This window comes from Neoarius graeffei, chromosome 22, assembly GCF_027579695.1.
Source record: "Neoarius graeffei isolate fNeoGra1 chromosome 22, fNeoGra1.pri, whole genome shotgun sequence".
Classification (NCBI taxonomy): Eukaryota; Metazoa; Chordata; class Actinopteri; order Siluriformes; family Ariidae; genus Neoarius; species Neoarius graeffei.
The window spans coordinates 3,119,748-3,180,695 of NC_083590.1; the positions used below are offsets into that span (position 1 = coordinate 3,119,748).

Genomic DNA, 60,948 nt, shown 5'->3' on the forward strand with positions numbered 1-60,948 from the left:
CGTTTCTACTGCGCAGACTCTGGCTCCAAACGTGACGACATGGCGAAGGAATTTTCAGTTCAGTTCTATCGAATGGGAGGCAATAGAGCCACACCATCCATGTTTTCTACAGTTGATGGATGATACCATCAGGAGGTCATTTTACATGAATACAAAAATAACATGGCCACAATGAGTGTAATAACCATAAATTTAGCGTTCAGAAGTAAATGCTCATCCAGAACAGATGGAGGAATCTCACTCTTAAATAGTAAATCACACAAGAAATTATTTTTGGCGATTAAAAACTCACACTCGGCGGCACGGTGGTGTAGTGGTTAGCGCTGTCGCCTCACAGCAAGAAGGTCCTGGGTTCGAGCCCCGGGGGCCTTTCTGTGGGGAGTTTGCATGTTCTCCCCGTGTCCGCGTGGGTTTCCTCTGGGTGCTCCGGTTTCCCCCACAGTCCAAAGACATGCAGGTTAGGTTAACTGGTGACTCTAAATTGAGCGTAGGTGTGAATGTGAGTGTGAATGGTTGTCTGTGTCTATGTGTCAGCCCTGTGATGACCTGGCGACTTGTCCAGGGTGAACCCCGCCTTTCGCCCGTAGTCAGCTGGGATAGGCTCCAGCTTGCCTGCGACCCTGTAGAAGGATAAAGCGGCTAGAGATAATGAGATGAGATGAGAAAAACTCACACTCCATTTTCATGTAATTATTCAACCTGAACAGACTTACATAATGTTTTTTTCTAATGTTAGATTTGTGTAAGACTGATTTGACATTTTGAACTCTGTGGAATGTGTATGTTAGGAAATGGAATCAATTACCGAGAATTGATTACATCAGCCACATCTGACCCGAACTCTCATTTAGAGGGGAAGTTACAAGTCGTTTTCCATGACTACAAATACCATGCCATCCCCCCAGGATTCCGCGGGCCTTTTTTGTGATTGTTGTGGGCTAAAATGTCTGATGTTGCGGGGGGGGGTTTCCAAAAAATTTCGATGAAAGTTGCGGTGTTTTTTAGGTTTTTGTTGCGATTACATTGCGGGAGGAAGTGAAAGTTGTGAGAAATTGTTGATTTTCTCTTTTTGTGATTAAAATTGAGTGATATGTTAAATATTAAGTTATTACTGAAAAACTATTGATTAAAAAAACAAAGACACTGAGAAATGGTCCTATAAACAACTTTACCAATATAAAAGATTACCAGGACTACAAAAATGCAGAAAAATAGGCTTTACTTATCCAAATGCACCTGTTGGTTCAAAAGTTAAAGTGCATAGAACTAATATAAACTTATGTACTAATATAAACTTATAAACTAATAAAATAAATGGCTCAGGCTTCATAGAAGAAAAAAACAATTTGAACAGAATCTCACAGTATGATGCTGAAGCTGCCTAAACAATGGAAAATAAAATACCATTTTGGGAAAAATGTTGGCATCCATTAATTTCTTATATTAAGTAAAAAATAATGTAAAGTGCACACAGTCTTTCACTGTAAACATAACACACTTTCAGTAACAGAATTTAAGCCTATATAAACACTGACTCGCACATGCTGCTTCTCTTGAACGGAAACACGGAAGTAAGGCGGAAGGTAGTTTGTCGACGTCACCTCAAGACAACGCCAACGATAGGTCAAATTTGCCGGAAAGTTGTGGTGATTGGATATAATTGCAACACCGCCCTGAATTTGCGGGGATTGGTTGAATTTGCGTTGAAGTTGCAAATCGCAACATCACAAAATTCTGGAGGGTCTGACCATGCATGTATTAACCAGAGATTTAATCCAAGAGTAATTAATTAAATCATCAGCTCTAACCTGGATATTGTTAATGAGTGATTATCCCTGAGAGTTTGGCTGTACGTCAGCAGGGCTGCAATCAGGACCAATAATTTAGTGAGATCCATACTGCAGAAATCCCACCACTTCTACAGCAGATGACCACATCAGGAGAAATATATATTAATCGTCATTAATCACCAAACACAGATCAGCGCCTGCTGAGTGGAGATGCCAATCTAAGAGCCGAGTTATAGACGAAGAACCAGATATGAAAAAAAAAAATTGTAGGAAGTTTCTGGTTTTATCAGTTCATTCTGTATCAGAACTTTGCGCTGGATTAAGTGTAAAGCATAATTAATTATAATGTCTTATTGTGCAGACAGAGCTATACCTAATTATCTAATGAAGATAATGCTAACTAGACTGCAAAACATGAGACATCCCATGAGATGAACATGAGAGAAAATGCAAAGTGTGCTTGCTGAGCTGTGGCAGAACAGCTATCATGCTAGCATGCTAAAAGCTAGCATGCCAATATGCTAATGCCAACATGCTAACAACTAGCATGCTAACAGTTAGCATATTAACATGCTAACAACATACTAACATGCTAAAAGCTACCATGTTAACATGTTAATGCTAACATGCTAATAGATAACATGTTAACAGCTAGCATACTAACATGCTAAAAACTATCATGTTAACATGTTAATGCTAACATGCTAATAGATAACATGTTAACAGCTAGCATACTAACATGCTAATGATTAACATGCTATTTGTTAAAATTCTAACACTTTAAGGCTAATATGCTGATAGATATCATGCTAACAGCTTAACATGCTAATAGCTAGTATGCTAACTTTTAGCATGCGAACACACTGAGGGTGACATGCTAACAGCTAACATGCTAACAGTTAGCATGCTAACATGCTCAGGCGAACTCGCTAACAGCAAACATGCGAACTCTGCATGCTACCATGCTAATCCTAACATGTTAACAGCTCTCATGATAACATGCTAATAGTGAACATGCTAACAACTCGCGAGCTAACAGCAGGCATGATATCGTAATGGGTAGCATGCTAACAGCTAGAATGGTAACACGTGAATGCTTATATGCTAATTGCTATCATGTGTGCGTGTACATATTCCTAATAAAGTGGCCATTGAGTTGAAGTTGATTTGCTGTCAAAGTCTCAAATGAGCAGATCCTTGCCAAATGCATCATCACCTATGGGGGAAGGGAGGAACGACTCAGTCAAGCTTCCATTGATTAGCGGCAAAATGGAGAAAAACTGGATGGATGAAAGGCGAGAGAAAGGCGAGTGCGGGTCAGAGCTGATATCATGTGTGTGATGGTGATTTGGCCTGAGGTGGCGTATGATGTTTGGTGGATGTGTGGTGAAGTGTTACTGAGCAAAACTCCATTCATTTGAATGGGGCCAAAAATCAATGGAAGCCTATGGAGGTAAAAAGGGATGCGTGAAAACCAAGGAAAAGACGAGTGCAGGTCTGAGATGAGGGGATGGATCTGTGCGGGGACTTGGCCTGAGGCATCAAGTGAAGTTTCTTGAAGTTTGGTCACTTGGTTAAAAAAATTGATGGAGAGTGAAAGTTTTTCTCCTGAAACTCCATTCATTTTCAATGGGGCCAAAAATAAATGCAAGCCTATGGAGGAAAAAGGGATGAGCAAAAAGAAAGGAAAAATATGAGTGCGGGTCAGAACCGATTGCATGTATGTGTCGGGGGAGTTGGCCTGAAGTATCACATGAGGTTTGGTGCATCTGCGATGGAGCGTGTCCGAGTAGGACGATTCGATTCATGAGCCCTATTCATTCTCTATGGGAAAAAAACAAAAGAAAAACGACAAGAACAAGAGAACGGGCACGTTGATCCAAAAGCTGTATACAAGCACACTACACCACTTTGGGCCAGATGTCTCAGAATTGGAACGGTGTCTCTATCTCAAACGCCCTAGGAGGAGTAGTGGATCCAAAAAACATGTCGGAATAAGGCAGAATAAATAAACTTAAGAAGAACAATAGTGTGGTTGCCTTTGAGCAAGCACACGAATTAGATAATAAGCAAAACCAAACCTTAACATTCAAATGTTGAACCCATGCACTTAACTGCCAGAGATGAAATCTGGGGGGGAGACCAGTCTTACCAAATGCTACTTTAACTTACTTCCACAGTCTGAAGTTATCTCAGATCATTATCTCATCTCATTCAAACTATGTCTGAATAATAATATATGCACCTCACCATGCTACTGTATTAAACGTACATTCACGTCAACCACTGCACAGAGCTTTATAAATGATCTCCCAGAGCTGTCAACTTTGATTGGGTCACTGTCAGCCCCTGCAGAACTTGATCAGGCAACTGAATGCTTAGAGTCAACATTCCGCCATACCTTAGATAATGTAGCTCCTCTAAAAAGGAAAATGGTCAGAGACAAAAAATTGGCACCCTGGTATAATGATGACACTCGCACATTAAAACAGACCACTCGAAAATTGGAACATAAATGGCGTCAAACAAAATTGGTAGTGTTCAAATTAGTGTGGAAGGAGAGCTTCCTGAAGTATAGAAAAGCTCTTAGTGCTGCAAGATCAACATATCTCTCCTCCATAATAGAAGATAACAAAAATAATCCAAGATTACTATTTAATATTGTAGCAAAATTAACCAGGAATAAGTCCACTATAGACACATGCACACCTGCAGTATGTAGTAGCAACGACTTCATGAAATTTTTTAATGACAAAATTGAGAATATCCGACAAAAAATTCAAACTACTAATTTAAGGTCAGACAATGAAAGTGACCTTGTAGTTAACTATATAACTGTATCAGATCATCAGTTAGAATGTTTTACTCCCCTTAAAGAAACTGAATTACTTTCATTAATCTCGGCATCAAAAGCCTCAACTTGTGTACTAGATCCCTTACCTACACATCTATTCAAACAGATAATACCTGAAGTAATTGAACCGCTTCTAAAAATAATAAATTATTCTCTTATGATTGGCTATGTACCCAAATCCTTTAAACTAGCAGTTATCAAACCCCTGATTAAAAAACCTGACCTTGATCCCTGTCAGCTGTCCAATTAATCGGCCAAAATCAAACCTCCCCTTTATCTCCAAGATCCGTGAAAAAGCTGTGGCACAGCAGTTATGCTCATATTTACATAGGAATAACATCCATGAAATGTATCAGTCAGGATTTAGACCTCATCATAGCACAGAGACAGCACTGGTTAAAGTAGTAAACGACCTACTGTTGGCATCTGATCAGGGCTGTGTCTCGCTACTTGTGTTGCTTGACCTTAGTGCAGCATTTGATACCATTGATCATTCCATTCTTCTGGATAGACTAGAAAATGTTGTGGGATTTAAGGGAATGGCCCTTTCCTGGCTCAGGTCTTATTTAACTGATTGTTATCAGTATGTTGATATAAATGGTGATATTTCTAGACGTACTGAGGTAAAGTTTGGTGTTCCACAAGGTTCTGTCTTGGGTCCACTGCTTTTTTCTCTATATATGTTACCTCTGGGTGATATTATTCGTAAACATTGTATTAGTTTCCACTGTTATGCTGATGACACACAGTTGTATGTCTCTGCAAAACCTGATGAGAGACACCAGCTTTATAGAATTGAGGAATGTGTGAAGGACATTAGACACTGGATGCTTATTAATTTCCTTCTGCTTAACTCTGACAAGACTGAAGTTGTTAGGACTAGGACTGTTTTGGCCTCTAGAGGCCGCTGTTATTTCCTTTTCATGTCATGTTTGTTTTGGCCTCTAGAGGCCGCCACTGTTCCTGTGTTTTGTGTTTGTGTTAATTGCCTGATTATCTTCACCTGTGTCCTTAATTAGTTTGTGTATTTATACCCCTGAGTTCAGTCCTCTTGTCACGGAGTCTTTGTGCTGTTATGTTTATCTCCAGTTTCCTTTGTACCGTGTTCTTTGTTTTGCACTTTGCTTTTCTGGTTTTTTGGCTTTTGTTTTGTACCTTTGGATATTTTTATTTTTTGTTATCTTCTGAGCTTTTGGATTTTCTTTTTTTTGTTTGTTTTTTTTCATCGGATTGTAAATATTGTATATAGAATAAATAAACCTTTTGATACCTTTTCTACTTCCGCCTCACGCCTCTGCATTTGAGTCATCCCCTTGGTGGCCTAGTGGGGGTTTGCTGGATTATCACACCAACGAACCAGGTTCGAATCCCAGCAAATCCCTAACAGAAGTACTTGTACTCGGACCACATACAGCTAGAAGTAAGTTTTCTGATTACACAGTGACTCTGGATGGCCTTTCTGTTTCTTCACGTGCAGCAGTAAAAGACCTCGGAGTGGTTATTGACCCCAGTCTTTCATTCGAAGCTCACATTGATAACATCACCCGGATAGCTTTCTTTCATCTCAGAAATATTGCAAAGATAAGAAATTTAATGTCATTACATGATGCGGAAAAACTAGCTCATGCTTTTGTTACCTCCAGGTTGGATTATTGTAATGCCTTACTGTCTGGATGTTCCAATAAGTGCATAAACAAGCTCCAGTTAGTTCAAAATGCAGCAACAAGAGTCCTTACTAGAACTAGAAAATATGACCCCATCACCCCTGTCTTATCCACACTGCATTGGCTCCCAATCAAATTTCGTATTGATTATAAAATACTACTATTGACCTTTAAAGCACTAAATGGTCTCGCACCACAGTACCTGAGTGAACTTCTGCTCCTCTATGACCCGCCACGCCTACTTAGATCAAAAGGTGCAGGCTATCTGCTGGTACCTCGTATAGTGAAGGCTACATCAGGGGGCTGAGCCTTTTCTTACAAAGCTCCACAGTTATGGAACAGCCTTCCAAGTAGTGTTCGGGAATCAGACACAGTCTCAGCATTTAAGTCTCGGCTGAAAACATATCTGTTTAGTCAAGCCTTTTGTTAATGGTGTTTATGAGGTAAAGGTGTAGATCTAGAGGGTCCTCAGACATAGTGTTTTGGTAAACTGGGATGTATGGATGCTGTCAGTCCCCACTCACTTGCTCACTTGAGTTTGTTGACGGTGTAGTGGCTGCTGCTTTATGTCCCAGGACTCCCTCATGCCTGTGTTACCTTCTGGCTCTCCCCTTTTAGTTATGCTGTCATAGTTAGTTGCCAGAGTCCCTGCTTGTACTCGGTGCAATATGTATACTGCTCCTACTTATTCAGGTGAGATTGGGCGTACCTAACAACCTGCGTTTTCTTTCCCTCCCCCCCACCCCAAATCTGTCCCTCTGAGTTACATGGAGTCAACAGGAAATCCTTTGGTGGAGAGGGTGGAGACCTCGACTGGCTATTGTAGCCTGCAGGGAATCGGCCGTCAGACATTCTGTCGCATGTCCCAGACCCAGTGAAATGTAACTGAATTGTCTTGGCCAGCCCTAAGGGTCCCATCTGCATCTCATCATTGCTGAGGAGTGTGCTCCCATCACCCAATGAAGCATCCAGCCAGAGCAGGTCATGATATTTTTAACCATGTTAACATGCCATTGTTGTGTATTATGCCTCATGTCAAGACTCTCGTCTCTGCGAGCCTACCACACAGATTTAATACTTGTGTCATTTTTAGGGCATACCTAACAACCTGTGTTTTCTCCCCCCCCCCCCCCCCCCCCCCCCCCCAATCTGTCCCTCTGAGTTACATGTTGGTCCTGGGATTGACATGCTGGCCTCTTCTGCCCCTCGGACCTGCTTGATCCATCCTGGTGCCCTGTGTCTGGTCGGAGTTTTATTGCATCGCTCCTGTGAAGGATGGCCCCATGAGGTCAGTTGAAGGTTATACCTGGAGGATGCTGTGGACTGCTTTTATGGCTGAGGACTACAGTTGACTTGCTAACAGTTTTGCACTCAAGTTTCCATCAATGAAGAGTTATAACATCAACGAAACTGTCTTCACTGACTGAGCTTGACTGAGCTTGAAAAAAGAATTTCTAGCCTGGAACCTATGATTAATGCCCGTCTATTAAGGATTGAAGGGAGTCCAGCAGCTGATACCGCTAAAGGGAATGCGGGGAATGTTCAGCATCTGAATGATGGGAACTTGGATGAATCGGTTGACTTCACAAAGCAAAATGTGAGTACTGATTGCTAGAAAAGACAAGGTGCTAGACCCAAAAACAGAAGGGCATTAACTTCAACTCCATTGCGGTCTGATGCCATCAAACCTACAGTCTATGAATACCACCGGGCTTAAAACTACAGATATACACAGCCCATTACACTCCAGAACAGATTTCAGTGCCTTACAGACATGGAACCAGTAGTTCCTAGAAAGTGGCAGAATTTGAATAACAAAAATAAAGCTCGCAGTAGAGGTAGAAAGCAGCCGCCAACACTTGCTAATCCTACAACCCTTGTTGTGGGTGATTTCACTGTGGAAAATATTGGAGGAGAGTCCATGGTTGTGTGCTGTTTTCCTTACGCTTCCATCTCAGAGACTACAGACAACATTTCAAAAATGCTGTCAAACTACAAATCAATTAAACGCATTATTGTGCATGTTGGAGCAAATGATGTTTTCAGGGAACAGCTCACTGTGAGGAAATCTTTCAAAGACCTTTTTTCTGCCCTAAACGGACTTGGAATGCCTTTTTTTTTATCAGTGGTCCATTACCAGAATCTGTGATCGGCAATTACGGGTTTTCCCGACTGCTCAGTCTCAACACCTGGCTTGCAAAGACATGTTTTTCCTCTGGCATTAATTTTATTGACAACTTTAACCTTTTCTGGAAACGCAAAGCCTTTTTCAGCCCAAATAGCACAGAACTCAGCTGGACTGGTGCCAAAGTCTTGGCAGACCATTATCAACACTCTGTCCACCATTCCATGCCGACCTTGGGTACACTCTCTGATAAGCACTCTGTAGCTGCACTGAAAGGAGCTAACAACACTGATACGAACTCTGTTTGGGTACAAACTGAACCTCCCAGGGACATCAACTAAGGCTCAAAAACAGTACGGAAACACACTGTTGAAGTTCAAACTCAGGCAGTGAATCTGCAGGCAGAAAGAAGCGGGACTAACGCTCACTCTGATGGATTCAAGCAAAACTCCTTGTCACCAATGAAGGCAACTAAGCCCCCAGCAACTACAGAGGATCATGCTGACTCATCTGCCCCAATACAGTTCAGGAAAATGATCAGAGGGTGGATCTATCACCACACACATCCCCGTCACTTTCCAAGGCTAGCAACATGATATCTAAGCTAACGGGTAAGCTGGCAGAACTATCAGAAAGACAATCAGATAAACAAGCATCACCACAACCTCCTGAGACTGGCAACAGGCAATCACCAACAACAGCAGTGGATGTAACCCCAAGCCCCTCTGTATCTTCTTCACCCCCCAGACTGCGTTTTCCTGAGAAAATGGAGAGACTATTGTCTTTAAGCTGAGTGTCTTTGGCAAGCCCAAGAGGACACTCAAATCAAGTACCGTACACAGAGCTGTCTCATGGTCAGGCCTTGTGTACCCCAAAATCTCTAATGATATATCCAACTGCCACAGCACCCAAGAAACAGAGGGCACCACCTCCCCCTGTGATTACAGATAAGACTCAAGGACCATGTGCACAGCTACAGTTCACCAGCAGCAGCGAAGACCTTCATGTTGGAACGAACTGATATAATCTGGGTCCAGATGGTAGTTTTGAAAATAAGCTGGGACCCACGACGTACTTTTCTATTCCTGTGCTAACAAGAAGGAGAGGTGTTCTTATTCATCCTATCAATGGGGTAAACTCATCAACTCTCCTTCCAGTTCCAAAACAACCACAGAACGCTTCTGTGGAAATTATCCCCACATTCACTGTAAACCTAGCTCTTCAGAAAGTAAGATCACTTAATAAGCCTTTTTTAATTAATGACTTCATCGGTACACACAAACTGGATTTTATGCTTCTTACTGAAACTTGGCTTGAACAACCAAGTAGCTCTATTACTCTTATTGAAGCAACTCCCCCACTCTTTGATTTCATGAGTGTTGGAAGAGCCAATAAACGGGGAGGAGGAATAGCAAATATATACAAGGCATGTTTTCAGTACAAACAGACAACTCTTGGTGATTTTACATCTTTTGAATACCTAAGTGCAATCCTAATATGTTCTTCTAACATATTAGTGTTGACTATTTACAGACCACCAAGACTTTCTGCACCACTGTTCCTAGAGGAGTTTGGGGAACTGTTGTCAAATATTTGTTTAGAGTTTGACAATCTTATTATTTCTGGGGATTTTAATTTCCCTGTTGATAATCCAGATAACATGTATGCAAATGAATTTCTTACACTGATTGATGCCTTCAACCTAACACAACATGTACAAGGGCCAACACACTCCCATGGCCACACCCTCGACCTTGTCATCACAAAGGGTCTTAATGTATCTACTAGTGTCATGGACCTGGGTATATCTGATCATTTCTGTGTTTTCTTTGATGTTTCCATTTCCCCTCACTTTCAAAACAAGTCTGTGACTGTAAAAAAGAGGGTAATTACCAATGGCACAGCAGCTCTTTTTGAGCAGGCACTCTCAGAACTCCCATGTCAATCTTCAGATTGTGCAGATGATCTAATGGAAATTTTTAATTCAAGAATGAATCATATTATGGATGCTATTGCTCCTTTTAAAACCAAAAGAGTCATAGACAAAGGAAAAGCACCCTGGAAACTAAATCCAACAGTTAAAATGTTAAAGAGGGAATGTAGAAAGTCTGAAAGAAAATGGCGTAAATCTAAACTCCAGATTCATTATCAAATCTACAAAGGGATGTTATGTAAATACAACTTAGAAATTTCTAAAGCAAGACAGTCTTTTTTTGCTGACATTATTAATAGGAATATCAACAATGCCCGTGTGCTATTTTCTACAGTTGAAAAGCTAACAAACCCATCAAAACAAATGCCTTCTGAATTTCTCTCAGTTAACACATGCAATGACTTTGCATCTTTTTTCAAAGGAAAGATTGATAAAATACGTATGAATATAGCCACACAGGTGCAAACACTTCAGAATCTGGAACCATTGGATAACGAGAGAGGGGGTCGTAATACAATGTCAACATTTAGTTTAATTGATGTTGAGACTCTGAGAAAAACAGTACAAAGTCTCAGCTCCTCCACATCTGAACTGGACATTTTACCTACAGTCTTTTTCAAATCTGTTCTTCACCTAATATCAGACGAGGTACTTCAGATTATCAACACCTCCTTATGAACTGGCATGTTTCCCTCATCTCTGAAAAAAGCGGTTGTAAAACCCCTACTGAAAAAGAATAACCTGGATGTCTCAGTACTCAACAACTACAGGCCCATATCCAATTTGCCATTCGTTGGTAAAATAATTGAAAAAATTGTTTTTAATCAATTAACTGCCTTCCTGACATTAAACAGATGTTTTGATGAGTTTCAGTCAGGTTTTCGTGCCAATCATAGCACTGAAACAGCTCTTACTAAAGTCATGAATGACCTACGTCTTAATTCTGATGCTGGTAAAACATCAGTCTTGGTGCTTTTAGACTTAAGTGCTGCATTTGACACGGTAGATCATTCCATACTGTTACATCGACTGGAGCATTGGGTTGGATTTACTGGTATAGTAATCAACTGGTTAAAATCTTACCTACAACAAAGATTTTTTTATGTGGCCATTGGAGGCCACAGTTCATCACCCGTGTCCTTGAACTGTGGGGTTTCCCAGGGCTCAATCCTGGGACCATTACTATTCAACCTTTATATGCTCCCACTTGGACAAATTATTAAGAATAACTCAATAAACTTCCATAGCTATGCAGATGACACTCAGCTTTACTTAGCTATGCCACCTAATGACTATGCCCCTCTTGAGTCTCTTCATAGATGCACTGACCAAATTAACAAATGGATGTCTCACAATTTTCTTCAGCTGAACGCAGATAAAACTGAAGCAATTATATTTGGCAAAAAGGAGGAAAGGCTTAGGGGCGGCACGGTGGTGTAGTGGTTAGCGCTGTCGCCTCACAGCAAGAAGGTCCTGGGTTCGAGCCCCGGGGCCGGCGAGGGCCTTTCTGTGTGGAGTTTGCATGTTCTCCCGTGTCCGCGTGGGTTTCCTCCGGGTGCTCCGGTTTCCCCCACAGTCCAAAGACATGCAGGTTAGGTTAACTGGTGACTCTAAATTGACCGTAGGTGTGAGTGTGAATGGTTGTCTGTGTCTATGTGTCAGCCCTGTGATGACCTGGCGACTTGTCCAGGGTGTACCCCGCCTTTCGCCCGTAGTCAGCTGGGATAGGCTCCAGCTTGCCTGCGACCCTGTAGAAGGATAAAGCGGCTAGAGATAATGAGATGAGATGAGGAAAGGCTTAGGATTGCCACTGCTCTTGAAACTAAGGGGCTTAAAGCAAAGGATACTGTCAAAAACCTTGGTGTCCTTATTGACAGCGAACTTAACTTCAACAGTCATATGAAAGTGGTAAAAAAGTCTGCATTCTATCACCTAAAAAACATTTCTAAACTCAGGGGTCTCATGTCAAAACATGATCTAGAAAAACTTATTCATGCTTTCATCTCCAGTAGGGTTGATTACTGTAATAGAGATCTTGCAGTCACGTGACCGGAAAGTACACAACCGCCATCGTGTCGGTCAAAAACACCGCTGAATACTGCTGCACTCGTGTACAGAATGGATCAATTTCAACCGACGGACTACACGGCTCATTTTTCTAATGAACAGATAACTAGATATATGTCTAAAATAAATGATCTACAGATTTGTGACCCTTATGGCTTTCCGGACGGAGTTTTCACGACCGGATTTTGAACTGCCAGCGGAATACCCGGATGTGTATAATTACTTCATCAACTTTCCCTCGCTGTTCAGTGGTGAAGCACTGCGTGCTTATAAATCTCTGGACAGTTTTCTTTACAGAAATTCAGGATTTGTCAGCGACTCAGATGTGGCATCTTGTAAACAAGAAACTGATCCTCATTGGATGGGTAAGTCACTTAAGTATTGAGTATAGCACTGACCAGCTGATTATAGAATAAGGTAATTCCAAATCGTCCGTGTTGTTTACATGGATCTGGCGTTGGAGAGGTAGAGGCTTGGCAGTGGAGGTTTGAGTGGCTGTTTTCTGAGCTTAGTCAACAGGCCGGCTCTGCCTGTAGCCTCGCTTTTGCTTCGGCTCCCGGCGCCGCCTCCTTCACTTTGCTTCCGATAACAATCCACGGAGACCCCGCTGGTCTCGCAATCTGGTCTTGTCCGGAATGTTTTTTTTTTTTTTTTTCCCCCTCGTCCGGAATGTTGTGCATGCGATGGAAATCGCTACAAACCGTCATTTTCTGCTGGAAACCAATGTCCAGTAAGTCCATACGGTTGTAGTGGGTATTGAAGTCCGGTACAGACGAACAACATGCAAAAATACACACAAAAAACATAAAAACCATGCACAGGTAGGGAGAGCTTGTAGCCGCAGCCGTTGTAGTATTACATGCCTTTATAAGAGAGGTCTGAAGTCACTGGCTGAAAATTACAGAGGCCTTAGCATCATCGCCACCCTCTCAAAGGTAATATCAGGAATAATAGTCGAGAGACTACGAGAGAACTACGAGTCAATTCTACTACCATCTCAATTTGGCTTCAGAGCAAATAAGTCGACATGTGATGCCATCTTTGTCCTCCGTCACATCTTAAAGACATCGAAGAAGTCCAAACGACCCGTCTACATAGCCTTTATCGATCTAAAGGCTGCATATGATTGGATCCCAAGAAACGCCTTGTTTCAGTGCCTTGATATTCGTCTAAGATGTCCACGTCTCATTGCTATTTTGCGTGGCTTGCATTAAAGGATCGACTAACTTCTTTGAGACTCTTGTGGGATGCAGACAAGGTGCTCTTGAATCCCCAATGATATTCAGTGTTTATATGGACTTTGTCGTTAGAATTGCCAAGAGTGAAATTATAAAGACCAACCCCAATGCAGGAATCAAGATCAATTATCATATACCCAATGAGCTGTCTCCCCGAGAGCTTCGGATGACAGCATCAGCACATGGCAATGTACTAGTCACTGAGCTACTGTACGCTGACGATCAGGTCATATTCACCAAATCAAAGGAGGAACTGCAGGACATGCTCAACATCTATGATGGCACCTTTAGACGGTTCGGGATGCAGATCTCATACACCAAGGCTACGTTCACACTGCAGGCTGAAGTGACTCAAATCCGATCTTTTCGCCCATATGTGACCTGTATCCGATCTTTTATTGACAATATGAACGACACAGATCCGATTTTTTCAAATCCGACCCAGGCCGTTTGGATATGTGGTCCTAATTCCGATTCCTATCCGCTCTTTTCCTATGCGACTTCAGTCTGAACCGCCAGGTCGCATTCATCCGACTTACACGTCATCAACAAGCCACAAACATCACTATTCTGCGCTGAAGTAGGCGGCGGGTCTCTCAAAAAAAGTTACAACAACATGGCGCATAATCACGGGCACAGATAGAGGGTGGGACTCGTCCCACCCAGATTTAAATTCACTTCGTTCGGTCCCCCCCACTTTGCATAAGGCAAACCTCACGGAAATATCAAAAGACTAATTACCATTCGGTTTATTGAGGTGCACAGCAGTACATACATAGTTGCAACAACTCACATAAAACAAAACAAAGACTGATATTCGGTTGGTTGAGCTGCGCAGACTGCACAGGTTGCGAGCTCGAGCTTGGTTGCTATAGTAACCCACAACAAGTTTGACAGGCATATCGGGGTTGTGGTTGGTTTGCTGGCAGCTTTGTCCCCCCCAGTTTTTTGTCCCCCCCAGTTCAAAAAACGTATCTGCGCCCCTGCGCATGACATCAATGCGAGGGACGCTTCGGGCTGGGAAGGTTCTGAATCTTCTCAATGGAAGGACGCAGAGGTTGGGGAGCTGATTTCCATTTGGGGGGATACAGCTATTCAAGTTAGATTGGATGAGTCATACCGCAACCGGGCGGTTTTACTTCCGTAAACACTGGCCATGCTCACTGCGTGTGACGTCGTCGTATCCTGCAATGCGCATGCGGAACACTTTTAGGTCGCTTTTCGTTCATACTGAGGATCACATACAAGTCGCATATATTTGTTAATGTGAACGACCTCACAAAAAAATCAGATTTCACAAAAAAATCGGAATTGAGCATTAAGCCTTGCAGTGTGAACGTAGCGCAAGACTGAAACAATGGTATTCAATGTAGATGAACATCTAATGGAATTGCCGAGCCTTGCGAGCATCGGGCTCAACAATCTAAAGAATGTAAGAAGCTTCAAGTATTTGGGATACACCATAACCAACTCGGAAAGTACTATTCAATCCTTACATACCCGAATTGCCGCAGCATACCAAAAATGGAACGATCTCAAGCATGTCTTGACCGATAAGCGGATACGGCTAGAAACAAGAGTGAAATTCCTCACCACATGCATTCGGTCAAGACTTTTGTATAGTGTTCAAGGATGGGAACTGACAGAGGACGAGTTGAAGAAGGTGGAAGTCATCTGGCATGGCTTCCTGAGGAAAATGGTACGGCGAGGGTTTGAAAGGAAAAATGCTCCGGATCGAGCAGAGAAGGAAGGAACAGAGGTTGACTGGAGCTTCCGTATTTCTAATGAGAAATTACGTGAAATCACAAAAACAAATTCCATCCGAGACTTTTGCGTGATGCAGTACCTGAAATACCTGGCACATATATGTAGGCTTGACAACAATGCCCTCCAAAAACAGGTCCTCTTCGATAGCTCAACTCTGAAAGCCGTTTGGTATAGAGTAGAGAAGGAGCTTGCTGTCGATGTACAGCAAGCACGGAAAGCGATGATGGATAGGACAGACTTCCAGCTACTGCTGGATAGACGATTCCAGCAGTAGCACCCCATGGCTGTCTCCGACGCCTCCGGGGAAATTTGATGATGATGATGATGATGATGTAGTAGAATTGCATATAGTAGGGTTTTCCAGAAGAAAAGGTAGAAGTAAAAGCAGAAGTAGAAGGCGGAATATGGCGTTTGACCGACACGATGGCGTCTGTCACAATCTGGATCGGCTGTGACGTCACATGCAAGATCTCTATAGCCTTTTCACAGGTCTTCCAAAAAAGACCATCAAAGAGCTTCAACCAAAATGCAGCAGCAAGGGTTCTTACAAGAACAAAAAGGGTAGTCCATATCACTCCAATCCTAAGGTCTCTGCACTGGCTCCCAGTGAGCTACAGAATTGACTTTAAAGCACTACTTCTTCTATTTAAAACATTAAATGGGATGGGACCCAGCTACCTACTGGATATGTTTCAATTATATGCACCAACTAGGTCTCTAAGATCACAAGAGAAAAACTTGCTAGTAATACCAGCTGTCAAAACGAAGTGTGGTGAAGCAGCCTTTAGTTGCTATGCTGCTAAGCTTTGGAACCAACTTCCAGATGAGATCAGAAATGCTCCTACTGTTGTTAGTTTTAAATCCAGGCTCAAGACAAAGCTGTTTTCAGATGCTTTCACTTGATTAATTTTTACCTAAGTAATTAATTTCCTTTAACATAATTTCTTTTAATTTTGATTTTAATGATTTTACTTTTTTTATTTTAATTTCTTTTTAATATTGGATTTTAATGATTTTACTTTAATTCTTTGTTACTGTGATCCTCGTAGATTTTGTCTGCGGGATGATTTTTGGTGATCCTCGTAGATTTTGTCTGCGGGACGATTTTATTTGGTGATCCTCGTAGATTGTGTCTGCGGGACGATTTTTGGTGATCCTCGTGGAAGAGCCACGGGAAGAGCGCGCTTTATGTGATATTTGTGATCCTCGTAGATTTTGTCTGCGGGACGATTTTTAGTGATCCTCGTGGAAGAGCCACGGGAAGAGCGCGCTTTATGAGTTAAACCCATAATAATAATTAATCTCAAGGCTGATTAACTTTATTTCATTTTATTATTTTATTTCTACTATTGTTTAATTCTTATTATTTTTCTTCCCCAAATATTTTATGTAATTTTATTTTCTATTGTTTACTGTTCTGCTTTTACTTCTGTAAAGCACATTGAACTGCCACTGTGTATGAAATGTGCTATAGAAATAAACTTGCCTTGCCTTGCCTTCATGTTAAAACTGTTAATGTTATAGTCAGGCTGTCTGTTGTTGCCCAAATGAGGATGGGTTCCCTTTTGAGTCTGGTTCCTCTCGAGGTTTCTTCCTCATGTCGTCTGAGGGAGTTTTTCCTTGCCACCGTCGCCACAGGCTTGCTCATTTGGGATAGATTAGGGACAAAATTAGCTCATGTTTTAAGTCGTTCAAATTCTGTAAAGCTGCTTTGCAACAATGTTTATTGTTAAAAGCGCTATACAAATAAACTTGACTTGACTTAACCATGGCAATACTGAACATTTTGTCCATTTCTGTCATTGGGCATTTTGGAAGTACATTGATTGAATAAGTTGAGTAACATCGTTTTTGTCCCCTGCCATTTTGAATTCTGTTTTCAGAAAGTGTTCAGATTCATGCTTCCAGTTCGAATTCAACTCCAGCACTGTATAACAACTGTCATATTCCTAATATCAGGCCACTGCCGACCCAGAGACAACATCAGAAGCGTCTTACCTGGGCTAAGGAGAGAAAGAACTGGACTGTTGCGCAGTGGTCCAAAGTCCTCTTTTCACATGAAAGTAAATTTTGCATTTAATTTGGAACTCAAGGTCCTGTAATCTGGAGGAAGAACGGAGAGGCACAGAATCCAAGGTGCTTGAAGTCCATACTTGCCAACCCTCCCGATTTCGTCGGGAGGCTCCCGATTTTAGCCTCTGTCTCCCGCCTCCCAATCGTATTTGTTAAAAACTGGATAATCTCCTGGTTTTGGGAAATCCCTACTGCCAAGTTAAAAATACTCACGATTATGTCCAATCAGAATCGTATGAGAAACACTGCTGACATCAACTGGTTTTTAACCAATCAAGGAACAGTCACTTCCGTAATGTAGGATTCACCCAGGCTGTCTGACATTTTTTACAAGCAGTCATTCATCATGGCTACTAAACCCAATACTACACGACAAAAATCTCATCTCATCTCATTATCTGTAGCCGCTTTATCCTGTTCTACAGGGTCGCAGGCAAGCTGGATCCTATCCCAGCTGACTATGGGCGAAAGGCGGGGTACACCCTGGACAAGTCACCAGGTCATCACAGGGCTGACACATAGACACAGACAACCATTCACACTCACATTCACACCTACGCTCAATTTAGAGTCACCAGTTAACCTAACCTGCATGTCTTTGGACTGTGGGGGAAACCGGAGCACCCGGAGGAAACCCACGCGGACACGGGGAGAACATGCAAACTCCACACAGAAAGGCCCTTGCCGGCCATGGGGCTCGAACCCGGACCTTCTTGCTGTGAGGCGACAGCGCTAACCACTACACCACCGTGCCGCCCCACGACAAAAATCTCATCTCATCTCATTATCTCTAGCCGCTTTATCCTTCTACAGGGTTGCAGGCAAGCTGGAGCCTATCCCAGCTGACTATGGGCGAAAGGCGGGGTTCACCCTGGACAAGTCGCCAGGTCATCACAGGGCTGACACATAGACACAGACCACCATTCACACTCACATTCACACCTACGGTCAATTTAGAGTCACCAGTTAACCTAACCTGCATGTCTTTGGACTGTGGGGGAAACCGGAGCACCCAGAGGAAACGGGGAAAACATGCAAACTCCACACAGAAAGGCCTTTGCCGGCCATGGGGCTCGAACCCGGACCTTCTTGCTGTGAGGCGACAGCGCTAACCACTACACCACCGTGCCGCCCCACGACAAAAATATGAATGCAAATCCCAGGTTGCATGGGAGAATGAATTTCCATGGATAAGCAAATGTTCGACCAGCCAGTTACACATTTTAAGGTAAAGATACCTTAAATCAGAATATAATGGACATTTGAGTGTGAAATTAAACTCGCCTTCCATACCATTTCAGAAACAAACTGTACAACTTCTAAAGTGTTTAGTGAAATTTTGCAGGACAGAGAATGTGTTTGGTGAGTGTATTTGAATAGTGCGGTCGTGCCTTGGTGCTATTTTGAATTTATGTTCGAAAGTTTTAAGTGAAAGTTTACAAGTGAATTTTCTGGAAAGTGATTGATTTTGATCGAGTTTTGAGGTTTTAAGTGAAAGATTACTAGCGAGTGTGTTTTGGTCGTACTAAAATTTTGCATTCAAGTGAATTTCTTTGTGGAGTATATTTTGATAGTATGGTAGTATTTATAGAACAATTTTTACATTTTGTTTGAAAACTTTCAAAGTTTGCAAATGAGCAAATTCCTTTGCTGCATTCCGATCGGATTTTGATGGGATTTCTAGTGCTTTTTAAACATTCTGTTGGAAAATGTTTAGTGAGAGAGATGCATTTTAGTCGTACTAAGACAGTGCAGTATTTATTTAATTGAGTTGTTACTATTTTGGTAAAATCTTAATAAAATTTTATTTAATTTATATATGATATTATAGTTCTCTGTATTTTTGCATGAGCTTACAGAAGGAAAACACATTTGATGCAATCCAATAATACTTTCAGTCACTGTGTCTATTTTAAGAAATGATAAACATTCTTCTAAAGCATCACTTGTGTTATTTTCTGTGGGTCTCTGTATGGATACAATATTCAGGCAGGAGATTTTTCAGCTCAGAATCTGATTTAAGACTTCCCTTTCATTGTTATTATATTAAAATTCAAGACGAGTATTATTTCAGATTTTTCACTCTGAGCTCTCTCAGACCTGATACATGAATCCCATAACCTATAGTAATTGATAGAACAATATCAACAATTCAAAAACTCTTTAATTGTATAAATTTCAAATGGTTTGCAATTAATTCGGATCCACTGCTTTTAGCGTTTCAACCGCACATCAGATCCTCGTCCAATTGAAAATGTCATTCACACACTTTTCTCCCCATGAGAATTTTGAAAGTTGGCAAGTATGGAAGTCCAGTGTGACATTTCAAATGAAATGCAAAATGTTTCAAGTGAAATACAAAATTCAGCATCATCTGAAAAGAGGACTTTGGACCACTGACCAACAGTGCAGTTCTTTCTCTCCCTCACCCAGGTAAGACGCTTCCGATGTTATCTTTGGTTTGGGAGGGACTTGATATTAGGAATGTGACAGTTGTAGCCCCTTTCCTGAAGATGTCTGTGTGTGGTGGCTCTTGGTGCACTGACCCCAGCCTCAGTCCACCCCTTATGAAGCTCTCCCAAGTTCTTGAATCAGCTTTTCTTGATGATCCTCTCAAGGCTGCGCTCATCCCTGCTGCTTGTGCACCTTTTCCAGCCAGCCTTTTCACCAATGACCTTCTGTGGCTTATCCTCTTTGTGGAGGGTGGCGATGATCATCTTCTGGACATTTTTTTTTTTAGATATTTTGACACATTTTGAGATGCACATATGTATAATGGGAAAGAAAGTACGCACTTCTTCACTTCTAGATTTTTATTTATAAGGGCTTCAACTTTTCATCAGCATTCAGAAAACAGGTGGGGAAAAAATAAGTACACAATCATTCAGAGAGTAATGAGTAGCCAGGTTTTACTCACGAAATTCATAAGATGATTTAATCAACAAGAAGTGTGACCATGGGCATAGCGGACGCAGGGTACGTGGGGGACATGTCCCCCGCACTTCCCGTATTTGTGCCCTCTGTCCCCCGCACTTTTTACAGCCATTACAGCCACTCAATTCATTTTTAACATGTGGAAACGCGTTTTTCCGAGCAGCCTCTAAACGCATCATGAGCAGGCGGAGCTGAGGCGGCAAACAAACCCCGCTGTGGTGATCAGAGACGCTTTAGAAAATATTGTATGAGTATCTTTGGTGTGATTCAGATCTGGGCAGCGCTTCTGTATGTTCAGCAAACCAGCCAAGAGGCGAAAGACTTTACACAGTTTTTTCCAAACAAACCGTGTAAGTTGAGTAATGCTGTTGAATGTAGATAATGTTGAGCTAAAAGATGACAAATAGATGTCAGTTTAGTTAGTTAAGCTAGCTAGCTAACTTAGAGGCGGTAGTAACTAGTTACATTTACTTGAGTAACTTTTTGGATAAATTGTACTCTTAAGAGTTGTTTTGTTGCAAAATACGTTTGACTTTTACCTGAGTAATATTATTCTAAAGTAACAATACTCTTACTTGAGTAATGTTACTATTTTTGGCTACTCTAAGATTATTCACTTCTGGGTAGAAAATAAGAATATAAATGTATTTGTGTTCCTTTGAATTATTTTTGGAAAGATTGAATTTATTTTTGTGGTAGTTAAAGTTTAAAGTACATGAATTTGCTGATTATTATTACTGTATTCCTAATTCTATTTCAAAATGTTGCTTTCCACATATTTTTTTTATGTTTATTGCCACAATAGAAAGAGCAGGGTGAGAGAGGAGACAGTGGACCAGAGGCCAACAGGGATGATTATGCAGGGTCACAGGTGAGAAGAGAATATAACTAGCTATGTCACTACTACTATTCTTAATTCTATTTATAAATTTTACTTTATAGGATTTATAGATTTTGACAGTATATCATTTTAAAGAACTAAAGTCGGTTCCCTGGTGCTGTGCTGTTTGTGGTTATGTGGTTCTTTAGCTGCTAAGGAGAGGTGCAACTGAATGCAAGAGGATGATAAATCACTCAATAGACCTCTGAACAATTTGTCCCCCTGACTTCTAAAAATGATGGCCACGCCCCTGAGTGTGAAGTTTCCCCAGACAGGTAAAGTTGCTTTCATTTTCCATTTCAGCGCTGTTACGAAATGGCCTCGAGTAAAGGTAAGCAGCAACACGTCTTTTATTCAGAGTACTATATCACACGCTTTAAAATGTTAAGTTTTCATCATTTGTTAAAACTCGTTTCACTCTTCAGCCATATACGGGTTTTATAGGACTATTTTATAAGCTCAGCCATGTCAGTATTTTTCTCCAGACTCCTCTGAGAAAGTTACTGAACCGGTTCCTGTTTTTCACTGAACTCAGAAGAGTCGTCCGGGAATCTTAGTCCGGAGGCCCGTGTCGGGGATTTAAAACAAGAAAAATAATTATGCAGATGTCACCTCGTACTGAGAAAACCCCTCTGATCTGATGCCCTTTGATCAGGAGGACAGAGTGACAAGAGGAGCCTTGTGATCATGCGTCTAACAAGCGAGAGCAGAATGAAAAAACAGGCCGAGGTTCAAGGAGCATTTAGAAACCAGAGTTAAAGCAGGTAATGTGTAAAATTAGAGGAGCGCTGGACTGGAACTGATCTGATACTGAAGGATGGAATTGTCTCTTTTTGCAGTTAATTTTAACTCCCTCTCATATACACACAGTGCTGAGTGTAAATGAGTGCACCCCCTTTGAAAAGTAACATTTTAAACAATATCTCAATGAACACAAACAATTTCCAAAACGTTGACAAGACAAAGTTTAATATAACGGGAAAGTAAGGTTAATAATATAAACTTAGATGACACATTTTTCAGTTTTACTCAAATTAGGGTGGTGCAAAAATGAGTACACCCCACAACAAAAACTACTACATCTAGTACTTTGTATGGCCTCCATGATTTTTAATGACAGCACCAAGTCTTCTAGGCATGGAATGAACAAGTTGGCGACATTTTGCAACATCAATCTTTTTCCATTCTTCAACAATGACCTCTTTTAGTGACTGGATGCTGGATGGAGAGTGATGCTCAACTTGTCTCTTCAGAATTCCCCAAAGGTTAGAGCCCTGTGGCCGGCGAGGGCCTTTCTGTGTGGAGTTTGCATGTTCTCCGCGTGGGTTTCCTCCGGGTGCTCCGGTTTCTCCCACAGTCCAAAGACATGCAGGTTAGGTTAACTGGTGACTCTAAATAGACCGTAGGTGTAAATGTGAGTGTGAATGGTTGTGTGTCTCTGTGTCAGCCCTGTGATGACTTGGCGACTTGTCCAGGGTGAACCCCGCCTTTCACCCGTAGTCAGCTGGGATAGGCTCCAGCTTGCCTGCGACCCTGTAGAACAGGATAAAGTGGCTAGAGAAAATGATATTAGATGACGAGGCACACAGATTAGTCTGTCACTGTAAGAAAGTACTCCTAATTTCTACTCGTTATGGTTATAAGACACCTGTCAACAGAATGAACCTCTTCCAACCTCTCCACCACCATGGGCAAGACCAAAAAACTTTCAAAGGACATCAGGAACAAGATTGTAGACCTGCACAAGGCTGGAATGGGCTACAAGACCCTCAGCAAGAATCGTGGTGAGAAGGAGACAACTCTTGGTGCAATTATTAGAAAATGGAAGAAATACAACCCTGATTCCAAAAAAGTTTGGACAAAGTACAAATTGTAAATAAAAACGGAATGCAATGATGGGGAAGTTTCAAAATTCCATATTTTATTCAGAATAGAATATAGATGACATATCAAATGTTTAAACTGAGAAAATGTATCATTTAAAGAGAAAAATTAGGTGATTTTAAATTTCATGACAACACCACATCTCAAAAAAGTTGGGACAAGGCCATGTTTACCACTGTGAGACATCCCCTTTTCTCTTTACAACAGTCTGTAAACGTCTGGGAACTGAGGAGACAAGTTGCTCAAGTTTAGGGATGGTAATGTTAACCCATTCTTGTCTAATGTAGGATTCTAGTTGCTCAGCTGTCTTAGGTCTTTTTGTCGTATCTTCTGTTTTATGATGCACCAAATGTTTTCTGTGGGTGAAAGATCTGGACTGCAGGCTGGCCAGTTCAGTACCCGGACCCTTCTTCTATGCAGCCATGATGCTGTAATTGATGCAGTATGTGGTTTGGCATTGTCATGTTGGAAAATGCAAGGTCTTCCCTGAAAGAGACGTCATCTGGATGGGAGCATATGTTGCTCTAGAACCTGGATATACCTTTCAGCATTGATGGTGTCTTTCCAGATGTGTAAGCTGCCCATGCCACACGCACTAATGCAACCCCATACCATCAGAGATGCAGGCTTCTGAACTGAGCGCTGATAACAACTTGGGTCGTCCTTCTCCTCTTTAGTCCGAATGACACGGCGTCCCTGATTTCCATAAAGAACTTCAAATTTTGTCTGATCACAGAACAGTTTTCCACTTTGCCACAGTCCATTTTAAATGAGCCTTGGCCCAGAGAAGACGTCTGCGCTTCTGGATCATGTTTAGATACGGCTTCTTCTTTGAACTATAGAGTTTTAGCTGGCAACGGCGGTTGGCACGGCGAATTGTGTTCACAGATAATGTTCTCTGGAAATATTCCTGAGCCCATTTTGTGATTTCCAATACAGAAGCATGCCTGTATGTGATGCAGTGCCGTCTAAGGGCCCGAAGATCACAGGCACCCAGTTTGGTTTTCCGGCCTTGACCCTTACGCACAGAGATTCTTCCAGATTCTAGTCAAGTCAACTTTATTGTCAAATATGCTATACATGCTCAACATACAGCACAAATGAAATTTCAGTCCTCTCTGACCCACAGTGCAAACAGGCAATGCAATAAATACAAATAAAAATAGAATAATTGAAACAAACAAACAATATAAACAGTATAAACACTCTAGATAGGAACTAGACATGGACTAAACGCTCAGACAAACGATATAAACAGTATAAACACTAGATAAAAAGAACTAGACATAGACTAAACACTCAGACAATATAAACAGTATAAACACTCTAGATATGAACTAGATGTAGACTAAACACTCATATATGGATGAAAATCTGCTAATGGGTAATAATATGTAACAAATCATGTCAAAATTCATATTCTTTTATTGAAAAATTAAACTACATCATATTAAACTTTTATTATTTTATTAAACATATTAACAATTGAAAAGATAGTAATCACACTGGATTTTCAAAAAAATCATCTGCGAAGTTATCAAATCTACGCTTATGCATGTTATTTTTTGACGGAAAAAAATGAAGTATTTTTAGTTTTTTTTTCTCCTTATTTTACAAAACTCCATGCATATAAGAATGAAATAATCAGGTTTTTACAATACTTAATGGAAAATATCAAAGATCTTTCCAGAAAATGAGAATATAATTATTTAAGAAACAGGTGAAAAGATTCACGACCAAGAGCCATGGTGATAACTTTTCTGTTATCACTTATGAACTGACATAACACAAGAATTCATTGTGAAGAAATCCTCATAACATAACAGTAGTAACTTACTATTAACATTAAGGATTGGAAACAGGACTCTGTGGAACAATACAATATTAAAACACATGTGGGTTAGTATACTTATGCATGTTACTTTTGACGGACATAAATTACCAAAGATGAATTCATTGAAATGTACTCTAATTGCACTATAAGATCTGACTAGGGAAAGGGGAATATGAATATTTAAGTAACAGGAGAAATCTAAGACTAAAATTATAGAGTAAAATTTATAAATGAAGACTACAACATGAGTATTGCACACAGCCGGAACTGTCTGATAGTAATATGCATGCACCATAAAGTAATAAATGAGACTTAAAATTTGGATTACAGCCATGGAAACATATTTCTGGGCCATCAATCTCTTCCTTTTTCCAACAAGTCCACTTAAAGCTCTCTGACTCCAGAAGGAGACCTGTCTGACCTGTCTGACATGGTGACAAGTACACCCAAAACACTCTCTGACTCCAGAAGGAGACCTGTCTGACCTGTCTGACATGGTGACAAGTACACCCAAAACAAATTTTATTTATCTTCAATTGGAGGACGTAAAAATATAACGTGCATAAGAAATGTCCGTCAGATTGTAACGTGCGACTTCCTGCTTCCGTCAGGGACCAGCACATTCCACACGATCATTCACCCTCCCGGCAAATTCTTTCAGTTGCACTGGCGTCAATTTTTGTTTACATCCATTATGAAGTATTTCAGCCAGTTCCCCGATCGCTACGGTTCATTTTTAGTGAGTGAAGAACAAATCTATACTTACGTGCGTTACGTATTATGCACGTTAGCTTTCTTGACAGACTGCAAACACACGCTGCTCAGGCGGCCAGTTTCTCCATCTTCTCGGAAAGCGATGATGTCATCAAAACTTGTGGTAGTGTGGATTTCCTGGAGGTTTGTGTATCCTGCGGTGCTATGCCGGTCGGAGATATACGATACAGTCTTGTGTACGTTATTTTCTGACAGACAGCGATCCTTTGATTTTACCATCGATGTATTTTGAAAACAGGCAGATTCCAAGGCGAGAATTAATTATAAATCAATTGGTGCTTTTATATTAAAGTGATTGATTACATATATTGTTCTATATTAATGTTTTTAGTTGGAATATTCTTATTCACAAGTTGATGTTGACTTCTGACGGAGACAGTAACGTGCATAAGGGGTTTTTTTTTAAATGATTTTTTCGTGTTTAGAAAATGTGCAGGCCCATTGTATGTGGTTTTTTAAACACTTCAGTAAACCTGTTTTATGGAGTGTAGTTGATTTAATTCCGACAATAAGTTGTATAGCAATCAAACCTTGTCGAAGTTGGTTAGTCAGAACTGTTACGGCTGGGTGTCTAAAATTCACCAACTTCAAAAAATTAATTCATGATTTTATTGGGAAAATATAGCTTGTGATATCTGAAGTTGTCAACATTATTTCTTAGAGCAATATTATTTTATTTAAACAAAAAAATATCCAATTTATGTTTAAAATAGTGGATGGAGATGATTTTTTATACATGTCTCACCATTATTACCCATTAGCAAATTTTGACTCATATATATATATATATATATATACATACACACACAAATTGGTTCAAATAACCAAACAGTCAAGGGCACTTGAGGTATAGCAGGTAAACATGAAATAAGCAGTATAAACAAACTAGCAGCTGTTAAGGTGAGGTAGTGCGGAATAGTGCAAATGAGCGAGGTAAAGTGAGATGTGTGGTCCCTGAGTTCAGTGTGTTAATGAAAGATGAGATGGTGTGTGTGTGTTGGGGGGGGAACTGTGAGGATGACGTCAGATGCTGAAGGGGGGCAGGGGTGTGTGTGGGCAGAATCTGTGGCAGGGGGCAGAGGGGGGAGGAGGGGCAGAACAGGGAGGGAGTTGAGCCTCCTGACCGCCTGGTGAAAGAAACTGTTCTTGAGCCTGCTGGTTTTGGCCCGGAGACTCCGCAGTCTCCTCCCCGACGGCAGCAGGCTGAAGAGGCTGTGAGATGGGTGGGTGGGGTCACCTGCAATCCTGATGGCTTTGCGGGTGAGGCAGGAGTTATAAATATCCATTAGAGAAGGGAGAGAGACACCAATGATCCTCTCAGCTACTCTCACGATGCGCTGCAGAGACTTGCAGCAGGACACGGTGCAGGCGCCGTACCACACGGTGATGCAGCTGGTCAGAATGTTCTCGATGGTGCCTCTGTAGAAAGTGTGCATGATGGGGGCTGGGACTCTTGCTCTCCTCAGTTTGCGGAGGAAGTACAGATGCTGTTGGGCTTTTTTGGCCAGTGATGCGGTGTTGTTGCTCCAGGACAGGTCTTCAGAGATGTGCACACCCAGAAACTTGGTGCTGCTCACCCTCTCCACTGCAGCACCGTCGATAGATAGTGGAGCATGCTGGGTGTGCTCTCTCCTGAAGTCCACAACAATCTCCATCTTCTCCACGTTCAGGCAGAGATTGTTGTCCTTGCACCACATGGCCAAGTGGCTCACCTCACTCCTGTAGATTGTCTCATCATCATTGTTGATGAGACCCACCACAGTCGTGTCATCCGCAAACTTGATGAAGAGATTTGAGCTGGATGTTGGTGTGCAGTCGTGGGTCAGCAGAGTGAAGAGGAGGGGGCTTAGCACACATCCTTGGGGGGCCCCCGTGTTCAGTGTGATGGTGCTGGAAGAGTTGCTGCCGACCCATACAGTCTGTGGTCTCCCCGTCAGGAATTCCAGCAGCCAGTTGCACAGGGAGGTGTTGAGTCCCAGCTGGTCCAGTTTGTGAATGAGCTGCTGAGGAATGATTGTGTTGAATGCTGAGCTAAAGTCTATGAACAGCATTCTGATATGCGAGTCTTTTGTCTCCAGGTGGGTGAGGGCTGAGTGGAGGGCAGTGGAGATGGCATCATCGGTCGAACGGTTGGACTGATATGCAAACTGGAAAGGGTCCAGGGCGGGGGGGAGGGCAGACTTGATATGCCGCATGACTAGCCGCTCGAAGCACTTCATGAGGATGGGAGTGAGTGCGACAGAGCAGTAGTCATTGAAGCAGGATGGAGACGGCTTCTTCAGGACCGGGTTGATGGTGGTGGTTTTGAGGCATGTGAGGACAACAGCTTGGCTCAACGAGATGTTGAAGATGTCTGTAAAGACATCTGTGAGCTCCTCGGCACAGTCTCTCAGGACACGACCAGGAATGTTATCAGGACCCAGGGCTTTCCGTGCATTTGTTGTCCTGAGAGCTCTCCTCACGCTGTCTGGGGAATGCGTCAACACCTGGTCACCAGGAGGTGGTGGGGTCTTCTGTGTCGTGGTACTGTTGTCTGCCTCAAAGCGAGCGAAGAAGTCGTTCAACTGATTCAGCAGAGACGTGGAGTTGTCACAGGTCTGTGGTGAGGGCTTGTAGTCTGTGATGGTCTGAATCCCCCGCCACAGGTTCCTGGTGTCTCTGCTGTTGTTGAAATGGTCAGCAATGTGCCTGGAATACTGTCTCTTGGCCACCCTGATGCCTCATGACAGATTGGCCCTAGCTGTCCTCAGGCCCACCTCGTCCCCAGCTCTGAAGGCGGCATTCCAAGCCCACAGGAGCCTATGGACTTCCCCTGTCAGCCATGGCTTCTGATTGGCCCGAATGGAGATGATTCTGGTGACCGTAACGTTGTCCATGCACTTCCTCATGTAGGCAGTGACGGTCTCCATGTACTCCTGGAGATCTGTGATGTTGCTGTAGGCAGTGGTGTAGTGGAGATTTTTAAAGTGGGGGTACGCGATTCGTGATGTCTCCCCTTCTCCCCTCCCCTCTCTCTCTCTCATTCTGTTCCTCTCCCTCACCCCATTCCCCCACCGTGGAGGCGGGGGCCGGCTCCACCCCATTCATTTCTATGGAATTAATTGAAAAAAAAAAGCACTTTTTCAAACATCCGCTGCTCTGGCATGCTTTCACCTAGAGACATGATTCAAACTCTAAAACGTAGGAAAACTTCTCCTCTGTGGATCTGGCATTCAACTTTTCTGCTAGGTTCTACACTTTCGGATCAGTCCCGGCTCAAACACCATGTGGGTTCCGGGAGAAAATCCAGCTTTTGAATGGGTGTCTATTGCATTACACACCAGTGCATCTCGTTTACTTAGAGTGTAGAGAGCTTGAAAAAATAGCTCAAACTTTCTCGCTTAAACTGTGTTTTCAGCCACAAATTTCACTCTACAGACATGATTTTCTCAAAAGTAGTAGTAAAACTTGTCCTGATTCACACAATGTGTCTACCTAAATGATAGGATTTACAGTTTTTGAATGAGAAGCCTCAAACTGAGGAGAGTGCAGCCGAGAGGCCTCATTGACACCCATTATAAATGTGACAGAAAAGTCACTCATTTTTAACTCGCTCTAGTGTCCTCATTTTTAACACTACAGACAAAAAAATTACATCAGTGTATTCAGGAGACCCCTGTAGCGCTCACTGTGAAAGAATTTTGTGAATAGCTGCTTTCGTTTTCGAGTTATTCGTCATTGTTCGAGGCCTGCTCCTGAGCAAAAAACAGCAGAAAACTGACAAGATCTTGTGTGACTCAGTGCTCCTGCTCAGGCCCGTTGCCATGCTGACTGGGGCCAGTGAGGGAGCAGAGAGGGGGGAGGGGGCTGCTGTCTCAAGCACACACATAAATCATGGCATTGTAGCTTCATAGCAGGTCACACATTCACGGCCAGCAAACATGCGTGACCGAATTGCTTCGCGCACTGCATCCTCTCACAATTTCCTGCAGGGGAATGGTCACCTCGGGAGAAGTGGGTGGATGGCGTACCCCTGCGTACCACGCCCACTACACCCCTGGCTGTAGGTGGCCTCCTGTCTGAACATGCTCCAGTCAGTGGTGGAAAAACAGTCGTGGAGTGCCTCTGAGGACCCCTCTGGCCACACACGTATCTGTTTTGTAGCTGGTTTGGTGACTTTAACCAGCAACCTGTATGCTTGCATTAGCATAACAGTGGAGTGATCTGAGGCCCCAAGGTGGGGGAGGAGTAGGGCTTTGTAGACATCTTTATGCATGGTGTAAACATTGTCCAGCGTATAGAGATCTTGCAGTCACGTGACCGGAAAGTACACAGCCGCCATCTTGTCGGTAAAAAACACAGCTGAATACTGCTGCACTCGTGTACAGAATGGATCAATTTCAACCGATGGACTACACGGCTCATTTTTCTAATGAACAGATAACTAGATATATGTCTAAAATAAACGACCTACAGATTAGTGACCCTTATGGCTTACCGGACGTAGTTTTCACGACCATGTCAGTGGATTTTGAACTGCCAGAGGTGGAATACCCAGACATGTATAATTACCTCATTAACTTTCCCTCGCTGTTCAGTGGTGAAGCACTGCGTGCTTATAAATCTCTGGACAGTTATCTTTACAGAAATTCAGGATTTGTCAGCGACTCAGATGTGGCATCTTGTAAACAAGAAAATAACAATCCTCATTGGACGGGTAAGTCACTTAAGTATCTAGTATAGCACTGACCAGCTGATAATAGAATAGAATAAGGTAATTCCAGCTGTAATTCCAATTCGTCCATCTTGTTTACCATGGATCTGGCGTTGGAGAGGTAGAGGCTTAGCAGTGGAGATTTGAGTGGCTGTTTTCTGAGCTTAGTCAACAGGCTAGCTCTGCAGCCTCGCTTTTGCTTCCGCTCCCGACGCCGCCTCCTTCACTTTGCTTCCGATAACAATCCATGGAGACACCGCTGGTCTCGCTATCTCATCCGGAATGTTGTGCATGCGATGGAAATCGCTACAAACCGTCATTTTCTGCTGGAAACCAATGTCCAGTAAGTCCATACGGTTGTAGTGGATATTGAAGTCCAGTACAGACAAACAACACGCAAAAATACACACAAAAAACATAAAAAACGTACATAGGTAGGGAGAGCTTGTAGCTGCAGCTGTTGTAGTAGAATTGTATATAGTAGGGTTTTCCAGAAGAAAAGGTAGAAGTAGAACCAGAAGTAGAAGTAGAAGGCGGAAATATGGCGTTTGACTGACAAGATGGCGTCTGTCACAATCTGGATCGGCTGTGATGTCACATGCAAGTGCTCCATTGTTTCCACGTGTGGGAAAGTTGATATGTCTATAGAGTTTTGGAAACACTTTTGGGGTTTGCATGATTGAAATCCCCAGCCAGGATGAGGAAAGCATCTGGGTGGGCTGTCTGCTGCTCACTGATGTGCTGATAGAGATTCTCTGAATCTTTTGATATTATGCACTGTAGATGATGATCTGTTCAAACTCTTTGCAATTTTACACTGTCGAACTCCTTTCTGATATTGCTCCACTATTTGTCGGCACAGAATTGGGGGGGTTGGTGATCCTCTTCCCATCTTTACTTCTGAGAGCCGCTGCCACTCCAAGATGCTCTTTTTATACCCAGTCATGTTAATGACCTATTGCCAATTGACCTAATGAGTTGCAATTTGGTCCTCCAGCTGTTCCTTTTTTGTACCTTTAACTTTTCCAGCCTCTTATTGCCCCTGTCCCAACTTTTTTGAGATGTGTTGCTGTCATGAAATTTCAAATGAGCCAATATTTGGCATGAAATTTCAAAATGTCTCACTTTCGACATTTGATATGTTGTCTATGCTCTATTGTGAATACAATATCAGTTTTTGAGATTTGTAAATTATTGCATTCTGTTTTTATTTACAATTTGTACTTTGTCCCAACTTTTTTGGAATCGGGGTTGTATAAAATGACCACCAATCGCCCTCGGCCTGGAGCTCCATGCAAGCTCTCGCCTCATGGGGTAAGGATGATCATGAGAAGGGTGAGGGATCAGCCCAGAACTACATGGGAGGATCTTGTTAATGATCTCAAGGCAGCTGGGACCATAGTCACCAAGAAAACCATTGGTAACATACTACACCATAATGGATTGAAATCCTGCAGTGCCCGCAAGGTCCCCCTGCTCAAGAAGGCACATGTACAGCCCCATCTGAAGTTTGCCAGTGAGCACCTAAATGATTCAGAGAAGGCTTGGGAGAAGGTGATGTGGTCAGATGAGACCAAAATTAAACTCTTTGGCATCAACTCAACTCATTATGTTTGGAGGGAGAGAAATGCTGAATACAATCCCAAGAACACCATCCCCACCGTCACGCACGGAGGTGGAAACATTATGCTTTGGGGCTGTTTTTCTGCTAAGGATACAGGACGACTTCACTGCATGAAGGGGCTGATGGACGGGGCCATATAGACCCCTTTCACATGACGTCACCGCGCCGCAAGATTTTGTTAGGCGCCATATTGGAAAACCAAGTACATGCACTCACAATATAAAACAAAGTACGAGCGAGAGTAAAGTGACACGATGGCTGATAATTCTGGTTATGTGAGTACATTACCAGCTGCAGAAAGGGCAGGTATGTGGAGAAACCCGCTGTGATTGATGGGTTTGACCCATATGATAAGACTCGCGGCAAGGGAGAATGGAAACATAAGGAGGACCTGACACCAATTCTGCCATCTGTTTGCTACCCAGACATTGTAAACTATTTGTTGTTTACACCCAGTGCCTACACTCAGTGTTCAAACTATGCCAATATTTTTTGGGGGTCCCTTTTTTTCCCTTGGGGTGCTTGCGCTTGTCTTGGAGTGCGGATCTCCAAACACATGAGAAGCCTATCTTACGCACATATCACGCGGACTCCACACCTCCACACGCATCACGTCTGAAGTCATAACTCATCAGGGGAAATCGTGTCCGCATTGGCATGTTTAAAAAACAACCTCGCGTCAACAATGATACCACACGCAAGAAGAAAAAAAAAACAGTCAGGCTACTCAACAACCAACCTGGCAGCAGCGAGCAAGCCCCAAACCATCCCAAATTATTATTATTAAATTGTAGAAGTCTGGGAGGCTTGCTCCTCATACAGTTATCAACTTGGGGCCAATTTAGCATGTTTTAAATCTGAATTTCTTGCGTTTGCTTACCTCAAAGTGTCCGCAGATCATGCACAGACTTATCCATTATATCCACAGTTTTTTGCCAAGTCTCACACAGGTTTCTTTCAAGTCTACTGTTGGGCCAATAAATCATAAATAAAACAGCTCAGATTTGTTTGTTTAAGTCGTTTGCCACTCCACTTTATTCTCGTGGGTTCACATACCGCTGCTGTTATTTCCCCCTAATCACGAGTTTGTTGGTCTTCCAATATGGCACAGGGTCTGTTTACTTCCGGTTTCGGGTGATGTCAGTGAAAGGGGTCTATAGAGATCTTGTAGTCACATGACCGGAAAGTTAACAACTGCCATCTTGTCGGTAAAAAACACAGCTGAATACTGCTGCACTCGTGTACAGAATGGATCAATTTCAACCGACGGACTACACGGCTCATTTTTCTAATGAACAGATAACTAGATATATGTCTAAAATAAACGACCTACAGATTAGTGACCCTTATGGCTTACCGGACGTAGTTTTCACGACCGTGTCAGTGGATTTTGAACTGCCAGAGGTGGAATACCCAGATGTGTATAATTACCTCATCAACTTTCCCTCGCTGTTCAGTGGTGAAGCACTGCATGCTTATAAATCTCTGGACAGTTATCTTTACAGAAATTCAGGATTTATCAGCCCCCCTAAGATGTGGCATCTTGTAAACAAGAAAATAACAATCCTCATTGGACGGGTAAGTCACTTAAGTATTGAGTACTAGAACTGATGCTAGATATATCAGTAGTATCTACTGTAGTATAGCACTGACCAGCCGATTATGGTTGAATATTTTATATTATCAGTTACATCAAGTATCAGTAGTCTATCACTATTACTGTATATATGGTATACCTGCTTTATGAAATAAAAACGTATTTGTCCAGTTTAATTTCTTTTGCTTTTACCATAATTAGCAATACTGATAAATCATAATTCTTAGAATTATAGATGTGCTTGTCTATGTCATAGATATTGGTAATGATACACTTGACACTTCACAGCCAAAACGTGGAAAGGGAAAATGAGAGGGTGACTGACAAATGTCTAAAGGTCACTGTTTTTTATCACTGATTTCGGCCTGGCCAATAGCAGAAATCCATTTTGCACGCCTGTCAGGGTCCCGTGGCAGCCTATGAAACTAACTTTCCGATTTCTGACCTCTCCTGTTGTGGCATTTATATGCCATACAACTCTCCGGCATTGTGGCACGGTAATATTTGAAGATTTCGGCGAAAAATAACGAAAGTCAGTGTCGGTAAGATGGCGGAAATATGGCGTTTTACCGACAAGATGGCGTCTGTCTACAATCTGGAGCGGATGTGACGTCACATGCAAGTGCTCCATACCGTAAGATCTTGGAAGAGAACCTTCTTCCCTCAGTCAGAGCACTGAAGATGGGTCGTGGATGGGTCTTTCAGGATGACAACGACCTAAAACATACAGCCAAAGCAACAAAGGAGTGGCTCAAGAAGAAGCACATTCAGGTCGCAGAGTGGCCTAGCCAGTCTCCAGACCTTTAATCCTATAGAAAATTTGTGGAGGGAGCTGAAACTTCGAGTTGCCAAGCGACAGCCTCGAAACCTTCAGAATTTGGAGAGGATCTGTAAAGAGGAGTGGACCAAAATCCCTCCTGAGATGTGTGCAAACCTGGTGACCAACTACAAGAAATTTCTGTGCTTGCCAACAAGGGTTTCTCCACCAAGTACTAAGTCATGTTTTGCTGAGGGACCAAATACTTATTTCACTCAATCAAATACAAATGAATTTATAACCTTTTATATGTGTATTTTTTCTGGAATTTTTTTTCTTGATATTCTGTCTCTGTTTGTTAAAATAAAAGTGCCATAAAAAATTATAGACCCTCATTTCTTTGTAACCAGGCAAACTTACAAAATCAGCAGGGGATAAAATAATTATTTCCCCACTGTATATCCTTCTGTGCACTTTGTGGCGAAGGATAATAACCCAACAATATGACCCATCAGCCTTAACCCAGCATTTGGGTAGAAAAAACAACCCAGCATTTTCAAGGGTACTGTTCAGTCATGGCTTAAACAATTCAGTCGGGCTCCAGATAAAGCTGTCATCTAGAAGAGTGATGTAAAAGGACATTGGCTTGCAGCATTGAGCGATGTAGAAGTCATATTTTTAATTTTGCTGAATGTTTATGGGTGTAGCAACAGGGATCAAAACAAGTTACTGTGAGCAAATATCAATGATGTCATAAAGTTTTTAAAGCAAAATATTTAACAGAATTTATTTTTGTTGGAGGAAATTTTAACATCACTCCTGCTGACTGGCTGGACTGGTTCTCATCTCATTATATTGATCACCATTTTAATGAAACAGTGGATATAAAAAGGATACACACCCTGTTAAAATGATCGGTTTTTCTGATGTAAAAAAAATGAAACTACAATAAATAATAAATAAATAATTTCAAAATGTTTCCCACCTTTAATGTGACCTATAACCTGTACAAGTCAATTGAAAATCAAACAAATCTATTTGGGGGAAAAACATAAAAAATAAAAAAAATGTACAATAAGCTGGTTGCAGGCGGCACGGTGGTGTAGTGGTTAGCGCTGTCTGGCTGTAATTTATAGCGGCTAGAGATAATGAGATGAGATGAGAAGCTGGTTGCATAAGTGTACACACCCTTAAACTAATACTTTGTTGAAGGCAAGGCAAGGCAAGTTTATTTATATAGCACATTTCATACACAGTGGCAGTTCAATGTGCTTTACAGAAGTAAAAGCAAAACAGTAAACAATAGAGAATAAAATTACATAAAATAAATGGGAAAAAATATAATAAGAATTAAACAATAGTAGAAATAAAATAATAAAATGAAGTAGAAGTTCAAATAGGGGGAGAAAAAAACAGCAGAATAAAATAGAATATAAGTAAAATTTGAAACATGCAGAAACTGTAAAAGTACAGATTATAAAACATGTAAAGAAGACAATATTAATTATTTAACAGAAAGCATCTGAGAACAGCTTGGTCTTTAACCTAGATTTGAAGCTGCCAACAGCAGGAGCATTTTTGATGTCCTCTGGCAGTTGGTTCCATAGCTGTACTGCATAGTAGCTAAAAGCTGCTTCACCACACTTTGTTTTAACAACAGGTTTTACCAGTAAATTTTTCTGCTGCGATCTGATTGGGTTAGGCCGCTGCAACATATCAGAGAGGTAATTGGGCCCTGTACCATTTAGAGATTTGTACACCAGCAGCAATGCTTTAAAGTCAATTCTGTAGCTTACTGGAAGCCAGTGAAGGGACCTTAGAATTGGAGTAATGTGCTCTGTTCTTTTTGTTCGTGTGAGAACCCTAGCCGCTGCATTTTGAACCAGCTGAAGTCGTTTGATGGTCTTTTTTGGCAGGCCTGTGAAAAGGCCATTGCAGTAATCAACCCTACTAGAGATGAAGGCATGTATTAGTTTTTCCAGATCATTTTTTGACATAAGTCCTCTTAGTTTGGAAATGTTTTTTAGGTGATAAAATGCCATTTTAGTGATTTCTTTCATGTGACTGTCAAAGTTTAGCTCACTGTCGATGAAAACACCAAGATTTTTAACCATTTCTTTAGTTTTAATCCCTTTTTTGTCAAGAATAGTGGTGATCCTGAGTCTTTCATCTTTTTTCCCAAATAGAATTACTTCTGTTTTATCTGAGTTCAGCTGAAGAAAATTTTGTGACATCCAGTTGTTGATTTGGTCGATACACTGGTAGAGACATTCAAGGGGGGCATAATCATTAGGTGATAGAGCAAGATAAATTTGGGTGTCATCTGCATAGCAGTGATACAAAATTGAGTTGTTCTTGATAATTTGTCCAAGTGGGAGCATATAAAGGTTGAATAGTAATGGTCCAAGGATCAACCCCTGGGGGACACCACAGGTCAAGGACATTGACATTGAGGAACAATTTCCCATGGTAACAAAGAAGCTTCTATCTTTTAAGTATGAATTTAACCACTTGACAACATATGTTGCAAAATGTTTTGAGCTGCACAAAACTTTTAGAACGGATGAACTTTCCGCCGTGTACGATGTAAATCCACGACATATACGAGCAACAAACGTTCTATGTCCGTTATCATCCGTTAAACGTCTGCTGTATCCTCTCTGCATCCTATGGGCATCCTCGCAACTCACATCCGCTGCAGCTGAACACGGAAAGAGGGAGGAAAGATAAGGTACATGAAACGTCTATTCATTGTTAGTAGCACGGAAATAGGATGTAAGCGTATGCATCTCGTATATAAAGTATTCAAAACGGACAAAGCGTTTATATCTGGGATGTATCTCGTATATTTAGGATGTCTGGAGTATGTCTAGAGTATGTAGAAGGACATCTAGTTCAGGGCTTGAACGAGTAGGCACGGACTTCCTTTTCTTGCCTGACTGACGCACCATGGTGTTGATACAAGATGTAGTAGAGATGTATCAATGTAGCCTTCTTCAAAAACGAGATGTAGTAGAGATGTATCAATGTAGCCTTCTTCAAAAACGAGATGTAGTAGAGATGTATCAATGTAGCCTTCTTCAAAAACGAGATGTAGTAGAGATGTATTGATGTAGACTTCTTCAAAAACGAGATGTAGTAGAGATGTATCGATGTAGCCGCCAGCACGTCTTTCCGCTTTATGCTGACGGCGTGCGTGCTGCATCCCTTTATATCCGTGGAGCAGACGCAATTGAATGAATGAATGAATTTATTTATTTCGAACATGTATAAAAATGTATGTAACTATTTGTACATACAAAAGAAAGAAAATGAAAAAAGTGACAAAAAAAAGAATAAATCAAATAACATAAAGAGCTAATACATTACAATACACCGCACATTGTTCGAAAAAGGAGTGGGAAGAAGTACAATACTTTTTTTTTTAATTTCCCACCCCTTTTTAACTACCCCGAAATCCAAACTACATTAATACACCTATAAAAATATATACCATATATACACTTCATGATTATCCATATAAATTTATAATTACAAAAATAAATATATACTACATACCATATCCATATACATATATACACATATACATACACATATACATACATATATACATACACATATATATACATATACACATATATATATATATATATATATATATATATATATATCAGCTGGATAGTACAGTGGTAATGCTCACTGACTACGACGCAGGAGATCGGGGTTCGAATCCCGGTCGGGGCAAAACATCATCCAGTAAGGGTCCTTAGGCAAAACCCCTCATGATATATCAGCCTACCTCAGGAATGAGTGAAAACATAACTGATAGAGTCATACCGGCTCAGACGTCGCCCGGGTCAACAAGGTCTGCGTCAGTTGCTAGGGAACCAGGGCAAACTGTTCCCACAAATCCCACAATCAAGGCTAACAAAGAAACAGCTATTAGCCCAGTGTTCCAACATCCATAATCGAAATCTGCTATCACAACTAGAGATTAATGAAATACAACAACGATGCTACGGCAAGGGGGAGCCGCGGGGAGGTCAGCGGGGAGATGTCATCATCCCCACAACCAGAGATTGGGTACCAAGCCCCAACAGCTAACAGCCTCAACACAAGAGCTGCTGACCTGAGAAGGAAGATCGTGACCCAACTGGAAACCTGGAGCCCCCGACAAATACCGAAGCTGAGTTGCCAAGTACCTTCAGAAGATCTACTAGTAGATGTGAATGCTGCTCTGAAGACAATCTCCACAAGAACCATCACTGAGACCAACAAGCTGATACACAGTACAGCAACAGTAATCATGGAGATGCTTGGACACAAGGTGGGCTCGGGACATAACAAACAGTATCCACCATGGAAGAGACGATTAGAGGCCAAGATAAAGGCAGCAAGGAGAGAAGTTAGCCAGCTAGCTGAACTACAGAAAGGGAACATGGTGATCATCACGAAGAGCGGCTACGGGTACCGATTCCGTAGTGGGGCAACAATCAGCCACCTGCTCTACATGGATGACATCAAGCTGTATGCCAGGAATGAGCGAGAAATAGACTCGCTGATCCACACCACCCGGATCTACAGCGATGACATAGGGATGTCATTCGGATTGGACAAGTGTGGCCGGATGGTCTCAAAGAGAGGCAAGATGATCCGGACTGAAGGGATTGACCTACCAGAGGGCAACATAGGTGATATCCAAGACAGCTACAAGTACCTTGGCATCCCACAGGCTAATGGAAACCATGAAGAGGCCACAAGGAAGTCAACCACAGCCAAATACCTCCAGAGAGTAAGGCAGGTCCTGAAAAGTCAGCTGAATGGTAAAAACAAGGTCCGAGCCATCAACATGTACGCACTACCAGTCATCAGATACCCCGCTGGTATCATAAACTGGCCAAAGGAGGAGATAGAAGCCACAGATATCAAGACTAGAAAGCTCCTCACCATGCATGGAGGGTTCCACCCCAAGTCCAGCACCCTGAGACTATACACTAAGCGGAAAGAGGGAGGCCGAGGGCTAGTGAGCATCAAGACCACGGTCCAGGATGAAACATCGAAAATCCGAGAATACATCAGAAAGATGGCCCCAAAGGATGAACTGCTAAGTGAATGTCTCAGGCAGCAGAACCCTGATGAGAGTGCAGAGGAGGAACAGACAACCTGGAGAGACAAACCCCTACATGGCATGTACCACCGTCAGATAGAGGAAGTGGCTGATATCAAGAAATCTTACCAGTGGCTGGATAATGCAGGACTGACAGACAGCACAGAGGCACTAATCATGGCAGCACAAGAACAGGCCATAAGCACAAGAGCCATAGAGGCCAGGATCTACCAGAGTAGATCAGACCCAAGATGCAGACTGTGCAAAGAAGCCCCTGAAACAGTCCAGCACATAGTAGCAGGGTGTAAGATGTTAGCTGGATCAGCGTACATGGAGAGGCACAACCAAGTGGCTGGGATAGTATACAGGAACATCTGCAACCAGTATGGAATAGAAATGCCCAAGTCCCAATGGGCCATACCACAGAAGGTGGCTGAGAACAACAGGGCCAAGATTCTGTGGGACTTCAGCTTCCAGACTGACAAACAGATCCTGGCTAACCAACCGGACATAGTGGTGGTGGACAAAGAGCAGAAGAGGGTGGTGGTGATAGATGTGGCGATCCCAGCTGACGCCAACATCAGGAAGAAGGAACATGAGAAACTTGAGAAGTATCAAGGGTTGAAAGAGCAGCTGGAACGGATGTGGAAGGTCAAGGGTTGCGTGGTCCCCGTGGTAGTGGGGGCACTTGGGGCAGTAACCCCCAAACTGGGAGAGTGGCTCCAGCAAATCCCAGGAACAACATCTGAAGCCTCAGTCCAGAAGAGCGCAGTCCTAGGAACATCGAAGATACTGCGCAGAACCCTCAAACTCCCAGGCCTCTGGTAGAGGACCCGAGCTTGAGGATGACATGGATACCACCCCCCCGCCGGGGGTGAGAAGGAGATTTTTTTTAATATATATATATATATATATATATATACATACACATACATACATACACACACATACATATATATATATACACACACATATACATACACATACATACACACATATATATATACATACACATACACATATACATACACACACATACATATATATATATATATATATATATATATATATATATATATATATATATATACATACATATACATACAAACACATACACTTCATAAATATCTATATAAATATATAATTACAAAAAAAAATATCTACTACATACTTATCCCAGTAAATATGAATATATCTATCCCCATAAATAATTATATACCATATACTAAGCTAGTTCTAACATAACAATCAACCCTATTCTATTTATCCCTCATCATCCTCCATTAACATACTTCCTCTGTAATATACTTGTTTAAAAATATTTTTTTGTACCTTTTTTTAAACAGATTTATATTTGCACTTTGTTTTGTTTCTGTCTCCAGTCTGTTCCATAAAGTCACCCCACAGCTCGATACGCACATGCTTTTCATATTTGTTCGAACTTTTGGTTTTTTAAAATTTAGGTCTCCCCTTAGATTATATCCCCCCTCTCTCTCACTAAACATTCCTTGTATATTTTTCGGCAATAGATTATTTCTTGCTTTGTACATTATTTGTGCTGTTCTGAATTTGACCAGATCCATAAATTTCAACATGTGTGATTTTATGAATAGTGGGTTTGTGTGATCTCTGTATCCTGTTTTGTTTATTGTCCTTATTGCTCTTTTCTGTATTGTACATATCGGCTGCAGAGTGGTTTTGTAGGTGTTTCCCCAGACTTCAACACAATAAGTCAGATATGGCAAAAATAATGAGTAATATAGAGTATACAAAGATTTACAATCAAGAATATGTTTTGTTTTCCACAGAATTGCCGAGCACTTTGCCAGTTTTGCTCGTACGTATCCTACATGAGGTTTCCAGCAGACTTTAGGATCCAAAATCACACCAAGAAATTTAATTTCCTGTACCATTTCTATCTTAATATTGTCTATTATCAATTCTACATTACAAACTATTTTATGTCTCCCAAACAACATAATCTTTGTTTTGCTTAGATTTAATGATAATTTATTTTTGTCAAACCATAGTTTTAGTTTATTTATTTCAGTTGTGATTATCTCTAAAGTCCGCTGCAAATTCTCACCGGAACAAAAAATATTGGTGTCATCTGCAAACAAAACAAATTTCAGTTCTTTCGAAATTGTACATATGTCATTGATGTATATTATGAATAATTTCGGACCTAATATTGACCCCTGTGGTACCCCGCATTTAATATTCATGAAATCAGATTTATGGTCACCTATCTGCACAAACTGTTGCCTGTTTCTTAGATAGCTCGACAGCCAACTCCACCCGACTCCCCTAACACCACACTTTTCTAGTTTACTTAATAATATATTATGATCAATAGTATCGAATGCTTTTTTTAGGTCCACAAATACTCCAATTGCTATTTTTTTATTATCTATACATTTTGTGATTTCCTCTATTAGTTCCATTAGTGCCATCGATGTTGATCTGTCCGTTCTGAATCCATATTGACTGTCTGTAAGGAGGTTGTGTTTTTCAATGAATTTGTCCAATCTATCTGAAAAAAGTTTTTCGAGTATTTTGGAAAATTGGGGGAGTAAAGAAACAGGCCTGTAGTTTGTGAAATGGTGTCTATCTCCAGTTTTAAACAATGGTATCACTTTTGCAATTTTCATTTTGTCTGGAAATGTACCTGATTGAAAAGATAAATTGCAGATGTGGGTGAGTGGTTTCACAATTCCCTCAATAACTGTCTTTACTGTTAACATGTCTATATCATTCCAGTCTGCAGAGGTTTTGTTTTTACATGTTCTTACAATTTGGATAATTTCTTCCTCATCAGTTGCAGTTAGAAAAATTGTACTTGGATTTCTGTCCCCCATATCTTCTATGTTCCCACATTGTGTTGTCTCGGGTTCCTTTATTTTTGCCGCTAAATCTGGTCCCACATTTACAAAGAATTGGTTAAAACCATTCACCACATCCTTCATATTATTTATGGTCTTGTCATTTTCAGTGTAGTACTCCGGGTAATTTGTAGTTTTGGATCCATTTCTCACAATACCATTTAATACAGTCCATATACCTTTAATATTGTTTTTATTTTTCTCCACTAATTTATTATAATAGTCTTTCTTACATATCCTCATAATATTAGTTAATTTATTTTTATATTTTTTATATTTTTCCTCTGCCTCTATAGTTCGATGCTTTAAGAATTGTCTGTATAATATATTTTTCTTTTTGCAGGCATTTTGTAGCCCCTTGGTGACCCACGGACTATTTGTATATTTATGTATATTACTGTATTTCTTTATAGGACAATTTTTATTATATAGTTCATTGAATATTATTAAAAATTCCTCATATGCTTTATCAACATCTTTTTCTTTATAAACTACATTCCAGTCCTGTATTATTAAGTCATTTTTTAGTGCAATCATGGTTTCTTCAGTTTTCACTCTTATATATTTATAATTTTTAGTATCCTTTTTCTTGCTATAATTACAGTAATATACATTAAAAATAGGTAGGTGGTCACTGATGTCTGTTAATAGTAGTCCACTCTCTGTATTATTTTCCAGGATATTAGTAAATATATTATCTATTAAAGTGGTGCTGTGAAAAGTGATCCTGCTTGGTCTGGTAATAGTTGGGTACAGTCCCATACTGAACATTGAATTAATGAACTCTTCTGTCATTTTGTGTTTCTTATGATTTAAGAGGTCGATGTTAAAATCACCACAGATGTACATGACCTTCTGAGTTGATTTTATAAACATACTTTCCATCCAATCTATAAAAACTTCTATGCTTGATCCAGGACATCTGTATATACAGCTCACTATTATATTTTTCATTTTTTCACAGCATATTTCTATTGTAATACACTCCATCCAATCATCAACAGCTACCATCATTTTATTATTAATTTTATATTCCAAACTATTATCAACATATATTGCCACTCCCCCTCCTCTTTTGTTCTTTCTATTGATATAATTTAATTCATACCCGTTCAGCTCAAAATCTACTCCCATCTCATCGTTGATCCAAGTTTCTGATATGGCTATTATATTGAATGGAGTATTGAACTGACTGAGATATTCCTTCATTTTATGGAAATTGGCATACATACTTCTGATATTGAAATGAATAATTGATATCATATTTCCATCTCTAATCTTTGCATTGTACTGATATTCAGTGTAATACCGGCAGCTGATATTGATGTTGCTGAAAAGATTATTTTCCGGATCAATATTATTTTCCATATCTTGTATTTTGTGCTCAGTATAATGGAAAGTGTCCAGTTCTTGTGTCCAGTGTCCAGTGTCCAGTCCTTGTGTCATGATTGTAAATTGCTTTATTTGGCTCCCTCAGAATTTGTCCAGTTCCCCAATATCTCGGATGACCAAGATCTTGGCCTCTTCTGGAGATCCCTTCAGCTTGATGAAAATCTTGCAGTTTTGTGTCCAAGTGTTTTGGATTTTCCCCTGTTTCCTTAGTAGTCTCGCCTTTTTTGCAATGTCTGCATTTTTTTTTGTTAAGTGCTCATTTAAAAAAACATCTGAGCCTTTCAGTTTCTTCCCTTGTTTTAACAATTGCATCTTATGCTTTCTGTTGGCAAATCGCATTATTACAGCTGGTTTGCCAGTGTTGCTTCTCCGTGGGAGAGGGTGACATGCTTCAATGTTATTGCTTTTTACCTCAATCCCCTTGGAGTGCAGGAATGCTAACACCTGTTTCTCCACAGAGTTAGCATCCTCCTCGTTCAGTTCCTCTCCATCTCTTCTCGCCACTGCTCCAGCATATGAGCGGGGCTGAATCTGCAGTCCGGTCACAATGATGTCATTCATCCAGGTGTACTGCTCCAGCTCCTCCACTCGGTTCTCGAGAATGGCGATCCTCTTTGCCTTCTCCGTGTTCTGCAGCCTCAGAGCTTTGACCTCTTCTACCAGGTCCAGGATGGTCTTCTGCTGCATCCTGACAGCAGAGATTTCTTCACCCAGAAAGTCGAGTGATTTTTTAATATCATCTATCTCCTCGACCGTAGGAGCTTTCTTCGGGGGCATTGCGTTTGTTGTTATTACGCGGCCCGTTCCCGCGCTACCTCTCGGCCTGCTCCCGCGCAGCTTCGCTCCCGCGCAACCTCTCGGCCCGCTCTCGTGCAGCTTCGCTCCCGCGCAACCTCTCGGTCCGCTCTCGCGCAGCTTCGCTCCCGCGCAACCTCTCGGCCCGCTCTCCAATTCATACCCCCCGCATGCGCAGTGAACGGTCTGCATCCGGTATACATCCGCGCAACATCCCCTTTGTTTCCGTTAGGCGTACGTGATGCATCCCCTTCATCCGCTATGCATCCGCTCTTTCTGCTATGCATCCGCTTCTCAGTTATCACCGGTAACCCCTTCGGAGCTGTCATCCACTTCCATCCGTTTTCATCCGCTAGGCTTCCTATGAACATGCGTTTAACATCCCTGCTATATACTACCGACGTCCGTTCTTTTCCGTTATGTTTTTGCAATTTTTTGCCAATTTTGTCCATTTCTGGAGCGGATGAAAACGGATAGAGCCACCCCCAAAATTTTGCTCGCCCGCTGTGTCCTTTTTGCATACGTTTTGTGTCCATCAGCCAGTGGGACCGGGCCTTTAGGCTGACGACAAATTGCCGTATCTTCCCCTTGGGATCCCCTACAGTATTACCAGACACAAGGATTATTTTGGGCGGCACGGTGGTGTAGTGGTTAGCGCTGTCGCCTCACAGCAAGAAGGTCCGGGTTCGAGCCCCGTGGCCGGCGAGGGCCTTTCTGTGTGGAGTTTGCATGTTCTCCCCGTGTCCGCGTGGGTTTCCTCCGGGTGCTCCGGTTTCCCCCACAGTCCAAAGACATGCAGGTTAGGTTAACTGGTGACTCTAAATTGAGCGTAGGTGTGAATGTGAGTGTGAATGGTTGTCTGTGTCTATGTGTCAGCCCTGTGATGACCTGGCGACTTGTCCAGGGTGTACCCCGCCTTTCGCCCGTAGTCAGCTGGGATAGGCTCCAGCTCGCCTGTGACCCTGTAGAACAGGATAAAGCGGCTAGAGATAATGAGATGAGATGAGGATTATTTTAAAGGCAAATGCAGCAACAGTTATTAAGCAAAATGCATTTTTATTTATTGCAGCGTCTCCTGGTAGTCAAATGACAATTTTTCTGCTCCTTCAAAATGGGGTCCCAAGTTCATGTACACAGTTTGGGTTTGATACATCAAAGCATTGCTGGGATATGAGCTCACTTCCTGTTTGATGGCTTGACCGCTGATTTTGATTGGCTATAATGGGAGAACACTTTGGCAAATAAAAAAGCCAACAAATGATGTTTGTGATTCTTGGTCTGAAGATAGTCTCTGCCAAATTTCATAAAGATTGGACAAAATTTGTAACCTGTGGAAACTTAATCATTTTTGACAAAATCCAAAATAATGGAAAATTCCATATGGTGGAAATTGATGTAATGGTGTGTGTTGAACCCAACTTGATAGAATTTTTCTCCCTCACAGGGTTCTTAAGCCCTAAGAGATGTAGAAGCCTGCCGATAACTCCACCCACAAGTGAGTATCATTGACTTCACAATATCCAGAAACAATACTGTCATTTGTCTGATGATTTATAATTCTATGAATGAATAAATGTTTTGTTTTACAGAACTATATTTGAACAATGTTCTTCAGAAATGTGCCTTAGTTGTTGCATTGTCACAATACCAATTCAGTGTTGTCCCTGAAATCAGCATAAACCCTAATCAATTAGTTTAACGTTGTGTTGTCTTAAGGGTCTCTCTCTCTCTCTCTCTCTCTCTCTCTCTCTCACACACACACCAGATCAGACATAACATTAAACCACCTGCCTGATATCGTGATCATTCATATTTGTTTCCTAATAATGTTTCAGTGTCTGAAGTGAGAATTGTGCTGCTGGGGGAAAACGTTCTCCTGACCAGTAGAGTGGGAAACTTCATCCTGGGCAGATCTGCATTTGAGACTGAACTTCATTTTTCTTCAGTAAAGCTGTACAGTGAGAGAGCCAGTGGTCACGTGGAGGGAAGAACCGTCATCATCATCAACACGCCTCATCTCTATAATCCACATCTCTCTCAGGAGGAACTGACTCAGAGAGTAAAGGAGTGCATTTCTCTCGCTCATCCTGGACCTCATGTGTTTCTGTTAGTGCTTCAGTCAGAAAAATTCACGCATGAGCAACATGACAGAGTCAGAAGCATATTGGAAACTTACAGCCCACTGTCTCGGAAACGCTCAATAGTGATAACTACAGGTGAAGACCATGGATTCATCAGTGAATGCGAATTTAGACATCACAGAATTCAGAATGTATCTAAATTCAATAAACATCAGGTCCTTCAGCTTTTGGGGAAAATAGATGCAGTGGTGAAGGAGACCGGGGGAAGTGCGCTACAAGAGAAGAAACACTCAGGAACACTGAAAAGACCTCAAGAACATTTGAGTGAAAAAACAGTAAAGGAAAAACTGGAGGAGAGTAAAGGTACGTGTAATTTATGGTTTTCAGTCATGACCATGAGATGTTAAAGATCAAGTAAAATCTACAGTTAAAGCTAGTTTCCCACACTTCAGTGCATGCTATCTCTTGCAGCTTCCTCAAAAATGTTCTTTATTGATTGGGTCAACTTGTAAATTAATTAAAGAAAGCATTTTAACATGATACAATGAAATACGTACAGCAGAATGTGGAAGATGGTTGGAATAGGCAGTAGAACTCTAATTTAAAACTTTCACAAAGAAGGACATCAGTGGAAGAAATTATCATTCAAGTTGAATAAATCTACAATTTCTTTCCACTTCAGAGTTTTCCCTCAACAGTGGGGGGAAGAAAATTGGAATTAAGCTCAAGGCTTTGTGAGAATGTAGTAAAGAACATGTAGTGTATTACAGTGTCAGTAAATGTAAGTCCAAAGGGAACTTTGTAGTTCTGATAGAACACTAACACCGTAAAAAAGCATTTTAACAAAAAAATGATCAGGTCTGCAAAAAGACCTGATGATCCGTCACCTGTTTCAGTCTATACGAGAGTAACTCCTGATACTGATACTAATGTCTTGTGTAAAGCAGTCTCAGCCACCTTTATATAAAATATTAATCAATCAATCAATCAATCAATCAATAATAATAATAATAATAATAATAATAATAATTCAGCTATATTGCATATCAGTGTATCCAAGCAGAGATGATTTGTGTTAAATAAGTGCACACCTCACAATCACAGTGGAGTTCGAGTATCTTCTGTTCAGATCTCTGTACTCTCATACATTATGGTGACACTAAATACTAGGGAAGTAAACAAAGACTATTTGGAGTGAACAGATAATGCAGCCTACATGGATATGAATACAGATATGGACGTTCAATGGAGTATATTTTGGGTTAAAAGATGCATAGAGATCGTGCAGGATGAAAAATATAATTTAAATTAAAAGTTTCCATTTAAATGTGCAGTTTTAAAGGCCCTCTGTCACTGATGTTCGTGGGGAGGTTGCCAGGTTTCAGGAAGAACTCCACCTAAACTCCACCTTAACTTCAAATCAAAAACCTCACAAAAAGATTGAATCTAGTCCAGAATGTTTGGACAGAGGGACAGTAGACATTCATTTTTAATTAAAAAAAACCAATAAACCAACAACAGAAACAAGTTAAAAGTGGAGTGCGTTTGTGATTAGGAGTATACTGTATATCTGCAACACAGAAATTATAGGCAGAATCTGGCAACGCTGTTAACAGAATAAAAACTCTTTAACATTATTCTAACACTCCTGTGGCTCTTGGGAAATGAGGAACAGAAGGTGCATTTTATTTTCAGATTTGCTCACACTTTTCTGTCTTTATTTTTTAAATTTATGCTCTGGGTCATACATGCTCATTCTCTCTCTCTCTCTCTCTCTCCTCTCACCTCTGGACACCAGCATAGCTCTACTGGGCTCTCTGCAAATAATCATTTAATTCATATTAATAATATTAATTTGTCTGCTCATTGCAAATCTTTTTCCTTGTTTTTAAATGACCGTTCTCTGTTATTCTTAAAATCTTTCTGGAAATTACAGTCATGATAACAAAATACTGCCTAAAGGACTCCAGAAACACTCAGAGTGCCTCCAGATTTATAGAAGTGTCTGATAAGAATGTCCATAGAAATTTCTGGCATTTATGGAATCTAACAAACAAACAAACATACACCTTATGTAGTGGATGTTCATTATGTCTAACTATTACAGATATTTTAAGTTCGTTTCTTAGACAAGGATATTTTTTAAGCTTGTTACCTCGTTAACAGTTTCGGCGAGAATCTCCCGCCTTCTTCAGAAACAGTCACCAGATGTCGAGTGGTGACGTGCCTAATCAGCTGATGTTGCGTTACGGAGGCGTGAACGTCCCGCCCAATTTGACAGGTAGTCCACGCCTCCTGCTGTCAGGTCGCTCCTCCAGGACGGCGCTCCAGGTGTGTGACAGTGCATACGCTCCCTCATCCCGGTTCATCGTCCTCTGCGCCCGCTTACGTATCTCCACTGCCTCTAAAATCCAACGCTGGAATCTATTTTCTTCAGCGCGAATGACTTTGGCCTCTTCCCAATTCATTATGTGATTTTGCCATTTGCAGTGGTCTGAAATGGCCGATTTTAGATTTTCTTGGTTTGCTTTTTCTTTTTCGGATCTTGTGAGTCTTTTTGTTGTTGTTTCTTTTTCACATTCTATTTGGTGTTCTTTCCTGCGAGTGTGGAAGCATCTGCCCGTTTCACCAATATAGACTTTATTGCATGAACGGCAAGGGATTTCATAGATGACGTTGCATTTATTGTCCAGTTGTATTTTATCTTTGGGGTGAACTAGCAGCTGTCGGAGGTTCTTGTATGGTTTGACCGGGGTGTTGATGTGGTATTTCCTCATGGATCATTGGATGCGTTCTGTGACTCCTTTTATGTATGGTAGTGTGACAAAGCCTCGGTTTGTTTTTTCGGTGTTTTTTCTTATTTGTTTATTTTCTTTTATTTGTGTCTGTAATTTCCCTTTCCGAATTGCCCACGGTGGATATTGGCAGTTTTTTAATGCCTGTTGGATGTGTTGGTCCTCCTCCTGTCTGTCTTTCTCCTCTGTGATGCTCTGTGCTCGGTCGTATAGTGTTCTGATTACTGACATTTTGTGTGCGATGGGATGTTCAGATGTCCAGAGAAGATATTGGTCGGTGTGTGTTGGTTTTCTGTATGTTGTAATTCTAATGTTCCCTTCTTCTGTGTGGTGTATTTTTAGGTCCAGAAATGCTATTGTCTTGTCCGTTTCCTCTTCATGTGTGAATTTGATGTTGCCTGTCTTGTCTATGGAGTTTAGATGATCCATGAATTGTTGTGTGTGGCCTGTTTTTGTTATTTCGAGAATGTCATCAACATATCTTTTCCAGAAGATAGGTTTGCAGTCATCCGGTGCTGTTTCTATGGCTCGGGTTTCCAGATCCTCCATAAAAAAGTTACATAGAGTGGCAGATAGCGGGTCCCCCATTGCAAATCCCTCTTTTTGTCTATAGATTATGCTTCTAAATTGGAAAAATGTGGAAGTGGAAATGAAATGTAATAGTTTTATGTCCTGTGCTGTAAGTTTTGTGCGTTTTTTCAGGGTTCTGTCTGCTTTTAACCGGTTTTCTACTATGTTAAGAGTGTTTGTGACCGGTGTTTTTGTAAAGAGGGATATGACATCATGCGATACAAACATTTCATCCTTTTTTATCTTGATTTCCTTTAATTCTTTCGCCAGTTGTTTTGAGTTTTTGCAGTGGTATTCCGTGAGTCCGAGAAGTGGTTTAATTATGTCTGCCAGCGTCTTGGAAAGGTTGTAAGTAACTGATCCTATACTGTCTACTATGGGTCTTAGTGGTGCTCCGGGTTTATGAATTTTCGGTGTGCCGTATATCCGGGGGGTGATGTTTGCTGTGGGGATGAGGTGGTTGTATGTTTGTTTATCGATTTTGTTGTCATCCATTAACGGTTTGAGTAATAGTTTTAGTCTTTTTTTTTCTTTTCCTCCGTCGGGTCTTTTTTTAATACTTCATATGTGTTTGGGTCCGTGAGCATTTCATTCATTTGTTTTTCATATTGATTAGTGTCCAGGATAACCGTGGTCCTCCCTTTATCAGCCGGTAATATTGTTATTTTCTTGTTCTTTGCGAGTGTTCTGATGGCTTCCATTTCCTGTTTGGTTATGTTTCTGGGTGGCGGTTTAGCTGAGGTGAGGATGCCTGCTATTTCGTTCCTTAATGCGGCCTTCTGTCCTTGGTCCTGTATCATATTGCACGCTAGTTCCGTGGCTAATACGAATTCTTCATGCGGGATTTTATTTGGTGTGATGGCATAGTTTAGTCCCCGTGAGAGTATAGTGTGTTCTGCTGTTGTTAGTGTGTGTTTAGACAGGTTGCAAATCCATTTTTCGTTTATTTGCTTGTCCTTGCATTTATTTTGTTTCTTATTGATAAGTCTGTTCAGTTTTTTAATATGGCGTGTTTTTGTTTTTGAAAACTCTTGTTCTTGTATTGCATTCAGATGTTCTTCCATATTTTTTTCCATGTCACTGCTGCATTTGAACCGGAGTTTGAAATCTTGTTTTCTTTGTGCTATTTCTGTGTTTAAATTGTTGATTTTGTTTGTCGTGCATCTGATTCTTTCTCTTACCAGAGTCATTCGCGCTCTTTCGATGGTCCTTTCCGCGTTTCTTGTTGGTATTGGATTTTTTTATGTAGAGGCTTTACATAAAAAACATAACTTACATACAGAAAACCTACACACACCGACCAATATCTTCTCTGGACATCTGAACATCCCATCGCACACAAAATGTCAGTAATCAGAACACTATACGACCGAGCACAGAGCATCACAGAGGAGAAAGACAGACAGGAGGAGGACCAACACATCCAACAGGCATTAAAAAACTGCCAATATCCACCGTGGGCAATTCGGAAAGAGAAATTACAGACACAAATAAAAGAAAATAAACAAATAAGAAAAAACACCGAAAAAACAAACCGGGGCTTTGTCACACTACCATACATAAAAGGAGTCACAGAACGCATCCAACGATCCATGAGGAAATACCACATCAACACCCCGGTCAAACCATACAAGAACCTCCGACAGCTGCTAGTTCACCCCAAAGACAAAATACAACTGGACAATAAATGCAACGTCATCTATGAAATCCCTTGCCATTCATGTAATAAAGTCTATATTGGCGAGACGGGCAGATGCTTCCACACTCGAAGGAAAGAACACCAAATAGAATGTGAAAAAGAAACAACAAGAAGACTCACAAGATCCGAAAAACAAAAAACAAACCAAGAAAACCTAAAATCAGCCATTTCAGACCACTGCAAATGGCAAAATCACATAATGAATTGGGAAGAGGCCAGAGTCATTCGCGCTGAAGAAAATAGATTCCAGCGTTGGATTTTAGAGGCAGTGGAGATACGTAAGCGGGCGCAGAGGACGATGAACCGGGATGAGGGAGCGTATGCACTGTCGCACACCTGGAGCGCCGTCCTGGAGGAGCGACCTGACAGCAGGAGGCGTGGACTACCTGTCAAATTGGGCGGGACGTTCACGCCTCCGTAACGCAACATCAGCTGATAAGGCACGTCACCACTCGACATCTGGTGACTGTTTCTGAAGAAGGCGGGAGATTCTCGCCGAAACTGTTAACGAGGTAACAAGCTTAAAAAATATCCTTGTCTAAGAAACGAACTTAAAATATAAACATACACCTAATGTAAATCTGATAACATTATTAGATGGCTATTATTGTCAACTGTAAGTTTCTTCATGAGGAAAGTCCTTGTCATTTTGAAACAGTTACAGTATGTGGTATTATTATTATTATTATTATTATTAATAATAATAATAATAATAATAATAATAATAATAATAGTTTATTCAGTGACATTTGAAAGAAGATATAAAACTTGCCAGAAAGTTCCATAGGACATCTGGTTCAAAAATTAAACAGTTAAATTATATAATAAATTGAATAAATATATTTTTTAAAGTTGTTATAATTTGTGACTAAAATGGATTCCTCTTCCAGAAGTCCTGTTTTGTTTTGTTTTTCCCCCCTCACTGATTTTCAGTGTTTCCAGGGCAGAGTATTGGGCTTCTCATAAAAACCTTCTGGTACAGACCACGCCCACTATCAGTTTATGAATATTTTTAGCACTAAACAGATACAGATAAAGATAATGGTATTGGATTACACCCAGTACATGCACTGGAGCTTTGAATGTGTTTTTTCTTTTGCAGTGTCTGATCTGAGGATTATTCTGTTGGGAAAAAGTCTCTCTGACACCGGCAGTGTGGGAAACTACATCCTGGGCAGATCTGCGTTTGAGACTGAAGGGTCTCGACATTCAGTATCACTTCAGTGTGGGAGAGTTAGAGGACATGTGAAGGGAAGAACCATCACCATCGTCAATGCACCTCATCTTTTTCAACAAACCCTCTCGAATCATCAGCTCACACAGTGTCTTAAAGAGTGTGTGTCTCTGTCGGATCCTGGACCTCATGTGATCATGCTAATTATACAGCCAGAAGATTTCACTGAAGCAGACAAAAGAAGAGTGGATCGCATTCTTTCAGATCTGTCTGAGGAGGCTCATAATTACACCATGGTGCTAACGACAAAGAACATAGAAATCAGCACCAGTGTAGATCAAGATCAGGAAACTATCCTACAGGAGATCATTGCCGAATGTAATTACAGACATTTAAATTTCAGTGGATGCAGCCAGGATGCTCTTGTGAAGAAGATGGAAGAGATGGTCAAGGTGAATAAAGGAAACCTTATCTGCGAGGTATATGAAGAAGCTGACTCTGCAGTAGGCCAAAAACCATCTGAGCAATTCAGAGGCCAACTGGAAAATCAAGAAACAGTAACACTGGGAGAGCATACTAAACCGAAAAAGCGAGGAAAGTCTGGTCATGCAGGCATAAAACCCACATTTAGTAAACTTGAACAAATTGGATTAAATTTGATGAAGGAACACAGTGGTAAGTACCCACCACACAATTACAAATTATCCTTTTTTCAGTATTCCAGTATTTTCCAGTAAACTCATAAAAGGTAACATGGTAACAGGAAACTTTTAGCTTATGATACAGTCAACTTACAAATTACTGACTGATCACACTACGGTCTATGTGGAAGAATTGAGAACCCTGGTGATCAGGCCAAGTGATAAATCTCGTGACTTTTTGAGCACACGTTAGTGATTAGTGATTGCTCATTTCCAGTATTCCCAATGACCAATCACTGATCAACAGTGTTTGCATTGATCAGTTACTGATCAACAGTACACTCATTGGTTAATCACTGATCAACATGGTTCCCATTGACCAATCACTGATCAAAGGCTCTTTTTAGACCTCTTCTTTTTCTTTTTCTGTGTTTTTTAAAACACATCTTTCACCTCAGGAAATGAGTAATGAAATTATGAGCTCATTATAAACTAAAGCACATTCTGCACTCAGGTTAAGACTGTAGAATTCTGCTTGCTCTCTTTCTAGCATTCAAGTCAAGTGAAGCTTATTTGTGTAGCACTTTTAAAGCAAGACGGCCTTTCGATTTCATAAAATCGGTGAAATTTAGTTCCCTCTGAAATGTGGTGATTGTGATATCTGTTTATTTCTGTAATATCTCACAAAATATCAGGCCATTCTGTGGCTGGGAAGTTATTTAATTTGAGGGGATTAAAGCAAATAATGTGCATGAAATCGCTCGCTTGGCGCAGTCAAGCAGACAGAAGAAGTCCGTGTGCGCATGCGCAGGTTTACCTTCTTCTTCTTCTTTTGGGTTTTACAGCAGCTGGCATCCACAGTGTTGCATTACTGCCATCTACAGGTTTCCCTTTGAGCGTGCACTGACAGTTCCATCATTCTGTCGCTAAACGAACAGCTCCTGATGCTGTTGTAATATTGTAATTGTCAACACAATTAATTTGTTTGTTTGTCTGTTTAACTGTAGAATTAAAAGAGACTCCACATTTGAACCTAGTGCTGCTGGGAATGGAAGCATTAACGGCCTCAGTGTCTAAAATATTATTGGGTAAAAAGTCCTCACTGGTCCAGTCAGAGTCCAGCTCCGAGTGTGTGGTAAGGAAGGGAGAAGTGTGTGGACACCTGATAACGCTGGTGGAGATGCCCGCTCTCTACAACACTCGGCTCTCAGAACAGGAAGTGATGCGTCTGACTCGACACTGTGTCTCTGTCTGTGATCCTGGAGTCCATGTTTTCTTTATCATGGTTTCTGAAGGTCTCACTGATGAAGATAATGCAGAAATAAAGATGATTCAGAGGGTCTTCAGCTCCAGAATTAATGACCATGTCATATTCCTCATCAACCAGCAGTTGCAGAAGGAACAGATAGATCAGACTCTTCAGTCTGTGATAAAGACACACGGAGGACGATCTAGATTCTACAGCAGCAAAACAAAAGCAGATGATCTGTTTATCTGTGTTAAAGATCTTCTTGAAAACAACAACAATCGTCCGTACACGATGGCCATGTACGCTGATGCCCAGGTTGAAACACAGCTGCAGTACAAAACAGAAATTGAAAATCTGCAACAGCAAGTGACTGAACTCAAGAGGAGGACTCAAACAGAAGGTAAAGTGATTATCAATTTAAAATAATCTGAGTATTTATCAGTCTGTTTGCTTTTCTCAGAAGGAAAAGGACAGCTGTTACTTGCATTTATCAGAAACTGTTTATAAATAAACATTTTGTTGGACAGCATCATCATTAGCATGTAAAAAGGAATTAAATTTGCAGATGTAATTTTACTTTTTGACAGTTCAGATGAGATAAAATAAGGACAAAACCCATGACATTATGTTATAATAACTCGAGCAGCTTTATTCATGTTTGTCTCTTTTAAAGTTTAATGGCCTTTTTTTTTGTACAGATTTATCAAAAAGCCCTGACACTCTCAGAATTGTGCTGTTGGGGAAGACAGGAGTTGGGAAGAGCGCATCAGGAAACACCATTCTGGGGAAAAACGTATTTGATGAAATGATGTCACTTCAATCAGTTACCTATGTGTGTCAGAAAGAGACCGTAGAGCTCGGTGGGAGACGGATTACTGTGATCGACACTCCAGGACTGTTTGACACAAATACTGATAATGAAGAAACCAGGAAAGAGATTGTTAAATGCATATCGATGGCAGCACCTGGTCCTCACGTGTTCCTGCTGGTGCTGAAAATTGGACAACGCTTCACACAGGAGGAGAGAGAGGCAGTGAAATTCATTGAAAAGACTTTTGGTAGAAAATCAAACACATACACCATCGTACTCTTCACCTGGGTTGATGTGCTTAATGAACAGACATTTGAACAGTTTATGAAAACTGCTGGGCCAGAATTAAACAAACTTCTGTCAGCCTGTGGTAAACGATATCAGGTGTTCAGCAACCGTGATAACTGCAGCAACACTCAGGTGTCAGAGCTCCTGGATAAAATCGACTCAATGGTGAAGGTGAATGGAGGAGGCTGTTACACTAATGAGATGTTCCAGGAGGTCGAGGAAGCTCTAGAAGAAGAAAAGGAGAGAATACTGAAAGAGAGAGAGGAGCAGATAGAGAGAGAGAAAGAAGAACTGAAGACCAAATATGAAGCTGAAATGGAGGACATGAGGAGAGAGATGCAGAAACAAAAAGAAAGACAAGAAGCAGAGGAAAGAAGAAAAGAGGAAGAATTTAAACAGAGAGAAGAGCAAATAAAAAGAGATATGGAAAAAAGGGAACAACAGGCAAGAGAGGACTTTCAGAAGAGAAGAGAAGACGATGACATGAAGATGAAAGAATGGGTGCAACAAATAAACAGAGAGAGTGAGGAGAACAGGAAACAGTGGGAGAGACAAAGACAGGAAGATCAGAAACGGAGAGATCAGGAGGAGGAGGAAAGGAAGAGGAGAGAACAAGAGTGGAAGGAGCAACAGAGAGCGGAGAATGAGAATTTAGAAAAAGAAAAAGAAGAGATGAAAATTCATAAAGAAAAAGAATTAAAGAAACTACAACAGGAGTATGAACAGAAGGCAGCAGAAGAAGACAGGAGAAGAAGGGATTTAGAAGAAAAGATAAAGGATGCAGAGGAAAGTAAAAAGAAGGAACTACGGGATCTTCAGTTATCTCAGCAACGAGAGTGGGAGCAGAGGATGAGGGAGGAGGAGGAGAAGAGAAACAAACAGCAGGAGGTCTGGGAGGAAAGAATTGCTGCTATGGATAAGTGGAGTTTAGAGCTGTTTAGGAAGCAGAATCAATATGAGTGGGAAAGACAGAAAGAAAAGGAGGCTAGAGATTTAAGAGAGAAGGAAAGAAAAGAGAAAGAAGAACAAGAAAGGAAAAGAATAGAAAATGATTTGAATGAAAAGATCAGAAATATGGAGGAACAGCTAAAGGCACAAAGAGAAAAAGATGAGCGAGAAAGAAAGGAAAAGGAGGAAGAACACAAAAAGGAAATGGAGGAAAAACTACGGAAACAACAGGAAGATTTCAGAAAGGAGAAAGAAGAAGAAGAAAGAAAACACAAGGAGGAGGAGGAGAGAAATCTTGCCTTCATTACAGAGCAACACAAGAAAGAACTGGAGACCCAGAAAGCACAGACAGAAGCAGCAGCCAGGAAACAGGCAGAGGAAGAATTTAAAGCTCAACTTGATGCAGAAGTTAAACAGGCAGAGGAAGAATTTAAAACTCAACTTGATGCAGAAGTTAAACAGGCAGAGGAAGAATTTAAAGCTCATGAAGAGGAAGAATTTAAAGCTCATGAAGAGGAAGAATGTGATGATGATGATGATGATGATGATGAAAAAGTTAAACGGGCAGAGGAAGAATGTGATGATGATGATGAAAAAGTTAAAGAGGCGATGCGTAAAGGGTTTGAAGCGGGCTGTGCACACGTCGAGTCAAAAAGAACAAGAGCAGGCAGACTTGTGGATCGAATTGTTAAAGCTTGTTCCATGAAGAAAGAACAAAAGAAAACTGAATGAAAGCTTGTTTGAAATTCATTCAGACTTGATGTTTTTTAATCCACATTTTTTAGTTAATATCAGTTTATCAGTAGATTAACATGTGATTTATATCAACAGCATTATGCTTTGTTTCAGGTCGGTTTGCCTCTATTTTAATTACATTGTGGGGTTTTTGTCACATAAAATTAGATTCTGTATTTTTTAATATAAATATCTTATTTCTGTTTCTGTGGTTACTGATCTACTGGGGTTTAAATTTGAAGCACAACGACACAGTTCCACTCCATATTCCTTTATTTTACCTCCAAATGGACCATTAATCAATCAGAGATCTTCCCCTGAAGATCACTAGCCTGGGAAATCCCATGCTGCTTTGCACAATCGTTCCGATCTGAAAAGAAAAGACATATTTCACTTGTGATATGGTCTGGTGTTAACCAGACTAGAAGATCACTGCAGTTAGACTCTCTCTCTGTATTCCCTATTATTCCCGACTATTACCATTCCTTTGTTTTGTTTGTTTGTTTTGTGTATATGCTTTTATCTGTGTTGTACTATGAAAGCTAAGTGGTATCGGAGTCAAATTCCTCATGTGTTCGCATACCTGGCAACATGGGCGCCGCCAGGGGGGGAAAGGTTAGAACAATTCTAGGGGCCCAGCACTGCCATGGGGTCCTTTAAGGGGCTGAAAATATGCTTTTAATGATTTTAATAAGACTTTTGAAATAACAACAATGCAATATTCCATCTGGTAAAATGAGCTAATTGAACAAGGTTGTCTATTTCTTGAGTTCTTCAACATATTGTCATTTAACCCTCCCCCTTTTGCGAAATGGTACGGTCCAGTTCTGGTAGAAGCGCGATGCGTTAAATCTGTGTGCTGATCAGTGCAACGCTACTTGCTGCTGTGTCGCGGTGCAGCAGCCAGCCAGCAGTGGAGTGCGTACAGTCTATGATCGCTAAATATGAAGAGTGGCTGTCAAAAACGTAAAGAAAGGCAGCTGAAAGCTGAGAGGGACCGGAGAGGGAGGCAACTGGTCACTCAGTTTTTCCCAAAGAAAGGTAGCTATCGCTCACATGTGTGTTCAAAATGTTAGCGAATGGTAAATGAACAGTATGAACGTGGTTGGATTAGCCTATCAAGAGAACACTTTTACAGTTTGTACAGTGACATTTTTTCCATTTTAATAACTGAACTGACTTGTGTGATAAACAAGATGAAATATTACATTATGCTGGTGCTAATAACTAGTGCTAATAACCAGTTTCATAACTAATGGGGTGCCCTAAATATGCACAGATTCAGCCTCAGGGGGACCTCCGCCCTAGCAAACCACTGAACCCCCCTTTGGAGAAGGAGGTAAGCAGCAATACAACCCATAAATGCTTTAGGATTGAAGTTTTTAATGATAATTTTTGAACATATTCCCTTTTTGCAGAACAGTACACACAGCTTTCTACCTAACACATAACAATCCATGGGATTTCCATAGGTATTTTGATGCTGGGTAGAAAACTTTTTCTATGATTTATTAGCAGTCACATCACACATTTCACTACCAATTGTCCTAGCACAAGAAGGCATGTGGCAAAATCTTGAATTTTCATTTGTGATTGTAAATGCACCAGAATTAGTCACTGACCAGTTTTCACCTAGTCCCTGGTAGGTTAATACATAAAATGTAATAACAAAGTCACAAACTCAAGGTCCATGGGCTATCAAAAGTCAAATAATGACAATAGTGCAATTGTAACGAGGGTGGGCAAAGTTGGGGGGCCCAAAATTCTAATCTTTCATGGGACCCAAAATTTCTGACGGCGCCCCTGCCTGTCAATAAAAGTGTTTCTGATTCTGAGATGCACGACATGGACAAAAGTCCCTGAATATAATATATTTGTGTTTGTTGTATGCATTAATATGGAGTTCACGCACTCTTCACTGCTGTAACAGACCAATTCACAGATACCAACATCACTAACAAGAAATTCACAGCACAGAGAGAAACACAGATTGTTACCACTGATCGTGTATATCAGTGGAGAAAACGGATATTTATCTGCAATTTGCAGAAATGTTTGTATTTAAAAGCAACCAGCTGAATGCATAAAGAAATATTATTTGGTTATTATACAACATTTACAGAAGTGTAGTTGCTCTGCAGTGTGCTCCATGTCCATAGAACAACAAACTGCCTTTAAATGCAGTGGAAGAGTTTTATTACCTCGCCAGGGCGGAGTCCACCAGGGGGCGAGGCATTGTTTTCAGTGGGGTTTGTTTGTTTGTTTGTATGTATGTTTGTTTGTTTGTTTGTTTGTTTGTTTTTGTTTTTTGTTCATGACACTACAGGAAAACAGCTGGACCAATCTTCATGGTCCCCTCTATACTGAAATATCTTAAATGGCGACTCGCACAATACTTTCAGCTCAGTTCTTGTTTGTCACAGATAAAATAATTGCAAATTATGTATGTAAACAAAGTGCTGTAATCTTTGAAATAAACATTTTTTCATTGCTATGTTTACCACTATTATTATAAATATTAAAATTTTTATACATTTTAAAATTATTCATATTCAAATCTCCAAATTTGATAATGTAATCACATTTAAAGTGTTGTTATGAATGATTTCATTCCTGGCCATCTGAAAGACACACAGAGACACATTAATAAACAGCCAGTAATTAGATGCAGGTGTTACATGTTTATTCCATGTCCCCTGTTGGTTCAGCCTGACTCCTTGCTGTTAACAGCTGACGCTCAGCCACGCCCTCACTGCCACAATCTCGTTATAACTGTATTCCAAAACTTTGGTTCCCTATTAAAAAAATAAATAAATAAATTCACTTCAACTTAAAGCCCTCAGTAATTTTTCTCCCTTCTATTTTTCTGACCTTCTCCATCCTCCTACAACTTCTACTTCACTTTCCGCATTTGTCTCTCCATCATAGCTTTAGTGTTCAGTAATTTTCTTCACACAGCCAGCATGTCTTTAAAGACTCATCTGTTTTCTTCTGTCTTTCACTCTGCTTTCCTCTTTACTGCTTGTCAGTCACATTATTAATAATAATAATAATAATAATAATAATAATAATAATATTATTATTATTATTATTATTATTACCACCTCACCTGGGACAGAGTCCACCAGGGGGCGAGGTATTGCTTTTGGTGAGGTTTCTTTGTTTTGTTAATGATATTGTTGGAAAACAGCTGGACCAATGTTTATGAAACTTTCAGGATAGATAATAGAACCTCCAACATTTTGAGGGTCATCTGCTCAAGGTCACCAAAAAGGTCAAAATCTTTTCTTTTT

The 60,948-nt window shown here is 40.9% G+C and overlaps 1 protein-coding gene across 2 annotated transcripts; it reads left to right on the forward strand.

The window, feature by feature from the left end:
* The first annotated feature begins 21,605 nt into the window (after window positions 1-21,605).
* LOC132870532 (GTPase IMAP family member 8-like) lies at window positions 21,606-60,149 on the forward strand. 2 transcript variants are annotated; one of them, XM_060904206.1, is made up of 6 exons: window positions 21,606-21,656; window positions 46,109-46,159; window positions 46,500-47,108; window positions 52,912-53,658; window positions 54,632-55,273; window positions 55,572-60,149. In XM_060904206.1, the coding sequence occupies exons 1-6, from the start codon at window positions 21,641-21,643 to the stop codon at window positions 57,650-57,652; spliced, it is 4,146 nt and encodes a 1,381-aa protein (XP_060760189.1). In that variant the 5' UTR covers window positions 21,606-21,640; the 3' UTR covers window positions 57,653-60,149. The 2 variants fall into 2 exon arrangements, with proteins under 2 accessions (XP_060760189.1, XP_060760190.1); XM_060904207.1 differs by lacking the exon at window positions 52,912-53,658.
* Window positions 60,150-60,948: the final 799 nt, after the last annotated feature.

What these genes read in the sequence shown, in the direction of transcription:
- LOC132870532 (XM_060904206.1), top strand. An exon ending in TTTGATGAAGGAACACAGTG is followed by an intron (nt 53,659 to 54,631) that starts GTAAGTACCCAC and finishes GTTTAACTGTAG; the next exon opens with AATTAAAAGAGACTCCACAT. An exon ending in GAGGAGGACTCAAACAGAAG is followed by an intron (nt 55,274 to 55,571) that starts GTAAAGTGATTA and finishes TTTTTTGTACAG; the next exon opens with ATTTATCAAAAAGCCCTGAC.